General features: G+C 47.6%; 1 protein-coding gene across 1 annotated transcript; it reads left to right on the top strand.

Moving 5' to 3' along the window:
* Window positions 1-40,569: 40,569 nt before the first annotated feature.
* Window positions 40,570-46,581, top strand: LOC102563152 (oxidized low-density lipoprotein receptor 1). Its single transcript, XM_019496166.2, has 6 exons — window positions 40,570-40,663; window positions 41,126-41,224; window positions 43,996-44,163; window positions 44,407-44,558; window positions 45,218-45,321; window positions 46,228-46,581. The coding sequence occupies exons 1-6, from the start codon at window positions 40,621-40,623 to the stop codon at window positions 46,343-46,345; spliced, it is 684 nt and encodes a 227-aa protein (XP_019351711.2). The 5' UTR covers window positions 40,570-40,620; the 3' UTR covers window positions 46,346-46,581.
* The last annotated feature ends 25,508 nt before the right edge of the window (window positions 46,582-72,089 follow it).

Here is a 72,089-nt window from a genome sequence, read left to right as displayed (position 1 = left end):
ATCCTTTCTGGTGCTGCTTCAGCTGCTCTCTGCATTGCTTCTACTTCTGCTAGCATGGTAAGCTCTTCTTTAACCCCTTTTTGTCCTTGTTCTCTTCACATGTACACAAAAAGATTGGGGGGCAGTGGGCACCCCTGTCTTATCCCTGTTTGTGTAGGGAATGCTTTGGTCAAATAACAGTTCACCAGTACTCAACTTCCTGCTTTACTGTAATAACACTTTGACCCATCCGATCATCTTCACCAAAAACCCCAACTTCCACAATACTTCAAACATGAAATCATGTTTAACCCTATCATAAGCTTTTTCACAGTCTGAATTAATTATTACTGTGTTTCTTTTCCTCTCTTTAATATCTGATATCATATCTCTCATTAACCATAAGGTCTAGGATATCTTCCGCTCGGGAATGGCACACATTTGTTCTCCTTGTATCGCATTTACTAAACAGTCATGCATTCATTTGGCCAATACTTTTGCCATCAATTTGTATTCTATGTTTAAAAGGGTTATGGGCCTCCAGTTGTCTAACATGTCTTTTCTCTTCTTGAATATCAAAGTTTACACCAGCAAGCTCCTATGCTATCCATTATTTCCCAGTGTCACAACCAAATTAAGTAGTGCCCATGTCACAAACAAGTAAAACCATTTAAAACAGTTTTTTCCTGCACTAGGTTAACTAAGGGTTAACAATAATGATAGTAACCGCTTTTTTTTGTTGCGCATGTCAAAAATAGATTTATAACTGCGACACTAACATAAAATAGAACTTAGCCTTCTGTGCTGTACATAAATCATTATAACTGGTCAGAAAAAACAGGGAGTAACCCTATGATAACACCCTAGTGAAGCCCGCTAGATAATTGGCGATTCTAATTAAATTTATGACGTGGCGAAAAGGAATTGGCTATTACACAAATAAAACCCGTCTTCACTTCCGTGAAGAACGGGAGACCTCCGCGCACACACCTGAAAAAACCTCTGAATGTACGCGTGAGAATAACTGACAAATTGACCGCTTGTCAGTCTCCCCCGTCTCGACCTTATCAGACGTAAATCAACGACCTGCCGGCCCGATTTTTTCTCCGTTTATCTGCCCGACCAAAGAACTCTTATGCAGACTGACATATGACCTACAAACCTTAAGCTATAACTAACCAAGTATCTTTGACCTCCGCTATTCACCACCTTGACAGCGTGAGTAAATAATCGTGCTTTGCAACCGATAAGCGTCCGCATAATTAATTCCACTCCAAGCGTCACAAGTACCTGCCTGACGGCCTTCTAAGGCCCCGGACCCTTATCTGCCCGGGTGGGAGTCAGGGAGAGCTGCTGGCCGGCTGCCCTGGGTCCCGACACCCAGTATGTCTTTATTACACCTGTCCCCCATCATTGCCATTTTTTTCATAGAATTTCACCAGAAGTCTGTCTCTTCCCAGCACCCTCCCTTTCTTGTAAGCTTTTAAGCAGTCCTGTACCTCCCTCAGATTTAACTTCTCCAATTTTTGTGTCTTTCCATCTTCTATTCTTTCCTTTATCCCCTCAAGGAACACCTTCCTTTTTTTTCTCCATCCATTCCTCTTCTTTTGTACAGATTTTTATAAAACTTCACCACTGTGAGCAACACCTTTACATTCTCTTCTGTTCAGATTCCTTCTTCGGTTCTCACTGCTTTCAATTCCTTCATTCTTTTCTTCAGTTTCACTGAAAAATACTTACACCATCCTTCCCTCTTCTCCACTCAAGGTGCTTTCGTTAGAAAATTTCCTCATCCATTTTCCTTTTGAACCATTCTTCAGTCCATCACTTTGTCTTCCAGTTCTTTCACTTGTACTTCTCTCACCGCCTCCTTTAATAATTCCTGCTTCCTTGCCTGCAGTTCTTTTAAGTTTTTCACTGTCTTTCTCACTTCTCTTTGACCAATATTTATAAATAATTTTCTTGTTCTTCAGTTTGTTATAGTTCCCCACTCCCAGATGCTTTTGTAATATCATTTCAGAGTCAGTCATCCATACTTTATAACAGTTCCACATATTCTTGACATTGTCTTCCCATCTTGTAATAATTGAACATTTAACTTCCACATCCCTTTCCCCCTACCTTTGTTATTTTCTAAACTCACTTCTAGTCTTAGTATCTGGTGATTTGCTGAAGGTCACATCCAAGATCTCTTCTTTCCAATCCCTACCCCATTTGACATTAATACAAATTCAATCCCCAACACCTATCTCTCACTTGGCTCCATCTCGACCCATATGTTCTTTAAATCTTCTTCTTGTATTTATATTAATCAGTACTTTTGATGAGCTGTTTAGCTCTCTCTTCCCTTCATCCCCTCTCTTATCCCCTCCCCAATAATAGAATTGATATCCATTAGAATTTTCTGCTTACTTCCACCTATATACACCTCTAATTTCTTAAACCGGGCAATCCTTCCTTCTCTTTCAGCTGGCATGTATGTTTTAAAAATCTCTGTAACACTTTCTTTTCAAACTCCACCACCATTCAGTTCAGTCTCCCTTCCATAATCAGGTGTATTGCTATAAAAGGGCAGTGCCAGCCATGGGATGGAAAATTAGTTGTTCAAAACAATTCAGCTGAAACCACACAGGAAGCTTTCATGTTGCTAATGTTCAATGTGATGTGCCTTTGTCCACAACTGAACAAACCCCAACTATAACTGATATGTGAAAGGCAAAACCCAGCTGTTGTCAGTGCTAATTTGAAGCTGTTAAGCCCATGTCACAAAGAAAGAAAAACAAAATTCAACTGAAGTCCAAACACTTTTTGAAACATGGTCTTCCACAGATTCCTGGGTTCATATTTGTTGGGATATTTCCTGTTCACTCCATAAAGGCCACTGAAGTATGTGAAAAGGTTCACACTGACAAAAGGGGTCTTTGGGTGGGGCCCAAGGCTTGACTCACCACTAGCAGAAACACTGATAGAGCAAGCAATGCCATTAATCCTGCAGGCAGCACCAGAGTTCCTGGTTTCAGCTTCCTTCAACTACAGGCTCCTTTATTATTTAGTCCAGGCTGGAAGCTGGTAGGACAGAGACAGCCTCTGCCTTTGAAACCTGGATAGATTCTGTCAGGTACGGACCATGAATGACATTGTCAGTCTAGCCTTTTCCTTGTAGCCCCCTTAAAATGCAAGACCCATGGCAAGAACTTTGAAGGCTTCACTGATGGCAACTATGCTTTGCATACAGGGATGGGCCGTGTTGTCTGCTGCATGTCATAGTACTGGGAACCTTAAAAAATGTACACTCATTGTTCACTTTTGGAAAGGGGGTAACAGCTGCTTCTGGTTGTTATTCACTAATGGCTGGCAGTGTGCATAGCCCTGGGCAAGACAGACAACACAGATCAGCAGTGAGATACACCAGGATGCCAAGAGGGAGCTTTTACCTTGGAAATTTAGAAAAACAGAACAAATTCTGCCTTAATGTATAGCAGTGTAAATCAGGAGTATCTTCACTAATACTGGTGAGGTCATTCCCAAGATGCACTGGTGTAACCGTGAGCAGAATTTGCTTCAGCATTTATTCTGCCGCAGGGCTGAGTTCCAGGTCCATGTGCAAAGACCTGTTCAAGATCATAAACTTTTCCATAACAACTGTGCATGACCCAGGTCTTGATACCTTTGCACTTCCTGGTAGCAAAAATCCTATGAGGCTGGAAATGTCGAGCTGGCAGTTTGTGCAGCCTTGATGTGATCCTCATGGGATGCAAAGCCAGTCTCCTGCTCTCCCTTTCTGTTTTAGATTTTCATTCTGGGGCTGCCCTTCTCTCCCATTTCTGGGTCTCTCCTGTTCTGTTATCTCACACTTGCCTCCTCTGGCCTCTATAGACCACACTGTTTCATCCCCAGATGGCATTTCTCCCTGACAGGCCCCCACCAGCTCCTGCAAGCAATCTCTTCTGATCCTGCCTGCCACAGCTTTACCAGGATCTTAAGGATTTGGGGACTTTTTTGTAAGTGTCAGGTACAACAGTGGAGGGCCCTGTCCCATAGCCCCTAGAGCTCCCTAACTGTCTGTTGGCCAAGTGGCTTTCCTGTCTCCTTGTCCTAAAATGGCATTTGGTTCACGCCTTAGGTCCTTCTCAGTCCTGGGGGAAGGAGTCACTTGGTGCTGGCTTTGCTCATTACTGTCTACATAAATATGAGACGCTGACTATGCAGTCATTACTGCAAAGTCATTTTGTACTTGTAGTACTGCAAAGTAATGTTGTATTTTTGACAGTGCAGTCATGCCGACAGATGGCTTTTTCATGATGCTGACTGTGCAATAGCTGAGTAGTGCCAGCTATTGTGCAGTCAGCAGCTCGTGTAGACACGGCCACAGTCTATGTAACTGCTCATCTTAATCATAAGAGCAGCAACATGACGCCTGACTAAACCCTGGTAGTTGAGGCTCTTGCCACGTTTTCTTCTGCATTAAACAGAACCATTTGTTTGCAAAATTAAAAACAAACAAGCAAACAAAAAACCTGCAAAGCTGTAGCTGTTTTCATTGCAAACAGGTCTGAATGTGAAACAAAAGCTGCTAATCTGACATGGGCCTTGCAGAACACTACTGTAAAACCACAGTGTGTTTGACTACTTCAAGGTGTTAACTTCAGCCTTATGTGGACCATTTAGATGGTGAAGCTGTGAAGCAATGAAGCCTTGGGTCTAACACTCATGTCATCTCCAGGCATTTTAAAAGAACACTGAGCTAAACTCTGGCATCAAGGATACCCTGACGGGAGAATTTAAAAGAGAATTGGGCTTATACATGGGAAAAAGAGAATGTCTGGCTCTGAATTTTATGAAACCTAATAGGAGTTAGGAAGTAGCTTCCCCATGAGTCATGTTATGACACTGAGGGTTACCTTGTAACTGTCTCCGAAACATCTGGAACTGACTGCTGGACTTAATGAACTGTTGCTCTGATCCAGTCTGGCAGTGTAATTTTTCTGCCAGGCACTGAACAGTGGCCCACTTCCTAGAGCACAGTTAGTCATCTAGTATCATTTATAAAATCACAAACTATGAATTCCAAACTAAGAGACCTATAGAATTATGGGTAAGCAATATGATAATCCACAAAGCTGGCGAGAGATGGGTTGTGTCCAGAAAAATAGAATTATGAGTTCTATTTGCACCCTAGAGGCCCTCTGGTAATGTCATATTTATAACTATGTTTCTGAACAGGAGCTTCTGAAGCATAAGGGTACTTCTGATTGCCAGAGCTATGAGCCCCAGTCAGTGCCCAACTGGTTTGCCCCACATAGCAGGGCACAAAGTCCTATGAAAGAGGAATGTTTTACTTTTACAATTCCAAGTATGTGGTTTTAAGAGGAAAAGTTTTGAGTGGTCAGGAATACAGTAAATGTGTCTACACAGGATGCTTTACTGCACATTAGATTAATGTAATGTGCAGAAAAGCATCACTGTCTACACCTGTACTTGAATTGCTATGCATTAAATTCAGAGCTGACCCTAGGGATGTGCAGGAGCTACTAGAGTCTCTGTGCTTGTGCAGGACATATCAGCCTGTGTTGGGGGAAGGGATGGTGAGCATTTAGAGTGTGAACCTGGCGGCATGCAGCAGCCGCATGGAGTGGTGGTGCCCTCAGGGCCTGTGTGGCACTGTCTGTGGACCCCCCCAAAGTGTGGGGCCTGGGACAGTTGCCCCAATTCACCCTCCCCCTCCCCCTTGGGACAGCTCTGATTAAATTAGACTACTTCACAGCCCACTTCTAGCCCTGCTGCACTGAGTAACCCTGTTGGCTTCGTGATGTTTTTCACCCCTGCTCTAGTTGGTCTGTGAGCTGCTGTGTATGCATTACTTACCCAGTTACCTGGAGCTATTGATGTCTGACCATGTGCAGTTTCCTGCACAGTGAGAAAAATAGCTTACTAGCACTGGTTACAGAAACATACAGCGCTAATTCATAACATTTTTGAAGCCCCACAAGCTTGGAAGAAATTGGCATATTTATCAAAGTACTCGTTACATTGGAAAACTTCTATTTGAAGCAATCCCTTTTTATGGCTCCTGCAAACTGGTGTGAAGAAAGTAGATGGGTAAGGATAGTGTGCATATAAACAACTTCTAGTATGAAATTATATTAAATCTTTTTCTCAATAAAGTGATGAATTTGACCTTCTGAAAACAGTTGAATGGCAATATGTGTAGTTACATCTAGACCTCCTTCAAAACCAAAATATTTCTCCTAATCTCCAGCCTAAATTTACCCTGCTAAAGCTTGAGGACATTGGTCCTAGTTCTTTACCCTATGGTTGTGAATGAAAGTTCATGTTCATTCTCTCTATAATCACCCTTGTTGTTGCCCTGTGCTGGACATTTTCCAAATGGTTAACATTGTCCTTGAACTGTGGGGCCCTAAATTGGACACAGGATTCCAGGTGAGGCTTCACCAGTGCTTCATAGACTGGAAGAATCACTTCCCTTGATTTGTAAATAACACTCCTGTTAATACAACCCAGTATGTTGGCTTTTTTAAGAAACAAGAGTATACTCCTGGCTCCTATTCAGCTTATGGTCCACCATAAACTCGAGGTCCTTCTCTGCAGTACTGACACTTAGCCAGTCATTCCCCAGATTGTATTTATTCATACAGTTATTCTGTCCAAAGTGCAGGACTTTGGACTTGTCCTTGTTGAATCTGATTTGTCTGTGAACCATTTTTCCAGTCAATCGATGTCATTCTGGATCCTAGCCCTGCCCTTCAGAGAGTCTGCAATTATACCCAATTCAGTGTCATGTGGAAATATGCACTCAATCCCATCATTTACATCATGAATGAATGCTCCTTTTGGACAAATTCTGAGATGTTCAATTGCCTCTACTGCAGAAACAGGCAGAGACTAGATGTACTACTGAGTCCACAAGCAGATTCCCACAGCTTGGAACTTTATTTTATTTTTGTATAAGCAGAAGCAGTGCCACAAGACTTAGAAACATAGAGTTTAGGCCTGATTGGAGAGCTGACAGATTAACCAATCATGGGTACTGCAGAAGAGAAAACCAGGTACTTGATAGAAGAAAGAGGAGGAGGGGATTGAATATTCATTTCTTTTGATCTGGTTCCATGGATTTTTACCTTTCTAACTGCATCTGCTACTCTACACAGCACAGTCTCCATGTGGGGCACATGGAATGTGTTTGAATTTGCACTGCAGAGAAAGAGCAAAGAGTGACCAGATGATGCTCTTGCCAACTTCAGCAGCTTAAAAGTCATGGATCAGCATCCAAAACTCATGATATTGATCCAATTTTTTTAAAACTTCATATAGCCTTTTTGGTCTCTCTCGTGTGTATATGTGTGTCTGTGTGCATGCATGTGTATGTATGTGCTTGTGTGTGCATGTGTGTGTGCACGTGTGCGCACATACATGCATGTGTGTGAGAGAGAGAAAGTATGGCTGTTTCCATATTAGGTGTTCTCTTCACTTTACCACATCTTTTTCTCACACTGATGCAAAGCTGCTTGTGGACAAGCCCTAAGCCTTTCCTTTTTATCCTGCCACTCTTTCCTTCTCCCTCTCCATTCAGGTTTGTTATCTGTCATGAGTATGATTTTCCCTTGGCAGGGCTTTCTGAGCTTTGGATCCATCATCAAGAGAGCTCTGCTTCCAGGTCTTCAATATTCCACCAAGGCTTCTGTGTTCGCAAGTGCTGAGCCCAATGGAAGCAGTTTCCTGTAAAGGGAGCCAATTCCTAGAACAATTTAATTGATGAATATTAGGAATAGGACCTGAGCCAGAGCAGGAAGTGAACAGGACATGAGTACTGTGTGTAAATTGCTGAGGTGATGCCTTGCACTGCTGGGGAAATGCATTCTTCTATGTTACTTCACTCGAATTGTTACTGCTGTGACCATCTGCCCTTGCTAGAAAATTATGGGCACCTGCTTGGGAGGTGAGGAGCACGTGGGTTAGTATTACTGGCTCCCAACAGAAATGGGCTGATCACTTGGCTAGCAGGAAAATGAATGATTGTGCTTCTCATTATGTTTGGAAAAAGCTATCTAGATGCAGTGTCAAAAGTACCAGTGCCCCAAGCCTGGGCTGTCTTTCCAGTTGAATGAGGACTGCATTTTGTTGGGGCACATTCTTGGCCCTCAGGGCTCCCCAGAGGCCTGGAAATATAGTGGCAGAGAGGAGTGGCAGCATTAATTGCCATGGCTCCAGACTTGTGGAGGCCCCTGAAGGCCAGAAGACATGTCCCCACACACTGCACTGCTGTATAACCCAAAGTTAGTAATACACCTATTCACTGCTTTGTTTCTCCTTCCATCTAACAAAATATCAAAGTGTAGCTTTCCCCAGAAATTCAAGGCTGTTTTCACTGCATTTATTAAATCCAGCAATGGCTCTTGTAAATGTAGTTTTAACATTTTTATAAAGTCACCTGTGTTATTTATCTGCACAATAGTTGCCATACAAAATAGTCTTACTTTAAGCCTTGACACAGATCAAGGTGTCAGTGTGTGTGGATGGGGGGGGAGGGGCCTCAATAAGAGTGTGCCACTTGGCAATAGGATGTATGTGAGTCTAGGTCTTCTCCAGCCCAGAACCAGGCTCACACCAAGACCATCTCCCCTCTCTGGACCATGGGTTCGCAATCCAAGAACAAGGGTGAAGCCCTATCGGTGTTGCCTGACAAGGGACCTTTATCCCCTTGGGGCCTACATCCCAGAGTCCCCCCTTATGGGCAGGTGTCTGCAATTATTCTGTCACAGGAACAGATGGGGCTGGTGCCTTCCCAGAAAAAGGAGTGCTGCCCACCTTCTACATCATGGCCTGGCAGTTAGAGCACTCACCCAGGGAGTATGATGCTGGCACTTACATCCCTCAGGCTGAAGGGTTCAAATCCACCCCTTCCACTTCCCAGGAGAGTGCCCCAACCACCAGGCCATAAACAAGTCAGAGGAGAGATGGGCCTGCAAAAAATAAAAGATACATTGGGGGACAGAGAGAAGGAGAGTGAGCTGTGCCAAAGAAGACTTCAATTCCAACTGGTGGAGAGGACACTTAGCTGGGAAAGGGAGTCCTGGTTTCCAGTCGCTGTCCGGGGTTCTGTAGTCTACTGTACAAGACACAAACAATCCCTGGAGCTAACCTGCTGTGGCTGGAACATCCAACAGCAGAGTCCAAGCTCACAACTCTGCCAGTCTGTAATCCAGGGAGGATTGCTGTATGTACAGGTTTCTGTAGAAAGCCCTGATGCTTCTTTGTAGAGATGTCACACCGACCAGTAGAGTGTATCTCTCTGATACAGGATGGTGCCTAGGAGCCAGCAGTGTCTCACGGAGCCAGCAGGACTGCATTTTTCTTGCAGATCCATCTGTGTGAATTTTGACAGCTTTCAAATTCAATCCCTTGCTTCCTTTTGTAAAGAGCACAGTGCTTGCCAGCTTCATTTTCATGTATTGCCACCCTGAGGAGTAAATGGAAATATCTGACTGAGAGGGCTCCCATGGGCAGACCTCTCCCAAGGTCTGTACATACATGTGCATGAGAATTAGCAGCAGGAAGGAACCTTCTATTAGAGCAGAAATGCTGAGCTGTAGGTGGAGGGAGGGGGCTGTAAATCCCATGCAGGAGACAAAGGGTAAGTTCAGTGGGTGCCACTGTCTTGGAGTACTTGGCACACACCAGAGCAAATTTGCTGAGGGGCACCATCCATAATTAGGAGCATATGTGTTTGCTTCCCTTTGAAGCATGTGGCATCTTGGCCATGCTGGATTAATCTTAGCTGTAGTTCTGTGCCTTCTAACAGCTAAATGTGACATGCCTTCTAAATGTCACATATGAATACTCTCTCTCTCCTGAAGAAAAATGGTATCTGCGCAGCCATGCAACTGCAGTTTCTGGCACTTGTGCACAGTGTGCAAGTCAGATCTATGCACATAAACATGTAGGCACTCACTGAGCAGGCTCATTACAGGGTCCCCTCACCCAAGAAGGGAATTTGAATGTGCCTCTCCTGCTTCCCAGCACAGTGCTTTATCCACCAGGCCACAACCACAGGCTAGGCATTATCCAGGTGTCTTTTCAGCACTCCCTTTAAAGCTGGCCCCCTGAGCAGCTGTAGATGGAGAGATATGTGGAACCAGGAGACAGAGAAAGAGAGCAAATCTGAGAGCATGGAGTGAAGTAAAATGGCTTCCCCAGTGCATTTGTTCCATTTATCCAATGCTGACTGAATGCAAGGTTCAGTGATTCAGGTCCATGCAAGTGGTTGTAGAAAATGGTTCATGCCTAGCCTGTGGCCTGTTGGTCAGCACATTTTGCTAGGAAGCAGAAGCAGATTCACAACATTAGGAGCTCCAAAGTGAGAGTCTCTGGCTTCCAGGGTGGGTGTGCCAACCACCAAGAAATTGGGCTAAAACATGTGAAGACCCATCCCATCTCTTTTGCCCTAGGAACAATAGAATCCAAAACTTTGTTTATGCTTCAAAACTGGAATTCCATGGCTGTGTACATGCCATTTATTCATGTAAAGTGAAGTAGGAATTAGCCAGCTCTGATCTTTGTGCACTACACTGCACTGGAGCATATATATGTACCCTAACAGGGACTGGACTGAGAGGGATGGCACACCTTATACACAGTGATGGTCAGATATGGGCAGAGGAAAACCCCACAATCACAACCCAGTAGGTGGTCACTGTCATCAGATATAACTGGGTAACTTCACAAACTGCAGTCTTTATGATCCATTTTTAAACTAGTCAGAAATATTTTCCCACATCAGTCCCTACCACCAAGGAGCACATTTGTCACTGTAGCATATTCTCCCCAGCTGCACTCTCACAACTTTGCTCAAAGCACAGGGGGACAGAGAGGAGATCATCAGCATCACTGTAATGACAGGAAATCCCTGCCTACACCCAGTTGGTGAAAGTCAGGTTTTACACCAGTGCAGCACACCCCAATTCATGCCATTCTGTGCTGCACCTAAACTAGCTACAGAGACAGGAAAAGAGATCTAGGTGTGACTGGGACAACCCTGGAACAGATACCTGAGACCAATGATTAGGTCATACTGCAGAAGCATCTGTGCCAGGGGGCTTCCAAACACACTGACTCTGCACACTGAGAACCTGTCTGTGTGGACCTCACCCCATAGAGGATGTTGGACTATAAGGTGGATCTAGATCTGTGTCTCCAGCTGCAGAACTTGACATGAGCTTTGGGGACCAGCCTTTGAGGGTGAGGGTGTTTGAATACATGTCTACATCAGCATTAATACAACTTTGCTAGGGCACAAGGAAAAGCCCACTGAGACCCACAACCTGTATCCTTTGGTCTGAGGGTCACTGAGCCAAATCCATCGTCCCTCCTTCTCTCTGAAGGTTAGTCCGATCCAGAAAAATCTGTTTTGTTCCTTTTTCTGGTCTAAAAATTCCTGTGGAAGAAGTAGGGATTAATTTCTCAGACAGGGGCTTTTCTGCTCTGACTGTTCTGTCATACCTTCAGCTTTCACACAGGTGCATTAGAGACATGAACATGGCTCACCCACACCTGTGCTTGCTCTCATGGATTGGTATCCTGACACCTTTCAAAACATCTGGGGGTTACAGAGAAATGCCCAACCCACTTTGCTTCTCAGCATTCCCGGATGCAAAGCCCCAAGTCTTCAGAGTCTAGAAACCCCATGCCCAAGGAAGCATGGGGGCTCAAAACAGCCAGATTGCAAGGGAGATTCCAGTCCTTCAGCCCTGACAGTCAGCACCTTTGCCCCATGTAAAAGTAATCTCTGCCCTAAATTATCTAAGAATGGATAGGCAGAGGCTGGAGTGCAACACGTGTCCATCTATCAGCAGGGCCAAGCTCCTTCACTAAGGAGACTGAGGAAAGTGGGAGAAGGCTCTTAATTCCACACTCATCTCAGTCCCCTCTCATGATGGCCATTGAGGAGGGGGATCCCTGAGCTCTTCAAATCAGCCTCCCACTCACTGGGGAAAGAGCCCCTGCACCCTGCATGGGCAGAGTCATTCTGGGATCATTGAGCATGGATCAGCAGGAGGTCAGGTCAGGCCAAAGAAGGGCCTTCATGGCTTCTCTCCATGCAGGCTCTTGAAAGGGAGACAAAGAACCAAGTTCAGCCTTCATTTCAGATGAGCCTGCCTGCACAGAGCTCATTGTACAATCAGATGAATCAGTGTTGTCCACTGCAGCATCTGACTCTTGGGTACTAAGCGGGGGGCTCCAGGACTCACCATCTCGGCCTCATCTTACAGGATGAGGAGCTGGGACCAACTGGCTGAACAGTGTCTCTGACTGGCATCCCAGGCTGCTATGTCCTCTGAGAAGTGATAACATCTGCCCATGTGCAGTTGCCACCCAGGGGGACAGAGCTCACATCCTGAGTGAGTCCAAGGAAAGTAATTAAACATCATCATTACTAAAGTCCTCCCATTGCATAAATGTAGGTACCAAAATGTGACACATGAGCCCCTTTGGACATTGAGTCCAATAGAACTTGTATAGTCATTCTTGGTATTCCCTCTGGCACTGTATCACAAGTTTGTCACCAAGTACCACACAACATACTTATTGAAGTATCAGGTGGGATCTTTCTACAGGTGTCATCCCTTGAGCGGGAGGGGGAGCTTTTGTGGTACATAGTAGCAAAAGCAGGGATGGTAGAGAACCAAGAAGAACAGCTTCCTTGTCCCCTAGGCTTGTCTAGAAAAAGGGAGAACTTAACTTATGCAATTACTTGAACACACATTAAGGGCACTAGGCCTAGCCTAGACTAAGACTTTTCATGGGTTACTTAGTACGTGTTAGCTCATGTTCACTGCTATCACATCAAGCCTAATGTAGACAAAGCCATGGGGTGCAAGGAGCTTTATCAGACTCAGAAAGTCATAGTATCACAGGGACTACATGGTACAGCTTCTGCTCAGACACTTTCCCTGTATAGCCAACCAAACGTGGGGGATATTAATTATTTACAGCTGCCAAATGGGAACAAAGATGTGCTTTAAAAATAATCAAGGCCAGATTCTGAGAAACACTAGCTTACACAGAAAATAGCTCTATGGCTGCCTCCATAAAACTCATAATGTTATCAGAGTGAGAAGTAAAAAATCAGAGGCAGACAATGCATACTGCTCAGGTCACAAAAAGAGCTGAATCTTCTTACCCTGCTCCTTTACACAGAGATTCTCTATCAGCATTTTCAGTGTTGTGGAGCAACTCTCTCCATACCGGTACTTCCTGGAAGATGTGCAATTGCCAGTGCAATTTGTACCAATCTCAGAGCAACTCTCTGAACTGTCAGCCTTGCCCCTGGAGGCTCAAATACAAAAGAAAAGATTATATAGTTAACAAGGGCTGTATCTACATGAGACATTTACAGTGCAGTAGACTAATTAGCTCCACAGTAAATGTCTTGGCATCAACATATATGCCTCTATTAGGTTGGGTAAATTAGATTACTCTGCGGCAGGATAGTATTTGTAAATACAAGTAGTATCCCATTTCACAGTAAAAAATCCTGTAGATGTTGATAGGGCTGGCTGCAACATAAGTGTACTTGTTTGTGGGGTTGCCTGCCAGCTAACCCCATGCTGAAGTGTCTTCATGCCCCAGCCAACCCATCCACAGCAGGTTGAGCCAGGGGGAGTAGCCCCTGAGTTGGCAGACTGACCCCTGGGGCCACCTGCCAACCAAGGTCACTCTGACCAGCTCCATGTTTTGTGCATGAATAAACTGTGGAGTGTATTGCTCCAGAGTTAATTGGTCCTGGCCTCACATTCAAACAGTGTGCCCAGGAGCAAAAAACTCAGAATCAATAAACTCAGCAGTTTATTCATGCACATGTAGATGTGCCTAAGGGGATCAATGCAATGCACCTTCTTTACCGAAGAAGTAGAAATCCCAGCTGTACTATGGAGGGCCTGCTCATATAATAAGGCCGCTTGACAAATGAATAAGAACAGATTTGCACCATTTGGCACTGGTCTGAGATAAAAGAATGATTTTCTGTTTTGGTTTGTCTCTTGTTGATTGTCAAAATCAGGATCTGAGTAGCACTGGATCTGGACCCATCTAGGGGCTACCTTGGTTCTGATTCTGACAATCAGCTGATTGCCTACATCAGGATATGGGCTTGCCAGGACCTGACACATTAAAAAACCTTGCTTTGCAGCCCCCAAGATTTAAGGCTCTTTAAGGTGTCAGGCCCCAGCGAGCATCAGAGCATGGGGCAGCTCCGAGGTCTGACAAATAGCTCACTCATGCTGGATCCTGAGGATTGGACATGAGAAGAGCCTTTGGTCCCAATCTGGACGGGGCTGTCAGGTGCTGAAACCTGATGCTAACCTAAGGATTGGGGTCTGGCATAGGGAAGCCCTGGGACCTGGGACAAAGCCTCCCCCTGGCCAATTGGCTGGGGGATAGCTCCAGGTCCTAAACCTGGCTGCTCCCTGCTCTGTCACCAGAAGATGCCAGGCACACAGCTAGAGATGAGGGAACTTCTCCCATCCCCTGCAGTATACTCGGGTTTAAAGAGGCACCTGATACATGCAGCAGGGAATGAGGAAAGCTCACTCTTCCCCAGCCAAACTTTCCTGTTTAAAGAGCACCCTGCCACTAGCAGCTGGGGATGAGGGATTTTTCCTATCCCCTGCGGCTTGTATGGGTGCATCTTTAAACCAACCCTGTACAGTGCAGAGAGGGAGATGCCCTCCATCCCCAGGTGCATTGTGGGGACAACCATCAGCCTGAGATCAGGAAGCCTCTCCCCACTGTTGGTCTTATGGTGCGAAAGATTCGGGGCACTCTGCACCTGACATCAGGAAACGGCTCCCTGATGCTGGGCTTACTTCAGCCTGGACTTTTGAAAACTGGGCCTACAGTTGGGGGCCCCAGCTGAATGCTTGCACATGTGGCATGGCAGGTCACATGATTTGGAAAGTGGGGCAAAAAATTCCTCAGGCTTCAATCACATGACTGCCTTAACGTCTGCTAGTAGCCCAAGCAAGTGTCTCCAGCTGTGCATGTGCTTCAGCACATTGTTAAACTGGGACATTTTTCTTGGAGCTACACTAATTTGCATTGGCACATGATGTGAGCCCAGGTAATGAAATAGAGGGAACTCACTGGATGCAAAGTCAAGCTGGAAAATGTAAACATCTGAACCTGGAGAATCAAAAGTTGTTTCTCATAGCAGCATAAAATCCCCCCAGAGCACCTAACCGTACTTTTGATTGTTAACTGGGTGTTGAGTTCTCACTTCACTTGTCCCCAATAACATGGTGATCAATACCCCTGTCAAACATCAGCATTTGAATGTCTTCATTGGTGTTTAAGGGCCCTACCACACATTCAAATTAAATCTGGATAGAAACCAACTATAAAATTGTTACACATTTTCAAGCACTAACTTTGTAGCTGGTTGGCTCTTTTTATAGCTGGATGGACATTTCTATGGCGTGATAGTTACTTCACATGTGGGGTCGATCTAAATTTATTGTGCAATTAACCAGTTAATTGTGTAATATATGCAATGTATGGCAGGGGCCTAAGCTGCCAAATGCAATGTTTTATTACTGCCATTGTTTCTATTTCACAGCCTCGGTGGTAGATTTAATGAAGTATGGAACTGAAGGAGTGAAGCAGGTGTTGTCATGTGAAAAGTGGCACTCACCCTGGTGGGAAATAACAATAATAACAGCCAGCAAAATCAGAGTGACAATCCCCAGCACTACAGCAACATACATCCAGCCTGAATGCTGGGAACAGAAACCTGTAGAAAGAGAAGTGAAAGGATTGCATGGGTGTAACTTCAGTTGAAGCTCCCCCTATATACTATTACTATGTGTACAAGAACATGTCTGCAGGGGCAGATCCACAGGGGGTGTTGTGCCATGGCTGCACCACCATTTCGCTGTGCCACACATGAACTCTCGGTGCAAGGTCTAGCTAGATCTCTAAAGTGCAGGGGGTAAGTACACTGCTTTCACCACTTCTCCCATTCCTTTCCCCTGCTGCTGAATTCAGTGAGGAGCAGGAAGATTAGGAAGGGTGAACAGAAGCAGCCTTCACCTCCTGGGCTCCAGAGTCACATGAAAACAGGAGCTGTGGCCAGACCCCTCCCCAGTCATGTGGAGATACCAGAGTTCACTGTACATGCAAGGCACAGCCCAAGTGGCAGACTGCACCCTTCATGACCCATTCCTGGATCCACTATGGTGTTTCCTAGTCCACACTGGTTATTAGATATGCCTATTTCTAACCAGGACTCAGATTTAAACGGTCACTATTTGCTGAAACAGATTCTCCCCATCACTTCCATACATACAGAATTAATGTAAAACCTTAACACAAATAATTTTTAACTGTGTGAGGGCTAAGAACTCTGGACTGAGCACTTTGCAGGAGAGTTGGCAGCTTGTCCAAGTGAGCCACTTTTCATGGCAGGACTGCAGAACTGGTGGAAGAAGAAAATGCTACAGATGTGCTAAAACCCAAATCTATGGCATAAGATATTGCTTGAAAATTATGATCTGAGACTAAGGCACCTCCTGTGTTATATAGGCACCATGCTTGACAGGCACCTTTCACCACTGAGTTCAGCCAGGCAGAGGAACAGGGAAGGGATCAGTTTTCTCTGGGGCCCAGAGGCTCCATGGTGGCAGTTGGAAAATCATTGGTAGGTTGGAGATCTGGCTGTTCCCTCCTCAGTCCCATGGATAGGACCTGGAACAGTACTAACCCTCCTTATTGACATTGGTGTATTTTCTTCCCGTGATGTTGGAAAAGCCCTAGTAGTGCTGCTTTAGCTGCATGTACTTTTATGAAGTAAGGCAAAGGTGGAGGAGAGGGGTGAGTCCCCCAAAATGTGTATCAGAAAGGTATCCCAAGAGAAGTACAGGTTCTCTATACCCTGCATAGGTCTATAAAAATGAGTTCAGTAATTTTTTTCACTTGTCATCACCCTCCTCCTCCCCAGAACAGAAGAGTTCAGGGAAGTCCCCATTAAAAGTTCCTTGTGGAGTTCTTCTCCCCTTAGATCTTGCCTTTCTGGGCATTCCCACAGTATGATGCCGTGCAAGCCGCAGCTGCATGGCCTGCTAACTGATTTAAGCAAGTACACAGAAGCAGGGGTGGACTCAAGGGAGGTGCACTGATGCACTTGCACCCTGCTTTGATTCCTAGTCCATTTGAAGTTTAAAACCTACTGCCTGGATGCCAACATTTGACAGAGACCAAATATTTATAGCCCTGTGTGCACATATGCATGTTGTCTGTACAATCAGAGAAAAGAGTGAAATAATATCGACGGTGAGGAAAAAAACCCTGTTATAAATATATATACGTGTATACACACATACACACAGACATATACATATATATATGTGTGTGTGTATGTGTGTGCATGTGTGCATGTATATATATTTATAACAGCTTTTTCTCACCATTTATATTATATCACTTTTCTCTGATCATATATGCAACATGCATGTGTGCACACAGGGCTATAAATATTTGGTCTCTCCCACTGAGTATTATTTAAGAAGAACTCTGCAGTCAGGAATTAAGATTTGCTGTAATAGTATTAATGATGATAATACTAATATTCATAAAATTAGCTTGTTGGTTGTTTAGATATGTAATAATTATTCCATCCTAAAGAAACTGAAATAACCCAAAAATGATACATTTCAGATGTCCTCTTGGCTGCATTTCCAAATTTTGTCAAAATGCACTGAGTGAATGAAATCTTTTTGAGTGCTGGTGAAAGGATTCTGGAAAAAAAGATTTTTAGTACGAGCTCTTTTCTCACTTGGTGTTCTGTCTTTTATTAGAACAACATGAAATGGTCACCGATCTGCTAAAATACTGATGGCAAATAGTTATTTAAACCCTAAAAAGTAAAATGAGTAATTTTAAAGGAAAATCCATCTGGGAGTGCCTTGCAGTAAAAGCAGTCACAGAATCAACTGCTTTTGGTGGTATTTTAGATTAATTTACAACTCTTTTGCTAGAAGCAGCACTCTGAAGATACATAAGATGTAAGGAAGTGACTTTCAAGATGACTAACAGTTCACAAGATCTTAATTTATTGAAACCATAATAACCCTCAGACCAGGTTAAGTCATATTTAAAAATAAACAATTTACCTAATTTCAAAATCAGCTCAAATTATTCCTCATTTTGTTCCCAGAATCCTTGGAGCAGACCCTCAGCTGGAGTAATTCAGTGGAATAATATTGACTTACCTGGAGCTTGGCTGATTAACATCGGCTGAGGTTCTGTCCCACAGGGTGCAATTCTGTCCCCTACTACAGTTCTTCCACTTGTCAAAATTTCATCACAATTATATGAAGGAATTGGAAAATCTTAAATGAAAACAAGAAGATGAATCTGATAGCTATTAAAATATGTTACCTGGCCTTGAAGTCTGAGAAGGCATGAATGTTCTTTCCCTGGATAAAGCTGGCATATTTGTATAGATATTCTCACTAGCCATTGGTGATGAAGCTTTTTCAGCTTTGGACACAGCTGGTGCACCACAGTATTTTGTACCCTGCTCTCACCCCGCCCACTCCGCCTAGCGCACTTGCAGAAATAGATAAAAGAGGAGTTATCAAAGCCTCTTTAAGCCACTACTCTGTCTTCTACAGTGTGAGGTCCTGCCTGTCAGGAGAAAACATAAACTAACCATCTCAGAGAAAAGAAGAAGCTTTCTTTTCTGGCCTTGATGTTAGTGTGTTTTTGATTAAAAATAATAAAATGCCTAGGAGCTTGTCTACCCAGTGTCAGCAGCTCCAAAAAACTTCTTTTCCTCTTTGACCAGATCCATCAGTGCCAACAACAAGAGCAGAAACAGGCAAAGGAGAAAACTGAACTTTGATCTGGGCCAGCAGGAAAGCCTGAAAGAGAGATGCTGCTAGGATGCAGCATAGGCTGAAAAGAAGGGAACCAACCCTGCTTGGAAGATGGAGAAGGGGACAATATCCACACTTGGGTTGCTTACTCTAAGAGCTTAGGGCAGGGACAAAGTGTGAGCATAGATAATTAGGCTGAGAGAGAGCTCAAGGAAAAGTCTTGTCTAGTTCATCTGCTGCTTGGAGGCAGGACCCAGCTGAATGACTGACTAGATTTGGGGTAGGAAATTCCTCAATAAAATGAAATGCCACTGAAATTAGGGACAGGAGGAACTCTCTTTCACCAGCCTGATATGGCCTAATGCTCAAACTAAAATTCAACTCTTGTGTTACACCTCTCATGCAGAATCACTGAAATCATACTGTATCTACTCTGGTAGCATAACTACACTTTAGTTGTGTTTATAGCTAGTTTCTTAGTTATAGCACAGGTAGTTTATTCCACTCACTGAGTTAGCCGCTGCCTTTCTGGTTTTGGGCATAATGCACTGCTTTCTAGAATGCAGCTGACAGCAATGTATTCTCATAAGATTTGTACTTAGTCATATTGCCAGCTTTCTGATTGTATGAAGTAGTGATGGTTACAGGTAACATGAAACAATCAGTGTGTTTACAGCCACTATGTTATAGAATATTAGAAATGATTGCTATTTGATCAAATGACGTTTACTTCATTAGTCCTTTCACTCCATTTAGTTTGGCTATGTCTAAATGCCCACATTTTAGCTCAGACAGCAGGTGTCAGGGATCATTGCTATCTGAGCTGTTCTCAAATTGACAGGGTGCATCTTCATGTGCAATTAATGTGACAGAATAAACTGCAGAGCAATTTGTGCTGGAGTAAATTATTCCTGGGCGCAGCATCTACATGTGTGTTTAATTACTCAACCATAGGATAGTACTTGTGTTGGGCAGTAAAGTCTTATGGCAGAGTTAATTAGTTTACTGCAGCTTAATAGGGCCACACATGTAGAAACTGACATTTTACTGGGCGCATCTACATGTTGCCCTATGGTGATGTAGCAATCACGTAGGTCTACATGTGATTGCCAGCTACATTGCCATAGCAGCATGCTCCCCAGTTATAATGCACTGCTACAGCAATGTAGCAGCAAAACCTAACTGCTCTGCAGGCATGGTGCAGTACCGTACTGCACCATGCTTTAGTACTTCCAAAAGGAACTACTAAAGCACAGCGCCATAGCAACACCACCGTCTGGCAACATGTAGATATGCCATATGGTAATCTACTCCGCAGTAAACATCTTGTGTAGACATTCCCAGGTAGGAGGAACCACACAGAAAACCCTGTTCCTTGGAAGAATTCCAAGCCAAGGATGCCCAAGCAAAATAAAAACTTCTCATTTATCCAATATCTGTAGTTAATGGCTGCCTACCTCCTTGGCAAGCCCTGTTTCTTTCACTGACTCCCAGATAATTCTTAAAAAGTTGTCAGCTCCTTGTGATGTAGAAAAAAATCCTTCCCAAGAAGTAGAATGCATATCAATTGATAAATAGAATGCTGTTCAACACAAGGCCCAATACACTGATCAGGAGTCACCACCACCAGTGTTGGTAAGCAGGCAATACTTGTTGATTGGATGACTAGGACACATTTTTGGATGCGCCATATAAGCCATTTCTGACTGTCTTTGAACCTCATCCAAAGGCCAATGAAATCAACCAAGAAAATCACATTGGTGCCAGGGCTTGCAAAAATATCATCACACAAAAGATCATTAAAACAAAGGGGCAAGGGGTGTGGATAATAGAGTCCTTCTCCAAGTATTTCCTCCCCCTCTGCCATGGAAATAGAATGATGGCCCTAACAGCCAAAAGCAGGAAAAAAGGTTCAAGTGTGGGTTGAGCCAGCTCATTTGCCAAGGGGAGGTCTCTGATGGGCACTGGGGCCCAGTTTCCTCATCCCTGTCCCAGTCTGGGAGTAATGGCCAGGAAGTCCTTGAGGAGTAGGTGTTAAAACATCACTGTCTCCTTCTCCTCTCTGCCTTGTCACTACATCTCCCTCTCAGTCACCATCTCTGCCTTGAACCCTCATACCTGTCCCTGGCCTACCCTGAATTCTCACCCCTGCTCTCCTGTCTATGGCTCCTTTGCCTCCAGTGACAGGTGCCCACCACAGCCTCCTCTGCTGCCATGGTTTTGTTATCAGCCCATTCAGGATCCTGTGTCCTCTATGCAGAAAATATCAGCTCTGGGCAGGATACCGTCCTCTGCCAAGGGAGATATTCTACTCCATCTCCCCATCTGTGGCTGGGCTTGGAACAGTCCCTCTTTGGCATGGGGTCTGTTGATGTTTGGAGAAGGACATTCCTCTGTAACAGACCCAGGGAGCTCAGAACAATTGGAACCAACAGGAATGGTGGAATCACCCTGTGCTGTGATGGGAGGTATCTGCAGAGTGTCACCTACTCCCCTGGCTGGGAAGGACATGGGGCAAGGCAGGGTTGGGTGGGACTTGGGGCAAGGACTCTTTCCGCGCTTCCTGTGTCCACCTCTAGCTGGAATGACCCCTGAGGACACTCCAAAGTCTCCCTTCCCCAAGTGACTGCAGTGCCACCCCATTAGATGGCTAACAAGAGTTCTTGCCACAGTGGACAAACTAATCCTGCTTATCTTGAAAAATAATTGCATGGTTCTGGGACAATCCCACAACTTTTGGGAACTGACTTATGACTTAAACTTGTCAGATTGGCAACAATGGCATCATGTCACCCCCTTCCCTCTTTCTACAGTGAGTCATCAAACCACATTTCATGAGTCCACTATGGGAGCTGTGGTATGTGGAGAGTCTAGTGCAGTTATATTGTGGAGATGCAATGGACAAACCCTCTCCTCTCAACTGCTCAGGTTTGATTTCTGTAGCATTCATGATGTATCATTCTTCAGGTTCTCAAGTTCAAGTATGAGAGCCGGAGCCGCGCAAACAGGCTGTGCAAACAGGCGCGCTTGTCTGCTGGCGCGTGAGTTAGCGCAGAGTTCGCGCGGGAGGGTGCGCGGGAGGGCCCGAGGCCCTGCCTGTGCGCCCCTGCCCTAGGGAAGTCAGTCTCATCCGTAGCCAGCAACATGATACAGATAGGCATGCACTGCACCCTGAGGGTCCCCTCGGGATCTGTGGCCCCTCCCCTTCCCCCCCCCCGCTCTGGCACCTCAGAGACGGCCACCCAGAGGGAGCCCATTGTTCTGAGCTCCACGTAGATGGAGCCCTTGGCTCTCGACTGCAGGGGCTGCCTGTCCATTTTTCAGGCTCTGGGGCCTGGGAGCATGGCTACCTCCCCTTGTGGGGTCTGCTCCCTTTTGGGGTCTCTGGCACGCCAGCTGGAGGAGCTCCAGGCCACAGTCCAGAGACTGTGTGTCATCAGGGACTGTGAGCAGGAGGTCGACTCCTACTGCCAGGCCCTTCTCCCCCGGGAGGCGGAGGGTAGATCACGGTCTCCCTCCAGGACAAGGGAGGACTCAGGGACCTCCCCTTCTGTCCAGTCATGGGGATGGACCAAGGTGGTCAAGGGCCCTAAGGCCCGCTGCACCAAGACCCCTGCCCCGCCAGAGCTTAGCAACAGGTACGAACCTCTTGCAGCCCCAGCAGAGCCTGCTGAGTTGCCAGCTCTTGCAGGCAACACAGGCTCAACTGCAGCTACCGCCCCCACTCTCCCCAAGACAAAACGTAAAGTGTTTGTTGTGGGACACTCCATCCTGAGGGGGACTGAGGGGGTAATCTGCTGCCCCGACCCCTTAGCCCGGGAAGTCTGCTTCCCAGGGGCCCACATCTGAGACATTGCAGAGAAGATCCCTAAGCTCCTCCAGCCCACAGACCAATATCCCATGCTTCTTATTCATGTGAGCACCAATGACACAGCTCGGAGTGCTCCCAGCCGGGTCATGAGGCACTATAGGGATTTGGGAGCGGGGCTAAAGGGCCTGGGGGCACAGGTGGTGTTCTCTTCGATCCTCCCAGTCTCAGGGTATGGGCTGAGGAGGGAGAGGAGGATCCAGGTAGTGAACCAAAGACTGCGGTGCTGGTGTCATCAGGAAGGCTTTGGCTTCCACGACCACAGCCCGCTCTTTGGCGAGAGAGGCAGCAAGCTGCTGGGAAGAGATGGACTGCACCTCTCTCCACTGGGGAGGAGGCTCTTCTCAGCCAGACTGGCTGACCTGCTCTACCGGGCTTCAAACTAAGCCTGGTGGGGGGCAGGGGGACTACCGCCACTGCTGGCCCACTGAGCAACCCTTGCAAAGCCAGCAGGCCAAGGTACTTAAGGGAGTCCACCCCTGCTCTAGCCCTGGTACAATCTGTGGGCAAAGCAAGAGCCCCCAAGGGGACAGTTGCCTGCCTGTACACAAATGCCAGAGCTTGGGGAATAAGTGGGAGGAACTCATCCTCCTGCTTAACGCAAATAATTACCACGTCATAGGGATAACGGAGACCTGGTGGGACTCCATCCATGACTGAACCACAGGTATAGATCGCTATACCTTGTACAGGAGAGATCAAGTAGATAAAAGGGGTGAGGGTGTAGCTCTCTATGTTAAGGAAAGCTATGCGTCCCTACAAGCTGATGTTGGTGACCAGGGTGGATGACTGGAGACCCTCTGGGTTAAAATCCATGGGGAACACAGCACAGGGGACACAGCAGTGGGAGTCTACTATAGACCTCCCACCCAAAGTCAAGAGCTTGACCAGGAGTTCACCCAGGAAGCGGCTGAGGCTGCATGCTCCAGGACCATGGTTGTCATGGGTGACTTCAACTATCCAAACTTCTCGTGGGAGGATCGCTCAGCTAAATCCGAACGGTCGCAAAGCTTCCTATCGTGCGTGGATGACCTCTACCTGACTCAAGAAGTTTATGGGCCAACGAGAGGTAAAGCACTGCCTGACCTGGTACTGGCTACTGGGGATGACCTAATCAATGACCTAGTGATCGATGGGAAGCTGGGTGACAGCGACCATGAGCTGATCACCTTCACCATCCGCCGTAAAGCTGGCAAGTCAGTCAGCAACACAGAAGTCCTTGACTTCAGGAAAGCCGACTTTGACAAGCTCAGGAGGCTTGTCAGTGAGGCCCTAAAGGACCACAACCCCAGGGGGAGGGGAGTTCAGGAAGAGTGGTTGCTCTTCAAGGGAGCGATCCTCAATGCACAAGCTAATTCTATTCCATCTTGGAGAAAAGGCAACAAGAGGGCACAGCACCCCCCCCCCCCCAGGCTCTCCAGGGATATAGCAGACCTCTTGAAGCTAAAAAGAAAGGCCAACAAAGGATAGAGGATGGGATTCACCTCCAAGGAGGAATATTCTGCACTGGTCCGGTCCTGCAGGGAGCAAACCAGGGAAGCCAAGGCTGCAACTGAACTCCAACTAGCTTTGAGCATCAAGGACAATAAAAAGTCCTTTTTCAGATATGTGGGGAGCCGGAGGAAAAGCTAGGGCAAGACTGGACCCCTGCTGAACCAGATGGGACAACTGACAACTGATACCCAGGAAAAAGCCAACCTATTAAATGGGTACTGTGCATTGGTCTTTCATCAGTCCCATGGGACGCCCAGGCCCACTATGGGACAGGGAGGTCCAGGTGAAGGAGATCCCCTGCCCTCCATCAATGCTGACCTCATGAAGGAAGACCTTGAGAGGCTGGATACCTTCAAGTCAGCCAGCCCTGACAATCTACACCCCAGGGTACTCAAGGAGCTGGCAAACATCATAGCCCAGTCCCTGGCACGGATCTTTGAGAATTCCTGGCGCTCTGGTGAAGTGCCCGAAGACTGAAAGAAGGCCAATGTGGTGCCTATCTTCAAGAAAGGGAGGAAAGTGGATCCATCAAACTATAGGCTCATCAACCTTACTTCTATCCCAGGGAAGGTCTTAGGAAAGTTTATTAAAGAGGCCACCCTTAATGGACTGGCCAATGCCAACATCCTGAGGGATAGCCAGCACAGGTTTGTTAGCAGGTAGGTCTTACTTGACCAATCTCATTACCTTTTATGACCAGGTGACCTATCACCTGGACAAGGGAGAAGAGATTGATGTCATATATCTTAACTTCAAAAAAGCCTTCAATCTGGTATCCCATGATCACCTCTTGGCAAAACTTGCCAATTGTGGCCTTGGGTCCACCACAATCAGCTGGCTGGGGAATTGGCTCCATGGTTGGACCCAGGGGGTGGTAATTGATGGAAGTCAATCGTCATGGTGCCCTATGACCGGTGGGGTCCCCCAAGGCTCTGTCCTTGGACCCATATTGTTCAACATCTTCATTAATGATGTGGACATTGGAGTCAGAAGCGGATTGGCCAAGTTTGCTAATGACACCAAACTTTGGGGCAAAGCTTTCACACCAGAAGACAGGAGGGCATTCCAGGCTGACCTGGACAGGCTCAGCAAATGGGCGGACGAGAACCTGATGGTGTTTAACACTGAAAAATGCAAGGTTCTCCACCTTGGGAGGAAAAACCTGCAGCATCCTTATAGGCTCGGCAGTGCTATGCTGACTAGTACTATGGAAGAAAGAGACTTGGGGGTCATCATTGACCACAAGATGAACATGAGCCTGCAATGCGATGCTGCGGCTAGTAAAGTGACCAAAATGCTGGCTTGCATCCATAGATGCTTCTCAAGCAAATCCCAGGACGTCATTCTCCTGTTGTACTCGGCTTTAGTCAGGCTGCAGCTGGAGTACTGCGTCCAGTTTTGGGCTCCACAATTCAAAAAGGATGTGGAGAAGCTTGAGAGAGTCCAGAGAAGAGCCACGCACATGATCAGAGGTCAGAAAAACAGACCTTATGACAACAGGCTGAGAGCCATGGGGCTCTTTAGCCTGGAAAAGCGCAGGCTCAGGGGTGATCTGGTGGCCACCTATAAGTTTATCGGGGTGACCACCGGTATCTGGGGGAACGTTTGTTCACCAGAGCGCCCCAAAGGATGACAGGGTCGAACGGTTATAAACTACTGCAAGGCCATTTCAGGCTGGACATAAGGAAGAATTTCTTTACTGTCCAAGCCCCCAAGATCTGGAACAGCCTGCCATCGGAGGTGGTTCAAGCACCTACATGGAACACCTTCAAGAATAAATTGGATGCTTATCTTGCTGGGATCCTATGACCCCAGCTGACTTCCTGCCCTTCGGGCGGAGGGCTAGACTCAATGATCTTCTGAGGTCCCTTCCAGCCCTAATGTCTATGAAATCTATGAAATCTATGAAGTACTCAGGTCCATCCTAGATGATTTCTGTACTCTTCCTTCTCTTGACATGTGAACTGCTGTGTGTGTACTCACCTGATTACGCTGTGCTCTTGATATCTGACCACAGCCAGTTTCCTGCAAAGTGACAGAAATAGCTGAATAGCACAAGCTTGTGAGCATGCATGCATGCATTCACAGAGCGACACCACAAATTCCATAATGAAATTGACTTTGGAAAGAACCATAAGAATACTGCATTTTGCAGCTTATCCATTTTAAACCGAAAAAGCCCCTGCTCAGTGTTCTGGGGATGATGCAGGATTCTGTTTTGCACTATGAATCTCCACAAGCCTGTTGCTTCCTGTGTGGTACGAAACAACACCTTCAAAAAATATTTGTATGTCCTTTATAATTTGCTTCTGACCTTTTAAGAAGCGAACACTGACAAACTGATCAACTCCGTCATGCAGCAGAAAATGTATCAATATGCAACCTGAGCTGTTTGAGGCCTAAGAAAGATTTTGCTCTTGGTGACATTTTTCCTTCTCCAATTTTCTTCCCATGGATCAGTTTGGCAGGCCTGGGAGCCACTTTTATAGCAATGTTTCAGCACATTGGGGTCATACCTAACCCTTTTCAGCCAAGTGTACTGCTGTTTTCAAAATGGATCCAAGGGTTAAGTGCTGCCAGTGTTGGCCCTTTCCCCTCTCTTCAGCCTCCCAGAATTCAGCAGTAGGAGAAAAGAGATTAGGACTGGTGGTGGTGGTGCTCACTCCCGGCACTTTGGAACTGTGAAAGCAGGGGCTTTGGCCAGACCCCATGCTGTCCAGCTGGTGAGCTCATGGCACATATAGATATCCCTGCAGGAGCTGCACTGACATACCAGGGATCTCAGAGGGCTCATGGGCTTGTAGGATTGTGAAGGGCATGTGGCTGCACCCTTTTGGCTATGTGGCACATGCTTATTCAGCTCTCTTGACTTGACTGCATATGTGCCACACAGCTAAGATGGGTGTGGCTACACACCCTCAACTGCCCCATGCTCATCAATCTTCCCAAGGAAGGAAAGGAAGGGTTCAATTATTCCTATCTCAGGACCACATTGTAAGATGGACTTCTTCACTGCAACTTTCCCAAAGAAACAGTGTGTATGAAATCCCGGTAGAGAAATCAAAGACAGATGGAATATAGCTACCAAATCAGAAAGTGAGATGCAGAATTGCTTGTCTTCCTGGGCAGATCTCAACATGTTTCCATATTTCCCATACAGGTTCAATACTATGATAAGAGACACCTTGGGAATTTGACAAGATAGGAACAGTAGATGCACTGGTGGATGTAGGGTGGATTCAGAGGCAGTAACAGCCTCAAAAGGGGTTTCATGTCCAAGGCTAAGTACAAAGTGTCAAAAAGCCTGAGGCCAAATTGATTCAGTATTCTTATGTTAGTCTAAGCTGTGTAAGTTAAACCAATGAGCAAACGAACAGACATTCACTTTTGTTCCCAGAAATGCAGCCATGTGCCTGCAGTGGGCCAGGCCAGAAGCTGGGGGATGCTAGAGCATACCCCCCTGCTCAGCTGAAGCAGACAGCTTGGGGCAAGGCTAGCCCATCCACCCTGTGAGGGGGGATTTGTGGGGAAGGTGCAAAGCATCCTGGGATGCTGTGGAGCTGAGTTAACTTGGATCTGGAGGGGATCTGGAGCAGAAGTACAATAAACCGATTTAACCTAAATCAGTTAAATCTGATGCTGCTTCCCTCCAGGTTTATCTTAAATCAGTTTCAGCCATTAATGCACACTGAAGTTCTGTTGTGTTACAGATTTGAACCAGTTTTCAATCACTTATACCAGTCTATGTGTAACTTCTGTCTCTATCCCAAATGCTTATAGGACTCTTGGCTTGAAGCAGCAGTCACTGCAGTAGTACTGAATGAAGAGCAGTGTTTACAGTAAAAAAGGTTAGATGTCAATACTGCCAAGTTAGTTGTAATCCGTCTCACTCAGGAACTAGTAGCAACTATGAAAGTATGGTGTTCAGGCCCCTTTAACCTGAGGCAAGAATGAGCAAATTAGTCTATACTGAGTTCTGTGATGCTTTGGTTAGATTACTTCTAGGTCCCAGGAAAATTAATTTAAAGCTAGCTCTTTATATATACATAAACTTTACATTCTTCACTGGTAAAGTTTAGTCCAAGCAAAACAAAATGTATATTAAAGGACTTTATATTCCCGGCAGCTTATGTAGTACACAGTCCTACCCAGAAGCTTTGTGTGATATCTTCCTCTAGAAAGTTATGCTTTATCATTTTAAATTGGCCCAAATCAAATAACCTAGATACTAACTCCCTTGAACATCCATGAAGGTCAGATTCGTGTGCAGACTCTACACTCTAAGTCCATGATAGCAAGATCTTACCTTTGCAGCATTATAACCCACCAGGAATGAGCACCAAGGAACTGGTCTACAAAAATTTTAAATGTCTAAGTAGCAGGTGAAACAAAAACTTCAGAACAGAAGGAACAAAGGTACTATCTGAGACTAAATGGCTAACTTGCTTGTTACTGTATTACTAACCAATCCAACCTCATCCTCCTGAAACGGAATACTTGGAATTGTAAAATAAAAATGTGCCTCTCTGACTGTGCCATGTTGTGGGAGGGTGACAGCACTTTGGGCCAAACCAGTTGGGCACTCATGGGGGTTCACAGCTCTGGCAATCAGAACCAGTATACATTTGCTTCAGGAATACCCATTTGCACAGTGATAGATGTGTTGTTACTAGAGAGCCACCAGGCAGCAAATACTTCTCATAATTCAGCTTTGCTGGACAAAAGCCAGCTCTGTCAGCTTTGTGGAATATCACATTACTCACCCATAATTCTATAGGTCTCTTTGTTTGGAATTCATAGGTTGTGATTTTGCAATGGATAATTGATCAGTATAAGTGGACTCTAGGAAGTTGGTCATTGGCCAGTGCCTGGCAAAAGAATTACACTGCCAAACTGGTTCAGAGCAACAGTTCACCAAATCCAGCACTCAAGTACAGATGTTTTAGAGGCAATTTCCAGATAACTTTCACTTATGTAACATGCCTCCAAAGGAAACTATTTCCTAGTTACCTATTAGTTTGTGAACAGCTCTTAGTCAGAAGCATGAAGAGTGGTGTCATTTCCAAAATACACCCATTCAAGTTTATCCCCCAGTCAGGAACTTCCTGGACATTCTCTTTCCCCATGTACAGGCCCAATTCTCTTCTAACTTCTCTCTCCAGGATAGATTTCATTGTATGGGTGTCACTGAGACCAGAGTTTAGATGGGTGTTGTTTTCAAGTGCCTGGAGATGACGTGACTGTTCACCTCAAAGCTTCAATTCTTCCCAGCTCTGCTATATAAATGGTCCACATAAGGCTGAAGTTAACACCCTGAGGCAGGCAAATGCACTGTGGTTTAACAGCAGCATTCTGCAAGGCCCAGGTCAGATAACAGCTCGTGTTTCACTCAGACCTGTTTGCAAAGGGAACAACTACAGACTTGCGGGGGAGGAGCCGGGGGGGGGGGTTGTTTTTGGGGGGGTGAGGTTAGAAAACAAATGATTCTGAATAATGCAGTAGAAAACATGGGGTGGACCTCAATACTGGATTAGGTTTCATGTGCCTGTTCTTGTAGCCAAGATGAGGAAGTGTATAAATGGTAATGGATCCAACCAGTCCCAGATGACATCCTCTCCTAGAACTCAGAGAATGGTCCAGGCATGAACTAAATGCCATTTCAGGGCAAGGAGACAGGATAGCTGCTAGGTCAACAGGGAGTCAGGGTGCCCTAAGGGCTATAGGGCAGGGGCCTCCTCTGTTGTAGATGACAGCTATAAGAAAGCCCCTAAATCCCTAAAATCCTAGTAGATATGGAGCAGGCAAGATCAGGAGATGCTGCTTGTAGGAGCTGGCAGGCCCTGGCAGGGGGAAATGCCATCTGGGGATGAATGGTGTGGCCTCCAGGGGCCAGAGGAGATAAGTGTGAGAGAGCAAGACAGGAGAGTTCCAGAAATAGGAGAGAAGGACAAGTACAGAATGAAAGCTGGAGCAATAAGGGAGTCTAAGAGACTTGCCCTGCATCCCATGGGAATCAGCCCAAGCACTGCACGAACTGCCAGCTTTACATTTCCAGCTTCACAGGATTTCTGCTTCCAGAAAGAGCAGGGGCTGCAAGCCCTGGATCATGCACAGTTAAGCTCAGGTGAGTTTTATGATCTTAAATAGGTCTCTGCACGTGGATCTGGATCAGTCCTGTAGCAGCAGAAATGTCAGTGCATGTTGGCACTGACTTCACTGGGATTAGTGAAGATACGCCTGATTTACACTGCTGTACTTCAGGGCAGACTTTGGTGTTTTCTCGAAATCTCCAAGATAAAAGCTCCTTCTATGCTTCCTGGTGCATTTCACTGCTGATCTCTCTTGTTGGTCTTGGCCAGGGCTTTACACAGTGCCAGGCCTTATTGATTTACAATGGGGTACATAAAATACAGCTTGTGGGTCAGATCCAGCCTGCCTCCTGATTGGATCTGGCCTGCAGGCAGGCACCCACCAACTAATTGTATCTGGCCCCATCTGCAGCTGCCCGCTCTGCCTGGGGATGAGACCCATCCAAGGCAGAGTGTGCTGTGCTCCCAGCCTCTCTCACCAACAGCACAGCTTCTAAGCAGGGCTCCTGCTGCTGCCATTGCCCAAGGAACTGCTGGGCTCCCCCAGCCTCCAGCAACTCAGGAAAGGGCAGGAAAGCAGCTGCTGCCACTGGCAGCATCAGAAGCCCCTGTGAGAGGGGAAGGGGGACAGGGAGTTGAGCCTGGCATCACCAGCTCTCTTAGTTTCTGTCCCACTCCTTCCCACTGAGGCTACAAATGAGCCTGGGCTGGCTCCTGCTGCTGTTGCTTCTCTCCCACCTGCCTGGCCAGCAGGGCTACACCAAATGCACACTGCTCCTGCAGCTGCTCCCCACTCTTGTGTGTCCTTGCCTGCCTATCAGGGCTTTGTGAGCAGCTGAGCTCCTTCATGCCTCCTCTCCCACGTCCATCCACACACATTCCCCTGCCCTGCATGAGCAGAACCAGAGTGAGTTGCAGGCAGAGCCCATCATGCTCTCTTAATGCTGCAGCTTCCCTTCCCTACCTGCTGCTTGGCCTTGTCTGTGCACAGACCTACCTGCTGCTCAGCCCTGACAGGTGGGCAGGGACAGACAGGAGGGGGGAGCAGCAGCAACAGCCAGCATGCACTTGGTGTAGCCCCGCCAGGCAGGTCTGGGAAAGAGATTAACAGATCTGCTAATGCCAGGCTTCGCTCCCTGTCCCCCTGTCCCCTCTTGCAGGGGCTTTTGTTGCTGTTGGTGGCAGCAGCGGCTGTCCTGCCCTTTGCAGCATGCTACGAGCCAGACAAACAGCACTGATCCCCTTCCCCCCACCCCCATCCACAAAAGGGTTAGGCTCAGCCACATTGCAAAGAGCAGGCAGGGGAGAAGCCCCCACTTGTGCACACCCAACTCACCCACACCTCATACATGCACCAACACCCCCTCACATAACCCACCTCCCTCTATACCCACACCCCCCAATACTGTCCCACATACCCCAACCACACACCTCAATATACATATCCCACATATACATCCACACCCTGACCCCCACCATACCCACACACAACATACACAAACAGACACCCCACCAACACACCCCACACCTCAACCACACAGACCCCCCCACACACATATACCCACATCTTACACACACACACCCCTACACCTCCCCACACATGCCCTGTCACACACCCTACCCCCTCATTATGTCCACACACACATCCAACAGTCCCACACACATCCATGTGATACCCCAAACACACCCTACCTGCACCATAACCACAGACACACACCCAGAAGTCCCACACCTCAACCATACCCACACACCCCTCACACACATCCCACATCCACACATACACCCCCCGCCCACACACATCCCTCCTACGCCCCCACACACCTCACTTGAACCATACCCACACATCCCCTCAGCCACATACTTCACCAACCACACACGCAACCCTACCCCTCCACACACAATATACAAGCAAACAGCCCCCCAACCCAAAAGGAGTACTTCCTTGGCAAGCAGACAGACTCCCAGCAGCAATGGTCAGGGGTTAGGGGGCAGGACTTTCGGTCACAAGATGGCAACCAGGGGGTGGGGCACCTGCCAAGGGGCGGGCCTACCCTTGTGGCTCTCAACACCTCACCAAAACTCATTAAGTGGCCCTCCACCTGAAATAATTGTCTGCCCCTGATTTACAAGTATCAGCTGCAGCTGCTGTCCCCTTTCCACATGTGAGCAATGGCTGCCTATACACGTGCTTGTTCATGTTCTAATTAGAATGCTCCAGCGTCACCTCACCATCAAATGTATTAAGCCTCCACATGTTTTGAAATGGTCACAGGCGCACTATATCTAAACCTCATCAAAGGAGATTTAGATAAAATGTCCCATGACCATTTTTAAATGTGGGGCTGAGTACATGTGACGGTGAGCCATTTGCAGTAAGGCAGCTGTCTGGAAACCACTCAAATTAAGTGAACCCCTCCTCCCCCTCCCCTCCCCGAATGTGTATAGGCAGCCAATGACTATATTTTCTTTCAGGTTCACAGAACTAAGACATGCAGGAGATTAAATAGTCAATCCCTGTACACAAGCCAATGATACCATCTATAAAACCTTCACCCCAGTTTCTTACCATGGTTCTTGCATTGTAAGGGGGCTACAAGAAGAAGGCTGGATTCCCAATGTCACACATGGGCAGCACCTCCCAGAATCTAGGTGCATGTAGCTGCAGGAGGCTGACACTGGTGGAAGTTCTAATGCAGGTTGTGGGGTTGCAGGCAATGCTTGCTCTACCCATGATACTGCTGGAGGTGAGCCTAGGCCACATCTCCAAGACCCCTTGTGTCAATGTGAACCTTTCCTTGTACTTCAGTGGCCTTTGTAGAGCGACCATGTTTCAGAAACTGCTTGGCCTGTAGCTGAGTTTTGGATTTTGTTGTTTGTGACATAGGTTTAACAGCTTCCAAACAGTAACAACAATGGGTTCTGATGTTCATGTATCATATATAATTGGGGTTGTTCAGTTCTGGATGGAGACATCACATTTCAGATTAGCAACTTGAAAGCTTCCTGTGCGGTTTCAGACGGAAGATTTTACCCAACTAATTTTCCATTTCGTGGCTGGTGCTTCCCATTACATGGCAATATATTTGGGCGGTGACATGTCATCATCTACCTCTTTCTCTGTACACAGACAAGGCATGTACAACATTTCAAGTTTTCATCCAGGATCTGTTTCTGCCCTAGGACCTACAGATAGAAGCAAAGGTAACACCAGTGCCTCTCCAGAGGCTTTCCTTTTTACAAAAGACAATTGCTATAGACACTTTATCTGTTGTGCTTATTCCTTAGATAGAAGAATAAAAATTGGAACAAAAATGAAAGAATTATCTTTGTGTGTGTTTGCAGGTGTTTGTACATATATATGACATTATTCTTATCCTCTTTTATCCAAGAAACTTCCTTTAGCATGTGGGTTTTGCACTTGTCATTGTTCATTTGTTTCTGAGGACAAACCTTTTCAGAAGTGGCATATAATCTTAGTCACTTAAAGTTAACTGATTTCCAGAAATTCTCAGTTCTCATACCTTCTAAGACCTGAACTGTGAAAGTAGTAATTTGAAAGTTTGGAAGGAAATGCATTAGCAGAAAGACCATTAACAGTTGGGCTTCAGTTTCATTAAGTTATTGATCAGAGGAATGCTCTGATAACTTTGTGGTGATATTGAATGTATTGTAGAGTCTAATATTAAACATAAAGAGGTCATTTATTTTTTCCTTTTTCATTTGAACCACTTCAAAATCTGAAATTATTCAACTAATTGCAAGCTAAGATACATCCCCAATTCTCCTCCTGCACAGTGATTTTCAGATCACCCACTGCTTCCGCTGACTTTATGAAAATTAGGGCATTTCTGCACTTTTATCCAATCCTGATTATTCCCTGGCAATTAGTTTTTCCACCTTTCTGTATATCAGTACAAACTTCACTGTTGCAGACAGGATTTGGGATGGCAGGCATGCTTGTTACATGTTCTCTGAATTTCTTCTTCATATTGCACCTTGTAATAGTTCTCGGAGGACATAAACAACATGCTCCATATTTTTAAAGAGTATTCCTGGCACTTCTGGAGTACTACAAAGCTGTTCTTTGGTTCCAAGAGTCTTCACTATCATTGTTTATCCCCTGCAACTATCTGTACAACCTCTGCTTCAGATGAATCTTTCATCCCTTTTGTGACAGCATAAACATTTTTTGGCAGCACAAAGACCAAGCAAACACATGTCCATTCCCGTTAACTCACCATAGATTCCCCAAATGTCTGTCTGTGACAAAGGTGGTATTAATTTGTGCTGTTATTAAGCAACAGACAATTATTTGCTTTGTGTTGGGAAAGCCCAGGAAACCCAGAGCTACCCAAACTTCTCGATGCACTGAGGAAGTTGTCCCAGTTTGAGGGGGCCTGATCCTGGTCACCTCAGGAGTTCCCATGAAGGATTAGGGTTCCCAAGCCAGGAGAAAGCCAAGAGGAACACCCACAAATAATTAGTGCTGGCTGTTTTTTCAGGGATTGAGCCATGTGGAATAGGATATCACTTGGGCACCTAAGTCTTCTAAGCCATCAAATATGTGGAAAAGAATGATAGAATAAAAATATTTATCATACAATAAAAAATCAATCATAAAGCAATTATAAAAATAGAATAATATAATTATAGAAAATTAACGTAGGCCCTCAGGAGGTCATCTGGTTCAACACCTTGCTGAAAGTGGGACTGTCCGCAACTAGTTTGTTCCAGCAATACTCCAGATGTGGCCTCACTAGGGCAGAATAGCGGGAAATAATTACTTCCCTCGGTCTGCTGGCAACACTCTTACTAATGCAGCCCAGTATGCTGTTAGCCTTCTTGCCAACAAGGGCACACTGTTGACTCATATCCAGCCTATTGTCCACTGTAACCCCCAGGTTCTTTACTGCAGAGCTGATGCTTAGCCAGTTGGTCCCAAGCCTCTAACAATGTCTGGGATTCTTCTGTCCTAAATGCAAGATTTTGCACTTGTCCTTGTTGAATCTCATGAGTTTTCTTTTGGCCCAATTTTCCAATTTGTCTAAGTCACACTGAATCCTAGCACTACACTCCAGCATATCAAGTACTCCTCCCAGGTTGGTGTCATCCACGAACTTGCTGAGGGTGCAATCCATCCCATCTTCCAGGTCATTAATGAAGATATTGAACAAAACTGATCCCAGGACCAGCCCCTGGGAAACTCCACTTGATACTTATAGATTCATAGATTCATAGATGTTAGGGTCGGAAGGGACCTCAATAGATCATCAAGTCTGACCCCCTGCATAAGCAGGAAAGAGTGCTGGGTCTAAATGACCCCAGCTAGATACTCGTCTAACCTCCTCTTGAAGACCCCCAGGGTAGGGGAGAGCACCACCTCCCTTGGGAGCCCGTTCCATACCTTGGCCACTCGAACTGTGAAGAAGTTCTTCCTAATGTCCAGTCTAAATCTGCTCTCTGCTAGCTTGTGGCCATTGTTTCTTGTAACCCCCGGGGGCGCCTTGGTGAATAAATCCTCACCAATTCCCTTCTGTGCCCCCGTGATGAACTTATAGGCAGCCACAAGGTCGCCTCTCAACCTTCTCTTGCGGAGGCTGAAAAGGTCCAGTTTCTCTAGTCTCTCCTCGTAGGGCTTGGTCTGCAGGCCCTTGACCATACGAGTTGCCCTTCGCTGTACCCTCTCCAGGTTATCCGCATCCTTCTTGAAGTGTGGCGCCCAGAATTGCACGCAGTACTCCAACTGCGGTCTGACCAACGCCCTATAGAGGGGAAGTATCACCTCCCTGGACCTATTTGTCATGCATCTGCTGATGCACGATAAAGTGCCATTGGCTTTTCTGATGGCTTCGTCACACTGCCGGCTCATGTTCATCTTGGAGTCCACTAGGACTCCAAGATCCCTTTCCACCTCTGTGCCACCCAGCAGGTCATTCCCTAGGCTGTAGGTGTGCTGGACATTTTTCCTCCCTAGGTGCAGCACTTTGCATTTCTCCTTGTTGAACTGCATCCTGTTGTTTTCTGCCCACTTGTCCAGCCTATCCAGGTATGCCTGCAGCTGTTCCCTGCCCTCCGGCGTGTCCACTTCTCCCCATAGCTTTGTGTCATCTGCAAACTTGGACAGAGTACATTTCACTCCCACGTCCAAGTCGCTGATGAAGACATTAAAGAGTATCGGTCCAAGGACCGAACCCTGCGGGACCCCACTGCCCACACCCTTCCAGGTCGAGACCGACCCATCTACCACGACTCTTTGGGTGCGACCCTCTAGCCAATTCGCCACCCACCGGACCGTGCAGTCATCCACATCACAGCCTCTTAATTTGTTCACCAGTATGGGGTGGGATACCGTATCGAAGGCCTTCCTGAAGTCCAGGTATACGACATCCACCCCTCCTCCTGTGTCCAGGCGTTTCGTAACCCGGTCATAGAAAGAGACTAGGTTGGTCAGGCACGATCTGCCCGCCACAAACCCATGCTGGTTTCCCCTCAGCATAATTTGTCCTGCCGGGCTCTCACAAATGTGAGCCTTGATAATTTTTTCAAATACTTTACCAAGGATGGAGGTGAGACTGACTCTTGCTGCCAGCTAGACATCAAGCCATTGCTTATTACCCATTGAGCTCAACCATCTAGCCAGGATTCTATCCACCTTACAGTCCATTCATCCAACCCATAATTCCTTAGCTTTCTTGCAAGAATGCTGTGGGAGACCATATCAAAAGCTTTGCAAAAGTCAAGGTATATCATTTCCACTGCTTTTCCTGCATCCACAAAGCCAGTCATCTCATCATAGAAGGTACTCATATTGGTCATGCATGACTTGCCCTTGCTGAATCCATGCTGGCTGTTCCTAATCACCTTCTTTTCCTCCAAGTGCTAAGAAATGGATTCTGTGAACATCTGCTCCATGATTTTGCTGAGGACTGAGGTGAGGCTGACTGGACTGTAGTTTCCTGGATAATTCTTCTTCTGTTTCTTAAAGATGGGCACTATATTTGCCCTTTTCCAATCACCTGGGATCTCCCCTGATTGCCATGAGTTTTCAATATGGCCAGCGAAACTGCACTTACATCAACTAACTCCCACAGCACCCTCAGATGCATTGCATCCTGCCACATGGAGTTGTACACATCCAGATTTTCAACATAGCCCCTAACCTGTTCTTTCATCATTGAAGGCTGCACACCTTTTCCCCAAACTGTGCTGCCCGGTGCAGTAATCTGGGAGCTAACCTTGACTGTGAAAACCAAGGTAAAAGGCACTGAGTACTTCAGCCTTTTCCTTATCATTTGTCATTAGGGTGCCTCCCCCGTTCAGTAAGGGGCCCACACTTTCCCTGATCTTCCTTTTGTTGCTAACATACTTTCAACAGGCCTGTCTCCAGTTTCATACTGGAGCTCTCAGCAATCGTACAGTTCTTTTACATACAGCACAACTCCTCCTCCTCTTCTCCCCTGCCTGTCCTTCCTGAACAATTTGTACCCATCCATGACCATGCTCCAGACATGAGAGCTATCCCACCAAGTCTCTGTTATTCCAATCGCATCATAGTTTCATGATTGTGCAAGGACTTTCAATTATCCCTGCTTGTTTCCCAGGTTCTGTGCATTTGTGTACAGGCGCCTGAGGCAATTAGCCAGACAGTTACATTTATGTGGAACAATTTTGCTTTGAACCACAAGTTAATTTGCCAGTTAAGGTAAATTCTGTGTGTTTTAAAGAAGCTCCAGAGTTGAGGGTATCTTTATATGTGCCCCAGAGTGGTTGGCGGGGGGAAGTGGGGTGGGGGTGTGGAGAGGTGTTTTAATTAGAGCAGCTCTTGGGAGACACTCTAATTAAAATGCCCACAGCATTTCATGTATTCAGCATCCTACACTTTAAAATGGCAGCGGGGGCACTTTAACTAAAGCTCATTCAGCAAACTTTAATTAAAGTGCCCCTGCTGCCATTTTGAGATGCGTGGATGCTGAATACACGTGAGGCTGTGGCTGCCAAAGCGTTCTTATTAAAATGCTCCAACAGACTTGATTAATCGAGTCTACTATGATGCGTTCTAATTCAAATGTGTTGCAGCAGGCATCGGGCACATGTATAGGTGCCCTGAGTTTCAGTTGAAACGAAATTGCAGGCATAAGTCTAGCACACCAGCTGCACTCCCGTGATATTTATGCACACAAGGGGGCACCAATATTGTACAGAGAAGATCTGGGCAAGCTGTTCTGCTCTTTAAAAGCTCTTACACCAGCCTTTGTGCCAAGAAGCAAAGCTATTAGCCATATGGCCTCATTTCAGGAGATCCTTATCTTATTCAAGCCATTTTTCAAGCACACAGTCTTCAAACCCAAGACTATTCATTTGTACTGGTTTTCTATGGGAGCCCGTGGGCAGGGTGGGGGGTGGATGCAAATGCTTGCAGCAGTCCCTGCCTCTGAAATACTATGCCAGCTCCTGCTGTGGAAATTAGTGCTTCCTGAGGGCTGGTGGCTTCCTGCCATGCAGGCTGGCACTGCTACCATCCAGACATAGGATGAAGAAGGCATTGTAGGACTGAAGTTGAATCCTCATCTACCTGGACAGAAGAGTCCCTTGGTAACTGTAAATAACAGTGTTTAGCTTGTGGGCACTGCTATGTGAGAGCACATGCCAACGAGAAATAAATGAGAATTTCCACTAGACTGCTGGGCTGGCTATTCTGTCACATGGCTCCTGTTGATTGTGATGCTCTTATCAGCCCTAAGATGCTGTTTTTCTGAGGTACAGACCTTTCCAGAGCAGCTGCCTGACTTCTTGGGTGAGACGATCCTGTCAGTGTTGTCCCTGTGAAACACAGACACATACAGTATCCCAAGAAAGAGGTGCCATGATACCTCCAGAGCCCCAGTCTGTCATATTTTGGTTATGAGGTAATATATTCTTCTTTCTAAAAGTCTAGGAACCTCCTTTTGAAGGCTATATAGCCCCTTCAGTGCAGAGCAAGATTGGTGATGGCAGCTGAATGTACCCCACCATTCAACACACCAATCTAAGCTGGGGCTGACATGATTTCTAATTACATACAAGTTCATTAAAAGACATGTTTGTAATGGTTTGCATATAAACTGCTTGCAGATATCAGAAAGCAGGGATCACAAACACTGAAGTCACTACTCGGCTATGTCATTCCTGTTCATTCATTCCCCCACACTCCAGATGCATATTATGCTGATGTTCTGACATGCTTGGGCAGTTTCTGCACACTTCTCACTAAGCTGGATGTCTCCTGAGTCCTCCCCTGGTCAATCTGGTAGGGAAAAGCTTTATTGAAGGTCAGATTCTGATTCCTTTACTCACAGTAAGTGGTGCTTTATTCTACTAGTGGGCTGTTGTCATCAATGGGCCTTTTCACATCATAAGATACTACTCAATGACAAAGTTTCCTGTTCATGAGTTATCTGAAAGCAGGCTTCAGCTTTCAAGAATCTGTATTCTATTTGACATTATTCTGCCTGTGTCTGTCCCAGCTTTGAGCTAACTGCCCACTATTGGTGGGAACTATTGCCTCAAAAATTCAGAACCAGCCACCTAAAAGGTGCGGTACAGTAATTGCTTCCTAACTGGTTAACTGAAATACAATTTAAAAAGGGAGTAGAAAAAATTGGACGAGCAAATTTAATTTGGTATATTCTTTACCATTTTGAATCTTAAATCAGGATGAGATATCTTTCTAAAAGGAAGGCTCCAGGTCAACAGCAATTTGTGGGTCTTCACACAGGAATTATGCCAGGAGTTTCATGGTCTGTGTTCCTTTATACAGGAGGTCTGACTACCTGACCATAATGGGTATATTTACATATGCTCTGAGAGGGTGGGGGGAGCTTTAATGACAGTGGCTATGACAGCTGCTTTAACTCAAGTGCCCACAGTGTCCTGTGTATTCGATGTCCCATGCTTCAAAATGGCGGTGGGGGTACTTAACTAAAGCTCATTCAGTGAGTTTTAATTGAAGTGGCCCTCACACCCATTTTAAAGTGCAGGGGTGTTGAATACATGAGATGCAGAGGCTGCTGGAATGTACTAAATAGCACGCTGCACCAGACCAGATTAATCAAGTCTGCTCTGATGCACTGGAATTACAGAGCATCAGAATAGCATCCCCACACATCTACAGGCACCCAGTGGTTCTTCCCTGGTCTTACAACACATTTTCTCTTCCCCTGGTGATCACATCATAGACCAGTCTTTTTGTCCTTATAACCCTTCAGAAACCAGGAAACAAGAAGTGACATACTGCTGTCTGAAATTTCACACACTTCTTTCCATGCCAAAAAAGAAGCAAACACCTACAAGCAAAGACCGCAAAGGTATAGTGCTGTGTGAGACATGCTGGCTCCTCATTTCCTTTCAGCAAGGTTTTCAGGTCACAGCTCCTCCCTCAGGTTAAGCATCATAGTTCAGGATCCAGTATGATCTTTGATTTGGCATGAAATCAAATCAAATACCTAGTTCTGGGGACCTGTCTGGGGACCATACTGGGTGAAGTGAAAGGTAGAAAATAACATGTCAGGCCTGACTTGCAGCCATCAGGTTGAGTGTTTGACCCAGTGTCCTGAAAGACTCTCAGAATCATTGTGCCTTGTTGAGAACATTTAGTACTGTTGAGAAAAATAACCATAATTATTGGACAGGCCTCAGGTGCAGGTGGGTGAGCTAAGGGTTTGGCAGAAGGGCATAGCTGGGAACTCCATTCAGATCCAAGACTACCGAAGGGGCAGCATGTCCCAGCCATATCTGTGTTTGTTTTCTCTCTCTCTCATTTCTGATAGAACCTTCTCGTCCACCTTTGCCATGGAGGCTCATTGCAGTGGTTCTGGGAGTCCTCTGCCTCGGTTTGCTAGTAGCTCTGAGTGTCTTGATTAGCATATGTGAGTATTTGCCAGGAATGTGATGACACATGACCTGAACATGAACTGAAATACAGAAGGGACTATTCTAAAACTGTCTTTTGGATTAAGAGTGTCAATGTATCAGGGAAGACACTGTCATCTCCCTGGATACATTGCACTGTCATTCACCCCTTTGTGGAAAGTAACAGCTGTCATTTGCTGTTCATAACTTACTGTCTGCAGAACCGTGTGAACATTACCTTTACAACCTATGGCCACCTGAGATGCAGTCACTTGGGGCGTTTATACACGTGCTCCGGGAGGTGTGGGGGTGCTTTAATTAGTGCAGCTCCAAGAGCTATATCAGCATCCCCACACTGAAAAATGTACGATTGGCGCTTTGAACTAAAACTGGTCAAATGAGCTTTAGTTTGAAGCTCTCCACTGCCGTTTTTCAGCACAGGGACACTGATACACGTGACACTGGAGGCTGCTGGAGCACGGTAATTTTCACGCTCCAGCAGACTCAATTAACCAATTCTGCTCCAATGAGCTTGAATTACAGCACATCGAAGCAGGCTCCCTGCGTGGGTATAGCAACCCCTGGATTCCAGGTGTTGGTTCAGTGGCCGCTGATAAGAAGCAGAAGGCAAGATTGTGCACCTGACCTTGTCTTTCTTACTTCCAAAGCACTAGAAACACATGTCTACTGGTGTCTATCTGGTTGTCCATCACAGTGAGCATGCACCCCCATCTGTGCCCCGCTTGAAGAAGCATGGATGTGGGGAAGATTGCATCATAGAACAAGCAGGTCCTTTCTGCAGCTTCCTGCCTTCCCTTTCATTTTCCCTCTAATCAGTCAGACATAGTTAGGCTGTTAAGTCTAACTAAGATTTTCTGACTGGTCCATTCAACTGTATTTTCCTACTATGACCCTCAAGAACCAGGCTAAACCAGTTCTTCCACAGTCCTGGGAGGTGTTAGAAAAGGTTTTTGAAGGGATAATTTCATGTCCCTTTTTTTCACTGGCCTGGGATGTCTTCTTTTCACTTTCCTGCCTTTTTTCCTCATCATGGTCACACTGAGAAAGCTACATTTATCCTTCTGTCCTCCCTATCTTCTAGAAACTGAGGAACAAAGCAATACATAACACAGGCTGCCAATTACACTACAATCCCTCCAGAGGTACCCAACACACCACTTAATCTTTGAAGTATTACTTCTCAAAACATTGATCCAAAACTTTAGTTATTTACTTATAGGCTGCTTATAATTGCTTCTCGGGCTTAAGCCCATCTCTTGCTTAATTCAAATTGTGAAATTCACCACATGCAATGGATGTAGGCACAGTAGCCATATGGGGCAAGAGGCCCAGTAGGGAGAAAGCTAGACTAGTGTTAACCCAAGGAGGGCTGAAGCCTGTAAAGAAGCTGAAGCTTGGGACAAGCAGAAGCCAGACCAGGAAGAAAAGAGCCTTGCCAGGGCCAGGGGCTTTGAGTAATAGTAGGATTCGGTAGTTGACAGGTGAACCAGGAACATAGATGTAGGGATGGAAAGAAGCCATGAACAGCCCTTAAGGCAGCTGGTGCCAGGAGACACTGATAGGGCCAGGGGGCCCCCACATAGGGCTAGAAAAGCTGGACTGGGGTCAGCTTCATGCAAGAGGAACCTGCCGGCCAAAAATAGGCTACAGTCAACTCTGGGACTGTGGGGCAGCCTCCCTTTTTATAACAAAAATGGTTCCATCAAGGGGTGGCAGGAAAGAGGAAAGGGAGGGTACCCCGAGAGGCTGGACTAGGGTAGGAGTAGGCAGCCACGCAAGGGCATTATAGCCACCCCTGGGGCCTGGCCCTGTCAAAGAAACATTATAGATGATTGTACTAAGGAGGATTTGAAAAAAGAAAAATGACATGGCCTTATGGGTGTTTATGGGAAGTGCTTCCACAGAATTAGGGGCAGCATGGGGAAAGGCAGCAATGTGCACGTTTGACGCCATGGAGACTAGGGTCTGTGGACAGATGCCCAGACTACATCAGGGCTGCATGCACTGGCGATGTGTAGGGGGTGCACACAGGTGCATGTGCACCCCCTGAGATTGGCAGTGCATCCCCTGAGAGAAGTGCCACTGATGCTGCTGGCGGTGCCTGCAGGTGGTTGGAGCTCACCACCCACACCCCCTTCACCACCAACACTGCTGTGGCCACCTGTGGGAGCTCTCTACTTGCTGCCGATACGCCTCCACTGCCAACACTGCTACTTGCGAGCGTTCGCTGTGCACCCCCCCTCCCCCCAGCCTCTGCAGACACGTGTCATTCATGGCAGAGAAAAATACAAGAGTGTTTTCCGTGCATGTGGAAGGGAAAGAGAAAACTTACCTAGAAACTGTCTGCATTGGTTAGGCATGATGGAGATGGGAGAACCCAGATAGCAAAGGCAAAGTGACTCCCAAGTTTTAAAGGGATATATGCTTGGTGTAGCTGTGATGGCCCAGAATGATGTGAGAAGCAATTGTTATTTTTTTAATATGCTTTCCTAGACCAATCCCATTGTGGGGGAGACAGTTGGTCCAATAGAAAATATTGCTATCAAATCCTGCTTCTCCCAAGATATGCATCTGAAGCAAAGGCAGGATGGGGGACTTCTGAAATGAGACATACAGGGAGTTCAGTGACATAGCCTTCAGGAAAATAGCAGGGCCATACTAATTTTTAGCTCCTCAGCTATCAAAATGAAATTTAAAAAATACACATAACTAAAGGAAAAGACAACATTTCTGTATGTCTTTGTGTTATTCTCATTGTGGATTTAAGTTCTTCAGGCTTCCAATGAAGTGGCAGAACAAAAGAAAACACTTCTCAAGCAACAAGAAATAAGAAACAACCACACCCAATTGCAAGAATCTATGAAAAACTGCATGCAGCAAAAAAAGGATCTTCAAGACCAGTACAGCATACTCGCTGATGCTTTGAAAAAGAAAGGTATTGATGGGTGCTCAATATCCTACCACTTTTGTATTTGGAGTTGTGGTGGGTAAGATTCCTGTTTTTCTTGATGAAACAAGTGTTGGCTACTCTTATTCCCACACCTGATCTGGAGCCTCAGCTCAGAAAGTTCTATATGAATCTCTGAAAAACATGTTTTCATTGTGACTTCCAGTATCTGCCAGGGACTCACCCATCAGCCCAGACTCAGCATATCTCCCTTGTGCTTTTTATTTTCAGAGGAAACCTGTGGCCATTGTGCAAAGAGCTGGATTCAGCATGGAGAGAGTTGTTACCATTTTAGTAAAAAGATGAAGACATGGCCTGACAGTAAAAAGTACTGCTCCTCTCAGGGCTCCAGACTGCTGAAGATTGGAGACAAGGAGGAGTTGGTAGGTGACTCTTTCCCACTCTTTTACCTTTCATTACTGGGTGTTATGGGAAATACAATGTTGTATTGACTCACTCAGCTGCCCTGACCTGAATTCTTTGCTAAGGCCCCACAGGCAAAGAGCCAGGTTCAGGGCACAAGAGAAGGGGTAAATAGAAACCCAAAAACCTCCTGTTAGACTTCTGAAAGAGTGTGCAACATGTCTGGGCCTGGAGGGTTAGGGATAGAGTGCCCTGCCTATGCCATGTGTCCCCATTTGCTTCATGGTAAATCAGGGTAACTCCACCTACATCCCTTAGGTTTTCCTCTAGTTTTCGGCCTGCAGGGAATGATGTTGAGCCCACGCCACTGGTTCTATAGAAGGGCCCTTTTCATGTCTTTTGATGGCATCCTTCTGGCTGTCTTTGGGATTTAATTGTCCTGATGCCAATAATTTGGTGTCACCCTTTACCTGGAGGAGTCCAGCAATTGAGATGATGCTGCTCTTAAGGCAGAGGATGCCCATGGATTTGGACAGCATCTCCATGACCTCAGGGGACATTATTTTGGACATTACTCCTTGTCCAACAGCTCCTGGATCAGATGCACCACCCATCTGCTATAGTCTGGCCTGGACATACCCTCTCCATGCAGCTGAAGAGCTGGATCTTTTTTCCACAGGGTTTCATAACAGGCCTGGCGTGCATGCACTGGATTGGGCTATCCCACAAGAATATTTCTTACAGCTGTAAATGGGAAGATGGTGCAGTTCACTCCACTCACCTGTAAGTCACTGGCACAGTAGAAACTGGTTGCTGATGCTCTACACTTTCATGTAGCTCTTACACAGTATGGGCTATGGCAGTGAATAGGCATAAAGATCACTGATTGCTCCCATAATGAGACCCAATTCAGTCTTGTGTAACAGAGAATCCTGCAAGAAGGAAAGGTAATATTCTGCAAGAAGGAAAGGTGAGATGCTTTGGAGACTGTATAATGTCAAAAATTATAGTATGAGATAATTACATAAATGGACACGGCTCTTTTTGCCAAGCCTGCATATTTTTTTCACAATATCACAGGCAGCTGCAGAGCTCTGTCAGAACAATTCCTGGGTATAATAGAGGCTGTGTGAAACCTTGGTGAAGGCAGTATGTCCCACAGCTGCCCTTCCTCCGAGGAAATGTAAAAAGCAAGCGAGCTCCTTGATGGAATGAGTGGATGGAACAACAGATGGCATTCAAGGAAAACCTCATCACCACCTCTTGAACTCATGCTCGAGACTGGGACAACTCAAAAGCCCCTGTGTTTGGATATCTGCTCTGGTCTAAGGGGTGACAAACTGAGTAGACACACTCAGAGACTTTTACAATGAAATATTGTACAGTAGTGATATCGACTAAGGATAGCACTAAGTTTACATTGGATAAGGAGACACAAAGAGCCCTTCCAATGATTATCCTGAACATTGAGAGGGGCCATCTCACATGAACTTGCTATGGGAGAGAGAGAGAGAATTTCCACATGACAAAGGGCTATTACTCATAGATCAGTTCTCTTGATATTCATTTCTGTGAAGGAAAATTCATGGGCAATGAGTCCCAAGGTTTAGCACTTAAATGTACTGCCATGGTTGAATAAATTGTTCAGTCTGACAGAGCTGCTTCTAAGAGTGATTCTTTCCTTCTCAGGTTTCCATTAAGGCCTGTGCAGGATGGAGGGACCTGTGCTCTTTTCCATACTGGAAATGCCTTGGCCTATAACTGTGCTGAAGATTTCCGCTGCATTTGTGAGAAACCAGCCGCTTAACGGAGGAGGAAATGAGCCTTCAAGAGAGACATTTACTGGGGTGCTCCAAGGATGAGGAGAAATCATCTTCTCAGAATGTGTCACACTAGCTTGGAGAGGGAGAAGTTGTAACTCCAGATGCTAGAACCAGTTCTTTCCTGTGTCCCAAGCTGGTCAGAGCCCACCTGATGTGGGACTGCCAATCTCCTTTTCATGTGTTCAGGATTCTGCTTACAGTAGCAACTGCTTCATAAACACTTCGCTCTTGACACAAATTCTGGTTTACTGGTTTCTTTGAGAACACTGGGCATGTCTACACATTCATTTGATCTGGGATCAGTTTACTTGTGAATAAACTACTAATGAGTAGATGGTCCTGGGCAGCCATCTACACATGCAGGGTCATGGGAGCAGATTTTCTTATACTGGCAGTAAACTGCCTCCACTTCCTGGGGCCCTGCAATGGGCTCCTGCTGCCACCTGGGGGAGCTCCAGGCTCCCCCTGGGAGCTAGCCCAGGGGCTGGCAGGGAGCACAGGGCCAGGAGACTGCTGTTTCCTGGCCAGGGCTGGGACATTGAACCCTGCCCCCAGGGAGCTGCCTGCTGCCAGGGTGGGACAATGTCCCCCTGCCCCAGCAGCATGAAGCTCCTGGTCTTGGAGATAAGAATATCCCAGCACCAACTCTCTGATCATGATCTCGGAGTGGAGGGCTTAGAGGTCTCTGCTGCCAAGGCAGGGGGATATAGTGCCCACCCAGGCTGTGGTGCAGAGCCCACCCCAGCAGCAAGTAGATCCTTGGGACAGGGAGGAATCTACTGCTCCCTGGTGGCTGCTCTGGTGACTGGGAACAGATTTGCGCCTGGTCAGGGATCTACACGAATGCTAAATGTACACACAATTAGCAAGGTTTACGGCACAATAGGCATGTGCATGTGTAGATGCACATGCTTACTGCACAGTAAACTACACTACTGCGCAGTCAAGTGACTTGTGTAGACACACCCACTGTTTCCTGAAGGATACTGTCATTCATATTCAAACACTGCACATGAGTTGAGGGTCTTGAACAGAGGCAGGCAATTATTTCAGGCAGAGGGCCACTTACTGAATTTTGGCCAGCTATCAAGGACCGCATGGGTTGCCCTGCCCCTTGACAGATGCCATGCCCCCTGGTCATTATCTTGTGACCAGAACTCCCACCTTCTAACCCCCAACATTTGCCACCAGAAGTCCCTCCCCTTTCCCCCAGAAGTAGTCCTTTCAGCAAGGTGTTTTGCCATCTCGGAACCAGAAAAATACCAAATCATATACTAAAAATTGAACCTATACAACATTCATTAATTTGATTTAAAAAAAAAAAAGTTTTTTTTTCCTGATTTAGATGTGTTTGGGTAGTGTACATAGAGGTGATTGCACCATAGCTTAAAAAGAAGACTTACTCTTGTATATTGTGCGGGGGTGAGGACATGGTGGGGTGGGTATAGGTTTGTGGGGGGCTGTTGGTGTGTGGGTATATGGGGTGTGGGGGAGAGTATGGATGTGAGGTGGGTGTTTGTGGGGGTTTTGTGCGGGGGTTGATAGGTGTGGGGGTGGGTGTAGGGTGAGGAAGCATGTGGGGGTGTGTGTGGATATGTGGGGTGTGGGTGGGTATGGGTTTTGTGGGGGAATGTGTGTGAGGGAGGGTGGCTGAGGTGTGTGAGGAGGTGTGGGTGTGGGGTCTGCATGTACGGCAGTGTGAGGCAGGGTGTGGGTGCATGTGTATGGTGGGGTGTGCGTGTGGGACTCACCCTACGAACACACATACTCACACAAACGCGCCCACACAAACTCTGTCCCTCTCTCATTTCTCTCTCTCTCTCTCTCTCCCCGTCCCTCCCTTTCTCATTGCAGGGATGCATGCACCCCCCCCACCCCGCCCCACTTCTGGCCCTGTGCTCCCATGGTCCAGCCATGCAGCCAGGAGCCACATGATGCAGGAGAGGCTGGTGGGTGGGCATGGAAGCGCTGAAAGCAGCAGACAGGAGCAAACAGGCACATGGGAATGCAGTGACAGCTGGGTGGGAGTGCAGGGTGGGGCCTGTGCCGGTGTCCTGGGGCCTGTACCAGCGGGGCCCAGAGTGGGGCTAGCAGAGGCTCTATGTAGCTGGGCTGGCTCCCCTCTCTCCCTGCTGGCATAGCCCAGCCCAGCTCCATAGACCCCTGTCAGCCCATGCCCTGTGCTTCTGTCACCCTGCTCTGGGCCCTACTGCTGGCACTGGCCCTGGGACACTGGTGTGGCCCCATGCTCCCACCCAACTTTCACTGAGCTCCTGTGTCCCTGCTCACTCCCACTCCCCCCTGCCCGCCCTACTGCCACTTTCCTCGCTTTCCTGCTTGCTGCTGCAGCGCTCCAGCACCACATGGTTCCCAGCTGCATGGCCACAACCACAGGTCTCAGCAGGAGCCAGACAGCCCCAGGGACTGGAGAAATCACCTGCAGTCCTCCCCCGCTCCACATTCTTATCTGAATTTCTCTCTCTGGTGTAGGGAGGCAGAAACAGCTCCACAGTTCCAGGCCAGAAGCCTCTGCTAGGCAGGGGCTTCTGGTTGAGAGGCAGAGTGGGGCTGGGTGGGCTTTGCTGCTGGGTCCTATCACCAGTTTCCTCTGGGTCCTGCTGCCCCATGCCCCTGTCACAAGCAGTCAGGAGCAGATAAATATTACTTTTCTAATTTTTTTAGGGCCCTTCAGGCCAGAAAGAGGCCTGCAGGCTGTATTTTGCCCACCCAGGTCTTGAACACATGACATGCATGAGTGGGAGAAACACAAGGAGCATTGCTGTGGGGGAGATCTAACAGCTGGAACTAGCATACAACTGACTTTATCTGTTTCATGGGCACATAGGGTAAGTGTCATACACATGCAGGGTGACATGTTTTCCTTCGTAGGCTTTGTTTGCCCCATGTTTCTCGAGTTTTCAGGAATCTGAACAATAGACAAGCCCCCATCTTTGTGACAATACTATGAGTAGAGACAAGCTATTTGACTAGGCATGTCCAGAACCAGCGAGATCATACAGCTTGAAATAAATGGACTCTGTGTACAATGTTTGTACACATAAAATAAAAAATTCCCATGTTTTGTCTGCCAGATAACAGTTCCAGGAGGTGATGTGGGTTTACTGAGATACACAGCTTCTTCCAGATCCATATTTAGCTGGCAGCTTTGTCCAGGAGGTGAAATAACATCACAGGCCATTCTCTTGGCATGCATGAACTGTAACAGTGCAAGTAACATTGGAATGGCTCCAATGATTCAACCCAGCTGAGGATGATGTCTCATCCAATCTGACTTGAACTGCAGTCTCTTAGCCGGCTGCCAGCCTCAGTGCCTGTCTTCTCTCCTAAAGGCTTGGGAAACAGATTGCACTCCTTGGTGTCTAATATACTGCAAACTAGATGCACCATCCCTGACAACTTCTCATATTGTGAGTCCATAAAAGGGAAACAGAATAAAAAGAACAAAAAAAGAACAAAGAGAAACCTCTGGTTCTCCATTCTGCTTCCAGTCTTAATACTCAGTCCCTGATATGCACACCTGAAACTCCAGCTGGCACAGGATCCACTGCCCTCTTAGGCCACCCAAGCCCCTGAGATCTGCTATTGTTTAGCACTGATTGAATCCTCCCCATGGTGCCTGTAGATGGATCAAAAGTGCTTGTGTTATATTTCTTTTTTCCCAACAGGCACTAAGAGTGGTATGCATGCTTCTCTGGTTGAGAAAAAAAATATTAAATTTCCCCTTGTCCTGTATCAGTTCATGGAATACCAGACAGATTTTTTACCCTTCTGTCAGCAGGAGCCAGGGCTTACCCTTCCCTGTTCAGGAATGGGTGGCCTGATGGGGCTGTCAGTGGTGTGGGAGCCCCAAGGAAATGTCAAGCCAGTTATCACCCCAGTGAAAGGTGGATTGGGGCATCTTAATAACCCCAGCTCCCATAATTGGGTGGGTTACCCCCTTGTAGGGTCCAGAAAGTGGGCTCTGGAGAGAGAGAGTGGGGCTCTAGACTTGAAACCTGTCTTGAAATCCCTTGACTAGTCAATGCTGGGGCCAGGTCCAGAAGGGTTGAAGGGCCAGGGGCCTACCACGAGGGATGCCCAGAGCTGAGGGTCTGGGGTTCTGACTGGCCTGGAGGTGAGGCCAGGGCTAGTAGCCAAAGGTCCTGGGGGGGACCACACCCATAAGGGGGAACAGCTCAGGGAGCTAGGTAGCCTAGAATGAAGGCAGAGTAGGCCGCCTGAGTGGAGGGATCCAGGTGGGGCTCATACTGGAGGATTTTGGGGCCCAGAGTGGGGCCAGTGATGTTGACAACAGTGGATGCCATCTACAAGGCTTGGGCTGCAGTGCAGGGAGGAACAGAGCCGCAGCTAGTGTCCCCTGGCAACAGGCAAGAAATGGGCAGCCTCCCGCCTAATTAAGATTATTAATTATATAACAATGTGTGGCAGATGACAAGGTGGGCAGTTGACCCAGAAACAGGTGGGTGGGGCCATTGATAGATGGGCCCAAGAAGGCCTCCTGTTATACCTTGCCACTGCCCTGGACCATTGCTCTAATACTTTACCAAATAAGCCAAAAGCAAACCTTTAAATGCTGTTTTCTCACCACGAAAAAGGGTGACCTGCTTCAAGTCAACCAGGCCCTGTTGCTACCAGAGAAACTTCTCCTAGAACTCCCCTCCTGAGCCCCAGCTGCTATACAATTCTTTAACCTGATTGCTAGGATTATTTTTGCCCCCCGCAACCTCAGTGATACACCCAACATGGCCACCAGCCACCACCATTTCCTGACCAAACATGCTGGAAAGGGCCTTGCTTATCTTCATAAGATGGATGTAGTAACTGTCCATCACTCCACCTGGCATGCTCTAGTCACATTTTTTTTTAAATAGTTTTTCTACAGTATAAACTCTAAGAGACTGATATTCACCATTACGTTTTCTATCATGTTCTAAAAGGTATCTAGAACATTCATTAGTCTTTGGGGAATCATTCTAAATTGCAAATTCCACAAGTGTGTAGGAAAGGTAGTGTTTGGACAAACACTTGCATTTTACCCAATGTAATACCACTTAATTTGCAATTACCTCTTGGGGGTACATTGGAGCACGCTCTTTACAGGTAGGGAGGGAGGTGGGGCAGTGCTTTGGTTGGCCAGAGAGCTCTCAGTTGCCCTGGGCTCCAGAGCACAGTTGGGGTGGGCAGGGCTGGGTAAAGGGGAAGGCAGGGAAGAGCTGCAAGCAGACCTGGACAGGTTAGACAAGTGGGCAGAAAACAACAGAATGCAGTTCAACAAGGAGAAATGCAAAGTGCTGCACCTAGGGAGGAAAAATGTCCAGCACACCCACAGCCTAGGGAATGACCTGCTGGGTGGCACGGAAGTGGAAAGGGATCTTGGAGTCCTAGTGGACTCTAAGATGAACATGAGTCGGCAGTGTGACAAAGCCATCAGAAAAGCCAATGGCACTTTATCGTGCATCAGCAGATGCATGACGAATAGGTCCAAGGAGGTGATACTTCCCCTCTATCGGGTGCTGGTCAGACCGCAGTTGGAGTACTGCGTGCAATTCTGGGCGCCACAATTCAAGAGGGATGCGGATAACCTGGAGAGGGTCCAGAGAAGGGCCACTCGTATGGTTAAGGGCTTGCAGACCAAGCCCTACGAGGAGAGCCTAGAGAACCTGGACCTTTTCAGCCTCCGCAAGAGAAGGTTGAGAGGCGACCTTGTGGCTGCCTATAAGTTCATCACGGGGGCACAGAAGGGAATTGGTGAGTATTTATTCACCACAGTTCATAGATTCATAGATGTTAGGGTCGGAAGGGACCTCAATAGATCATCGAGTCCGACCCCCTGCATAAGCAGGAAAGAGTGCTGGGTCTAGATGACCCCAGCTAGATACTCATCTAACCTCCTCTTGAAGACCCCCAGGGTAGGGGAGAGCACCACCTCCCTTGGGAGCCCGTTCCAGATCTTGGCCACTCGAACTGTGAAGAAGTTCTTCCTAATGTCCAATCTAAATCTGCTCTCTGCTAGCTTGTGCCAATAGTTTCTTGTAACCCCCGGGGGCGCCTTGGTGAATAAATCCTCACCAATTCCCTTCTGTGCCTCCGTGATGAACTTATAGGCAGCCACAAGGTCGCCTCTCAACCTTCTCTTGCGGAGGCTGAAAAGGTCCAGTTTCTCTAGTCTCTCCTCGTAGGGCTTGGTCTGCAGGCCCTTGACCATACGAGTTGCCCTTCTCTGGACCCTCTCCAGGTTATCCGCATCCTTTTTGAAGTGTGGTGCCCAGAATTGCACGCAGTACTCCAACTGCGGTCTGACCAGCGCCCTATAGAGGGGAAGTATCACCTCCTTGGACCTATTCGTCATGCATCTGCTGATGCACGATAAAGTGCCATTGGCTTTTTTGATGGCTTCATCACACTGCCAACTCATGTTCATCTTGGAGTCCACTAGGACTCCAAGATCCCTTTCTACTTCCGTGCCACCCAGCAGGTCATTTCCTAGGCTGTAGGTGTGCTGGACATTTTTCCTCCCTAGGTGCAGCACTTTGCATTTCTCCTTGTTGAACTGCATCCTGTTGTTTTCTGCCCACTTGTCCAACCTATCCAGGTCTGCCTGCAGCTGTTCCCTGCCCTCCAGCGTGTCCACTTCTCCCCATAGCTTTGTGTCACCTGCAAACTTGGACAGAGTACATTTGACTCCCTCATCCAAGTCGCTGATGAAGACATTAAAGAGTATCGGTCCAAGGACCGAGCCCTGCGGGACCCCACTGCCCACACCCTTCCAGGTCGAGACCGACCCATCCACCACGACTCTTTGGGTGCGACCCTCTAGCCAATTCGCCACCCACCGGACTGTGCAGTCATCCAAGTCACAGCCTCTTAACTTGTTCACCAGTATGGGGTGGGATACCGTATCGAAGGCCTTCCTGAAGTCTAAGTATACGACATCCACCCCTCCTCCTGTGTCCAGGCGTTTCGTAGCCTGGTCATAGAAAGAGACTAGGTTGGTCAGGCACGATCTGCCTGCCACAAACCCATGCTGGTTTCCCCTCAGCATAATCTGCCCTGCCGGGCTCTCACAAATGTGAGCCTTGATAATTTTTTCAAAGACTTTACCAAGGATGGAGGTGAGACTGACTGGCCTATAGTTGCCTGGGTCCTCCTTCCTCCCCTTTTTGAAAATGGGGACCACATTAGCCCTTTTCCAGTCCTCCGGGACTTGGCCCGTGCGCCACGAGCGTTCGAATATTCCCGCCAGTGGCTCTGCAATGATGTCGGCCAGTGCCTTCAGCACCCTCGGATGGAGCCCATCCGGGCCTGCCGATTTAAAGGCATCCAGTTCTTCCAAATGACTCTGCACCACCTCAGGATCTAAGTATGGAAGTCTGGCGCCTTGCTGCTGCCTCTCTACAACCCCAGTGAGAGACTTGTCGTGCCCCTCACTTAGGAACACTGAGGCAAAGAACTCGTTGAGGAGTTCAGCCTTGTTCCCCCTGTCTGTCACCAATTGTTTCTGCCCATTTAGCAGTGGTCCTATTCCTCCCTGGGCCTTCCTTTTACTCCCAATATATCTAAAAAACAATTTCTTGTTGTCTTTTACTTGGGTTGCCATCCTCAGCTCCATGGTAGCTTTGGCCCGCCTAACTGCCTCCCTACAAGCACGAGCAGAGGAGGTATATTCATCTTTAGCGATCTCACCCTGTTTCCACTTTTTATGTGCTCCCCTTTTGGCCCTTAGGCTGCCCTGGATTTCTCTGGTTAGCCATGGAAGCCTTCTGGCCCCTTTCCCTTTTTTGCCTCGCTCGGGGATCGTCTTGCTTTGTGCCCGAAGGATCGTTTCCTTTAGGCACAGCCACCCTTCTTGGGCTCCCATCCCTTCAAAACTCCTACTCTGCAGTGCGTCCTTGACTAATCGCCTGAGTGCATTGAGATCAGCTTTCCTAAAGTCTAGCACTTTCACCCTACTAGTTACCTTACCCACTCAACGTCTTATGTTGAATTCTATTATAAGGTGATCACTGTCTCCCAAATGGCTACCGATCTGGAGGTCCCCTATCATGTCATCTCCTGTTGCCAATACCAGATCCAGTATGGCATTCCCCCTAGTGGGACCATGTACCTCCTGTGTCAGGTGGAGGTCCTGTATACAGGTTAGAAACCTGCGTGAGCGATGGGACCTTGCTGTCTGCGTCTCCCAGCAGATGTCTGGGTAGTTTAGGTCCCCCATGACTACCGCCTCTTTAGCTTTTATGGTCTCCGAGAGTTGCCTCAGGAGCCCCGCATCTATTTCTTCCCCTTGGTGTGGGGGTCTGTAGCAGACCCCTACCACCAAATCCCTTTCTCCTTGCCCCCCATGTAGCCTAACCCACAATCCTTCTACTTCCTCAACCTCGGATTCTGTCTTGATGAGGGTTGATGTATATTGCTCACTGACATAAAGTGCAACCCCCCCCCCCCTTTCTTTCCCGACCTGTCCTTTCTATACAATCTATAGCCCTCAATATGTACCGCCCAGTCATGGGATGAATCCCACCAGGTCTCTGTTAGCCCCACTAAGTCATAGGTGTTTAGTGCAAGCAGGAGTGCTAATTCATCCTGCTTGTTCCCCATGCTCCTAGCATTAGTATATAGGCACTTGAGCCCTGCGAATGGTGCCTTTGCTGCCCCCCCGCTCCGAGTCCCAAGGGGCCCATTGTTTCTTACCTCCTTGTTTCTTACCTGTGCTGTAGTGCTGGTCTCCCCATGGCTTTCAGGTTCCCAATGCTCTCTTTCTTCAGGCTGGGCTGTCCTTGTGGGTGCCACATGGTTTGGTGGTCCACAACTTCCCCTGCCCTCGTACTCCCCTCCCCACGACGAGCCTAGTTTAAAGCCCGCCGGAGGAGATCCGCCAACCTAGTAGAAAGCACACGCTTACCTTTGGGGGACAGGTGAAGCCCATCCCAGCTGAGCATGTCCCTCGTCGTGATGTGCGGGTCATTGTCCAGGAAGCCGAAGCCTGCCTCGAGACACCACTGCCGAAGCCGCCAGTTGGTCTCTCTGATGCAGTTCTCCTGCCGTCTTCCTCGTCCGGTCACTGGTAGGATGGAAGAGAATACCACCTGTGCACCGAACTCCTTCAGCACGCCACCCAGAGCACTGTAGTCCGCCATCAGGTGATCGGGGGTTCTCCTGGCCGCATCATTAGTACCCACATGGACTAGGAACATGGGGTAATAATCGGTGGGCTTGATCCTGGCCTGGATTACCTCCGTCACATCCCGAATCTTTGCTCCAGGGAGAAAGCATACCTCTCGTGCCGAGGGGTCCTGGCGACAGATGGGTCCTTCCGTATCTCTCAGGATGGAGTCACCTATGACGAGCACTCGTCGCCTCCTCCTCTGGGTCCTCGTGGAACTCTTGTTCTGTTTGGAGTGTGAAGAACGTGGTGTTTCTTCTTGCCCAAGGGTTTCCTCCTCCCCTTCCATCTCCTGCAGGGTCGCCAGGGCCTCGTACCTGTTCACCAGTCGGACTGGAGAAGCTGGTACCGGTTCGCTGCGAGCTGCTCCGGTCCTTGCTGTGACTGTCTGCCACTCTGCTGTGGAGGGCATTCCCCGGGCTGCTTCTTCCTTGGGTGCCTGGGCCTGCAGGGAAAGGAAATATCTGTCAATTTCATCCTCCGCCTCCCTGATCCCCCTCAGCCTGCTAACCTCCTCCTGGAGCTCCCTCACCTGTGCCTCCAGAGCCCTAAGATGGGCACCTGCCGGACAGGTGTGGGGGCCCCCAATCTCTGCCCCCCCTGGCCCTGCTGGGGATCCCCCAGAGGCCAGGAGGTAGGGGGACATCAGCTCCCGCATGGGCTCAGTCTGGGTGGAGGCCTCAGACCTGCCTCAGGTAGCCTTGCCCCCCTGGGCAGAGGCCCTAGCAGCACTCCTCGTAGACACCATTCTATAAGCTGCTGTTTGTAGACCTGCGCGGTGTCTATGCCCTACCCCTACAGGAGTCCCACTCCTGGCCCTCCTGGCCCGCCCTCTGGTGTGAACGCCTGCGCAAACGCCGGCGTGCTCTTACAGAGCGCGCCTGTTTGCGCGCTCTGTTCGCGCCACGCGGCTTGGGAGCGCGGCTCCCTACTGGCTCAGCTATATGGGACCCGGGGGGCTTCCCCTCCGGATCCGGCTCAGCTGCGCCGGGTCCCTCCGCCCCACTTACCTTCGGGGGATCAGCTGCTGCTGCCCCCGCTGCCGATTCCTCTGTTGTTGCTGCTGCCACTGCCGCCTCCGGTCGGTCAGTTGGTAAAAGGGCACACGTGCGTGTGGGACACACGTGTGCTGCCTCCTCTCCTTCCCGCTGCTGGTTCCCGAATGCTGGGAACTACATCACCCCGTGGCTTTAAAGCCCGCGGTTTGAATTACCCGCCCCGCTCCAACGGCCAATCAGGCACCCCGGTCTACCTGGAAGTGCCTGCCGGCAGCTCCGCCCCTACGCTCCCCCGCTGGGGGGATCCACTGCCACAGGAGCCTGCTCCCCCAAGGGTTAGCCCCGGGGGTGCCCCCTGGCCTGGGGGGACAGTCCCCTTCCTAGCCCTCCCTGTTTGCGCGCTCTGTTCGCGCCGCGCGGCTCGGGAGCGTGGCTCCCTACCGGCTCAGCTATATGGGACCTGGGGGGCTTCCCCTCCGGATCCGGCTCAGCTGCGCCGGGTCCCTCCGCCCCACTTACCTTCGGGGGATCAGCTGCTGCTGCCCCAGCTGCCGATTCCTCTGTTGTTGATGCTGCTGCCACCGCCTCCGGTCAGTCGGTTGGTAAAAGGGCACACGTGCATGCGGGACACACGTGTGCTGCCTCCTCTCCTTCCCGCTGCTGGTTCCTGAGTGCCCGAGTTCGAGTGGCCAAGGTCTGGAACGGGCTCCCAAGGGAGGTGGTGCTCTCCCCTACCCTGGGGGTCTTCAAGAGGAGGTTAGATAATCATCTAGTTGGGGTCATCTAGACCCAGCACTCTTTCCTGCCTTTGCAGGGGGTCGGACTCGATGATCTATTGAGGTCCCTTCCAACCCTAACATCTATGAATCTATGAATCTATGAAAGAAGCAGAGCTTGGTCCCCAGCCATACAGTTGCTCCAGGCATGGAGCAGATTCCCATCAGCCCTGTCTTGAGTGGTGCTGAGTTGGGATGCATCAATGGCCCCAGCACTCTCAGGGGCCAATCTTGGGTGGGGGGGGGCACATGCCCCCGTCCCCCTCTACCAGTCACCTGTGGGATTACCTCTGATCTATTTTATACTACAGTGTAGCCAAACTAGGCTACACCTTAGTGCAAACACCCCATGTGTCCCCACTTCCTCGGATCATTCCTATTGCCTACCCTCACCCCACAGCCCACCCAACACCCCAAATCATTCACTGCCCCCCCCCCATCCCTTATGTGTGGCTACCCATGCTGTCTGTCCCAGGAAAGCAGGCAGGGAAGGGTTCACCTACATATCAGAGACTGCTGTTCCTGTGCTTTTTCTCTCTGGGCCTGAAGAGAAACAGCTGGGAAAAGGCAAGGGATTAACCCACTCCTGCCTTTCCCCTGGGACAGGCAGCCACAAACAAATAATGCCCTAGGGTAGGCAGGGAGAGGCAGGAGGGAGGGAGAAACCCTGAGGGACAAGGGGGAACTGGGAGAGCCCCAGAGAGCAGGGTGGGAAGCCCACAATGGTGGGGCGGGGAAGGAATTCACTGAGTCTGTGATCTACCAAGACACCCAAGTCCTTTTTCATAGAGCTGCCATTCATTCTGGTGTCCCCCATTTGTATCTTTGTTTTGAATTCAAGAGAATTATTTACTCCCCTCTATTCAGCACTGGTGAGGCCACATCCGGAGTACTGTGTTCAGTTTTGGGCTCCCCACTACAAAAAGGATGTGGACAAATTGGAGAGAGTCTAGCGGAGAGTGACAAAAATGGTGAGTTGGGTGGGGGACATGACTTATGAGGAAAGACTGGGGGAATTGGGTTCATTTAGTTTAGAGAAGAGGAGACTGGGAGGAGACTTAATAGCAACCTTCAACAGCCTGAATGGGGGTTCAAAAGAGGATGGAGTTAGGCTATTCTCAATTATAGCAGATGACAGAACAAGGAGTAACAGTCTCAAGTTACAGCAAGGGAAGTTTAGGTTAGATATTAGGAAGAATTTTCTCATTAGGAGGGTAGTAAAGCACTGGAACAGGTTACCCAGACAGGTGGTGGAAGCTTCATCCTTGGGGCATTTTCAAAGCCTGTAGATGTGGACAAATTGGAGAGAGTCCAATGGAGCACAATGAAAATGGTGAGGGGAGTGGTGCACATGATTTCTGAGGAGAGGCTGAGGGAACTGGGATTATTTAGTCTAGAGAAGAGAAGACAGAGAGAGGATTTAATAGAAGCCTTCCAAGAGGATGGAGCTAGATTGTTCTCAATGGTGGCAGATGACAGGGCAAGGAGCAATGGTCTCAAGTTGCAACAAGGGAAGTTTAAGTTAGATATCTTTCTCACAAGAAGGGTAGTAAAGCACTAAAATAGATTACCTAGAGAGTCTGTGGACTTTCCATCTTTAGAGGTTTTTAAGATCTGGCTAAGCAAAACTTTAACTGGAATGATCTAGTTGGGGATAGTCCAGCTTTGAGCAGGGGGTTGGATCAGATGACCTCCTGAGGTCCCTTTCAACCCTAATCTTCTAAGATTCTCCGATTCTATTAGTGAATTGCCCATCAACAATGACAGATGAATTTTGAATAATGAAAACAAAAAAAGGCTGCTAGCCTCGCCCTTGCCCCCTTGCTCCATCCATGTTCTACCACCTCTGAGAATCAGGGCAGGGGATGAGGGGGGCAAGGCCTAATCCACCTGCTCCGTCCCCTCCATCCCTGCCGTCATGACAGCATTCTGCCATACTGCCACCACCTCCCGCCTGTAATGCTCTTGGAGCACTCTGATTGGTTGTTTCAATAGCCAATCAGAATAATCCAACAGTGTTACAGACAGACAGACAGACAGACTAAGCCCTTTATTATATTAGTATAATCTCACATTTCTGGCATCATAACTCACCAGTAATGAGCAGCCAAGAGCTGGTCTACAGAAATCTGAAATGCCACACTACCTCTGAATAGCAAGAGAAACAAAGATCTAGGAACAACAATACTGTCTGTTACTAAATGGGTGACTTTGTACTTTTTGTTTTACTGATCAGACTAACCTCATTTTCTGGAAACTGGATACTTGGAATTGTCAAGTGAAATCATTCCTCTCTCCTTTGTGCCATGCTGTGTGGGGCTGACAGTACTTTGGACCAAAGCAGCTGGGCATTGAGGAGGGCTCACAGCTCTGGCAGTCAGGACAAGTACCCATTTGCTTCAGGAACATCGCTGTGCACAGTGATAAATGTGACAGTACTGGAGAGCCACCAGGCTGCAAGTAATTCTTACATCTCTGCTTCTGCTGGACAAAAGCCATCTCCATCCAGCTTTGTGGATTATAACATTGCTCACCCAGAATTCCATGGGTCTCTTTGTTTGGTATTCATAGGTTGTGATTTTATATAGGATAATAAATACTCTATCTGTGCTCTAGGAAGTGGGTCACAGTTCAGTGCTTGGCAAAAGAATTCCACTGCCAGACTGGCTCAAAGCAAGGGTTCACCAATTAGCAGTCAGGTCCAGCTGTATCAGAGGCAGGGGGGACACGTGCATCCCTGTGTACCCCCTACCAGTTTGCAAGCTGTGGGATCTCTCTTCCTCTCCATTTCCACTCCCCATCCATCTCCAGATCTTAAATTTGTACTCTTCAACTCATTTTCCCACCTCATGCTTACTTGACACCACTGCCATTGTTTTGAGCTTCAGGTCTCCCTCCTCCACTACTTACAACCCCAATACTTTGTCAATCCCTTTCTCTGTCTTTTAGGCACTGAACAGGCTTTCAATGCTGATGGGAACCTACCACAGGGATTTTTCTTTTTAAATAAAAATATATTTTGTGTTCAAATATCAAATTCACCAAATCAGTTCCAAATCATACTGATCAAGCAGAACTCGATCGTTCCAAATTGAGCAGGCAGAACTCAATCATTCTCAAACCATGTATGGTGCTACAACTGGTGAGCGTCATCCACCCCAGACCCTGGGACTTCAGATACTCCCAAATCCATTGGCAGGCATCCTATATGCAGGCCCGAGCTCAGAGGCCTTGGGATTTGGATGCCCCCTGCACTTGATCTGCGCCAAAACTGTAGTGAAGTCCATTTGAATAAGATACATGGTAGTGCTCATTGAGCACAGTCCCCCTCAGCACCAATTCTTTTTCCAAGTCATGGCCAGCTACAGCACTGTATACATTTTGATTTCCTTTTGCTCCTACAGCTGAGCTGCACTTTTCTTTACCATTTCTAATGCTTCCTGTTTCTTCATCAGCTTTAAATGTCTGGCAAACATCATCAAATTAAGCCGCGAACAATTTACCCAGAATCTCTCTGTCACCCCTTCTCTCTGCCTGTCACATATGATTAGTGTGGCCCTTCCCTCCAATTTGTTTCTCTTGGGATTTGGGTACCTGTGGTGCAACATTAAGACATTAAAGATTGAAACAAGTATGCGTGGCCATTTCAAGAAAAGAGCAACAGCTTACTCCTGTGTAGTGTCATGGGGCATGTTCCAATAAATAAGTTGTTTAATTTGGGTTGGAGGTTTGTGATAGACTGACTGGGTCATAAAGCATGCTTGAGGGTTTGTGCAAAGTGTTCTGCTAGGTACATTTGTGGCAGGATGATAAGGAACAGAATTCCATTGGAAACTAGGAACTTCTGAGACTCCTCCAAATGGAGTTGAGGTCCATTAATATTTACCAACTGCATTGGAAGTCTAAAGTGACTCAATAAGGTAGAAAGATGCTCAGTAATCTGGGTAACTGTAGAAAAGGATATTTTGAAAATCTCTGCCCACTTAAGAGTATGCATTGGCTACTACTAAAAACATGTGGGCTTTCAGTGAACCTATGTAACACAAATGAATACATGGTATGGAATCTGAGGCCATGACCAAATGATGCATAGAAGCAGGGCCAGGACCTTGCTGAATTTCCTGACCTGAAATATAGCACTTTGTTGTCCTCTCAATGCCCTGGTCAATGCTTGGCCACCAAACATAACTCCAGGCTAAGGCTTTCATCCTCACAATCAGTGGCGACACATAGGGGGTGCACAGGGATTCACGTGCACCCCCTGAGAGCACCGGTGCACCCCCTGTCAGGCCCTGCTCCCTGTTTAGCCAGTGGGCAGAGCGGCAGGTGGGAGCACCAGTGTCCCCCCTGTGAGTGCTGGCTGGGGAGTGGGGCCACCAACAAAAGTGGTCAAATGCCCTTCGCCCCGCCCCCCGATCAGTGGGATCGGCCACTGGGGAACCCACCCCCCAGTCGCTGACTGGTGTCAGGGCAGGTTACATGCCCCCTATGACTCAAGAGGCACCAGACACCCATGCTCACAATACCAAAATATCCTTCATGAAGAGCTGACAAAACAAATGTTTGGAGTGATTTTGGTTTGATCACTCACATCTTCCACAAGAAGCATTGTGATCAATAATAGGGACCATAAAAGGTGTCAGCTGGAGAGTTTTGTAGTTCAATATCGCACCTCACAGTACTATGCCTTTCACAAGAGATTGCTGTCTTTAGTTTCCTTCCACCCCCAGCAACAGATGTATGTGACCAAAGGTACTGTAGCCAAATGCACTCGTAGAGCAGAATAATGCTGTTATGTACCTGTCCTCTCTAATTCAATAGATGAAGGACTTGCACTGAGAGAGCAAATATTTACTATCAGAGTAGGAGGTGAAAGGTTTAAACAATGCTACCTTGCTGCTCTATTAGATAGAGGTAAAGAAACCTTGGGTCTTCACGTAGACCACTAACTTGCCTTCCTTAGATTACATGAAGGACTCAGCAGAGTGACTAGTGATAGATCAACTGTTGAGCTGTGAGTCCATGCTCACTTATGACAAATTAATACTTTTGCAACATCTGTGACTTCTACTGCCTTGGTTTTGATGCACTGTGGGATGAGAGCTAATCAAATCCATGGTATGGACTATATAAAAGTATTTAGAACCAGATTCAATTCCACCTATTAGGTATCTAAGTGGGTTTGTGCAGCTGTGTAATAAGTGATGGGTAGGGGTGTGCGAAGCGGGCCCTATTCAGTTTGGATTTGGATTCAGCCTGAATCAGGGACAGTGATTTGATTAATTGAGTTGGATCACTGTCCCTAATTCAATTCAGCCAAATCCGAATCTGAAGATTCAATGCTGATTCGGACATAGAGACAGCTTTAAAAGTTTTTGCTACATACCTTGAGGTAGCAGGTGCGGCTTGTGATCGCTGCGATGTTGGGGTGCATGGAGCATCCCATAGGAGTGCAGGGGGCCTTTCCACATGCTCAGTGGCCAACTTCCGGTCCACTTTCGCGTCTGCCGGGGAGCATGTTGGGTCCCCCCCCCATGCCACCCTAGCTCAGCAATTGGCCACAGAGGGACCCCAGGTGCCCCCGTCCAGATCCAGGAGGCACCAGTCACCGAGCCAGTGGGGCACAGGGGGGCACCCCCAGCACGCTCCTCGGTGGTCCCTGAAGTGGAACAGAAGCATTTCTGGTCCACTTCTGGGTCTGCTGCCGAGCACGCTAGGGAGCCCCTGTGCCTGACCATCACAGCATTCATGAACTGCCTGCTACCTAGAGGTATGTAGAAAAAATGTTTAAAGCTGTGTCTACGTCTGAATCTCCGAATCTTTCCAAATCTCTCCGAATCGATTCGGAGGGTTCTGATTTGATTCAGAGAAATTAAAGGGACCTCTGATTTGATTCAGATTTGGAGATTTGGCCACCAAATCAGGCTGAATCTCCGCCAAATCGAATCAAGGGCTGAAGCTTCACACAGCCCTGGAGATGGATGACTGGGGCACTAGAATAGTTTTCCAAATCTTTGCAATGTAAGGCATGGAACTGCATACCAAAGCTGAGATGTACAGACTGAAATGTTTGGGGAATGATGCACCTGAGATGAAAGACCAGGTAGAGGTATCAGCTAGGAATGAGGGGCTCTGGCACAGCTGAGGAAAGGGAGACTCAGGAATGCAAGGACACAGGAAGGATATTGTGTGTCATTGCTGAGTCGCACTGACAGGTTCATGCAAAGAGTTTACCCAGCACCATGTTTCATGCCCAGAGCTCTGTGCAATAAAGGGATTCCATTTGGATTGCAAGAATTTGGATGTTTCTTAGAAGACCATGTGCTTAGAGCTGCTGCTTGTAGTTATATGTGTGGTGTGCCCATCAGACTCTCTCTGGAATACTTCAACACCAACATTTCCTTTTCAACATGATGGTCACTATCCAGAATGGTAAAATATAGGCCACCATATACAAGAAACCCACAGACCAAAAGACATATCTGCACAGAACCAGCAGTCACCCTAAAAATACCAAGAAAGCTGTAATATACAGCCAAACCCTCCAATACCACCAAATTTTCACTGAGAACACTCACGATTGTCACCTGAAATCTCAAAAGGGCCTTCACTCAACAAGGACACTCCTCCAGAGAGATTGATCACGCTTTTGAAAGAGTCACCCAGACACCACATGAAAAGTTGCTGCAGGATGAAGACCCCCCACCCAATGAATCACACACCACTGCTTATGACATATCACCCCTTCCTGGAACCTATATGGAAAAATCCTCAAACAATTGCAGCTCAAACTAGAAGGAGACCCAATTCTTAAAGGGATCTTCCCAGAACCACCCATCCTAGCCTTTAAACAAGCACCAAACATCACCAACTTCATCACCGGAAGCAAACTTCCTATGGCCCAAAACGCACCAAATGGATCCAGATCATGCCATGACAAGAAGTGTAAAGCCTGCCAACATATCTCCATCGCCCCCAAACAGCACCATCAACATTCCTGGATCTTACACCTGCACCTCCAGGAATGCAATAAATTCTATCCAGTGCACCAAATGCCCTGATGGAAAATATGTAGGAGAAACTAAACATCAACTATGTACCAGAATGAACACACACCCCAAATCCAAAGACAAGAATACCCAATTACCTGTGGAGGCACATTTCTCACAAGAAAATCACTCTCTCAGTTCTAATCCTCAAAAGGAATTTACAAAAGACCTTTCACAGACAAGCCTATGAACTTCACTTCACCCATCTACTGGATAGAAAAAATCATGGACTAAACACACATGTTGGATTTGTGACACATTATAATCTGCCTGACATATGACTCCCCTCCTAAACTCTCCGCTTTTTACCAGTTATATTAATTCCCCTTCCCTGCCTGCACCTCACCCATCCATTGACTATAAATACATTCATTCCCCTTCCCACCACCCCCACCTGCCTCTCACCTATTGACTACCTTAATTTACAACTTTAACTGACTGACTTTCTTGCATACATAATGACCCCTGGCTGTTTTACTATTCCATCCAGGAAGAGCACAGACCAATTGCAGATGATTCCCCTGCCTGACAAAGTGTATCTCTACCCAGAAGTGCACAAAAAATAATTTTTCCTACTATTTGAGTTGATCTAATAAAAGATATTGGATTCACCCAAAGAACCTTGGCAGAGGTATTGCAGAATTCTCTAAGCACTTGGAGTTTCCTGTTGTCACTCTACAAATCATCTCCTCTATAATCTGTGTTTAACCTGAAGATTACTACACCTTTTCAATATCACCGACTCTGGAAAAGCAGTTATTGTTACTGCCTCATCTTTGTTACTAAAGAATTCATGAGTTAATTTGTAGGGCTGTGCAAAGCTTCAGGTGGTGATTCAATTTGGAGGAGATTCGGCCCAATTCGGTGGCTGAATCTCCGAATCTGAAACGAATCAGGGGACCAATTAAAAGATTCTAATTGATTTGAAGCTGCCTGATTCGGACCTTTTAATTCATCCCAAATTAAAAGGTGTTTCCAAATCAGGGGCAGGGGAGAGGGGGCTGGAGGTGGGGAGGGGACCATGGGGGGGACCCCTGCCAGGCCCCATCCCCTGCCTGCTCTCCCAGCCCCCCCAACCCCCACCCGCTCCCCCAGCCCCCACCATGGCTGGCCCACATGGCCTAGCTCCAGCCCTTTTAGAACTCCCCCCCGCAAAAAAACCCTGGGACTCACCACTCCTGCAGTGGCCTCAAGGCTTCGGGAGGCTCGTGGAAGAGCCCCCCCATGCAGCACGGGGCAGTGGGGGGCAGCAGGTATCACCCCCCACCTAGCAGGAATGGTGAGTTTGGGGTTTATCCTGTTTGTTTTTTTTCTTAAAGGGCTAGAGCTGGGGTGGGCAGGACAACCATGGGGGGCTGGGGCAGCAGGGGAGGGGGGCTGGGGGGGCTCAGCGTGGGGCAGTGGGGATCACCGCCCTGCCTGGCAGCACCTGGTGAACTGGGGCTTTTTTTTTGCTGAGCTGGGAGAGCGGATGGGGGATGGACCTGGCTGATTCAGCAGCAGCTGAATCTCCAAATCAGATTTGGCCAAATCGATTCGGGACAGTGATTGAAATCACCAAATCAAATCACTGTCCCCTGGATTGGCTGAATCCAAATCCAAAACAAATATTAGCTGCTTCACACAGGCCTATTAATTTGGTAGTAATATCCCTGTGGCATCTTCACACTTGTTTCATCACTACTAACACTTCATGGCTTTGCCTTCCCTTGATTTACAGAGAAGTAGACAGTTGAACAAAAACTGAAGCAGAGACATAGATGTGATCAGAATAGGAGGAAGTAAGACTCAGGACCTTTTCTGTCATAGGATTCCATTAAAAATAGGTCCCTCTGGTGGGGACTATGAAGCTGTACACCAGGGGTAGGCAAAATTTTTTGGCCCGAGTGCCCAAAAAAACCACAATGTCTACCTTGTAAGGTGCTAGAGTGTTGGAACACCACAAAAACAAAACGGGGGCAGAGGGGGTACTTGGCAGGATGCACTGCATATTTAATACTATTAATAATCATTAATGTTGCTTTTTTATTTATTTACTTATTTATTTACGGTATATAGGGAGCTGGTGTCAGGCAGGGAGCAGGGGCTGCCCCAGGGCTCTGCTACTTGGGTCGCAGTGGGGGGGCCCAGCTGCATCGGAGGTGGGGCTCAGCTGGCCTGCGCAGCTCCACAGGGATGGGGCGCAGCTACCCTGACCACAAAGGGACACTGCCTGGCTAGGGCAGGACGTTGGGCTCAGGGGGCTCCTCCTTGGTCTCTGTGTGTGCCGGGTACATTGTGAGTGGGAACTGCAGCCACACGCTGTTCCCTGGGCTCTGGGAACAGCCGCTGCAGCCAGTGCTCAGGGCTGAGCCAGTTGGGAGCCTGCAGTGCAGCGGCTCTGTGCAGTGCCTGCCCCAGCCCTGGCCCCTTGAGGGGAGCTGTGGGTGGGCAAGGCCGGGACCCGGGCAGGCTGAGGCAGCCGTGGTGGCTGTTCCCAGGCTCCAGGGGGCTCCTGTGGCCAGGCCCCTGCGACAGGGATGGCTCTGCCCTGCCTGCACTGTGCCCAGCGCCAGAGGAGGCCCCCAGCTACTGGGGCTATGGGATCAGGGACCCGGGTCCACAGCCCCTCCGCCCCCCCCCAGCAGTGCCCAAGTCCTGGCTGTCACCCAGAGGAGGTGGCAGCTGCTGCAGCTGGAGTGGAGTGCGAAGCCCAGCTACCACTCTCCCATGGGCGACATGGCTGCAGTGAAGCCTGTGAGAATGGGGACAGATGTAGGATGCCCACTGCAGACTCGGAGCTCCCTACCTTCTGCCCTACCCCCCAAGGGCCCCCACCACCCAGTGGCCGAGATCTGGTGTGCGAGGGTAGAGAAGGGTGAGAAGGCTCAATACCACCACCAGGAGCCCCATGCCATCATGGTAAGGTACCCTCTGCCCACCCAGCAGCAGCAGGGGGTACAACTCTACGCCACCACACCTACTGATGCTGGGGGGGGGAGGGGGAGGGCAAGGGGCACTCACCATGGTAGCATTGGGCTCCTGGAAGTGGCATTGAGCCACCCCACCTTACACCAGGCTTCCTCACCCTGATCTGCCCTACCAGGCCCGGTTCTGCTCACTGGGACACGGAGGACCTAGGGGGAGGGCAGCAGGATGGGGAACCCACAGTGGACAGCCCACATCTGCCACTGCCCCATGCACAGAACTGGGAGGCATGCATTCTCCATGCACCCTGAAAGTGCACTCAGTGGCAAGGAGCCAGCCTCCCGCCCCCATCACCCCCAGAAGAGATGCCTGTAGCTCTGTCCAACTTCCTGCCTGCATCCTGTGGCCAGACATTCCGACATCAGATCTCACACCCCAGGCCTCATGCATCACCCCAGCTAGGCAGAACCCCCAGCCCAGCCCAACTCCCTCCCTCCCTCTCTCCCTCACTATGGGGGCAATTCCCCCCCGCCCCCTGAGACTTACCTGTGGGGAGTTGTGGGAGCTGCTCTCATGCTGCCTGTCTGCCATGTGCATGTGTATGCATGCACATGCACGTGGAACCCCCTGCCTGATCGCCCTTCTCCTGCTTCCCCCAGTCCCCAGCCTGCAAAGGGAAACCATGTGGGGCTCAGAGGAAATACTTCAAGGACATCCTCAAGGTGAACATTAAGAAGTGTTGCATTGACACCACAAATTGGGAAAAACTAGCCCAGGACAGGGCTACATGGTGACACCTTATGAGAAAAGGTACATCTTACTTTGAGGGAAACCATCTCTCTCTGTAGGCAGAAAAATGATGGAAACAGAAGGAAAGGAAACAAGATTGAGAAATTCATGGTCTGACCCTCCCTTTAATCACCACATGTGGCATCTGCCAGAGAGTCACCTTCTCTAGGATTGGCTTTTTCCATCAACAGACCCATCTACAACCCATTACTTGACCCACGGGAGTGATCATCCTTGACTGTGAGTGATCACCAACAGTGATAAAGAAAATAGGATTGAGCCCTATGCTATTACAACAAGATGTGCTAAATTGCTACAGTATAAATCCAACCCCTGAAGAGGAAAAAATGAGAGCAGCAGTCTGTATTAAAGGATGTTTTTCACTGCTTTGTGGTTTGCTGGGACACAATTCTCATGGTATCCATGTTCCATCCCATGCTGACATGTCAGGCTTTACTGAAGGAACTGACTTCTCACAGATGTAGCATCTTGTAAAAGAACAGTCATCTGAGGAAAATCCTCCATGTATCACAACTGCACAGTCCCCACCATAGCTTCCATGTTTAAATGGGATCCTATAATAGAAATAATCATAATGTTACTTCCAGCCATTCTGGCCATATCTCCATCACTGCCTTTTTGCTACTCTCTCTCTTTCTCTGCAAACCAAACACTGTAGGGGAAGGCAATGCCAAATACTGTTAGAGCTAATGGAACAACTGTCAATAACTTGAGTGGATATAACTAAAAAATCCTTGAGTATATTTGCCATAAGTGCTCATGAGGGAGTAAAAGCAGAAATAAATAATCAATGCAGGAAAGATTACACCCCTCACCATGATAGTAGTGCGCTTTTTCCTCTATACAATTCAGTGCCATCACTTTGATCATTTGGTTCATACTGGATCTCTGACTTCCATTATTGCAAATGTTTCTGAGCTAAGGACCTTGGGAGCCTGACTGTCTTTCAGGTTCATGTTTACTCACCCCAGGAAAGCCTTACAATAATTCTTATAGGAACAAGTGCTTTCCAGATATTTCAGGAACTTACTGGTCATTGGTGAAAGTTGAGCCATTCTCCCAAACCCAGGTTCCATTGGCCTTGTCACGTAGCAATCCTATCCAGTGAGAACTTGCCAATGGATCTATCAAATCCTAAATAAGAACAAAATCAGTTCATATTGTTACCTGCCTCCTGTCCCAGCCCACTTCCATGGTATTTAGATATCGGGTGTGGTGATTAGGTGAACAAGTCCTGTGAGGCTGAGGAACCCTCACACTTGAGCCATTCTATTCTCCAGACTAAGCATAATTTTCATCTTCTCCAAACACATTAGATTCTCTAGAAAATGTGAAACTAAACTCTGCTAACTGGGCTCTATTCACTCTCACTGGTTGCACAACACCTGCCCAGACACATTTCTGAGGTACAGGAACTACACAGTACAATGTTGAGGTTCAGTGTGCACATGCTGTGCCCTAGTTATGGAAAGAATGGGTGACATGGAGTGGTGCCCTAAGAGATGTGTATGGTTTTAGTTTATAGGTCAGTAATAGTTCTAACAGGGATGATGGCCAAGGGGCTGCAGGATATCCCTGCAGCTCTGAGGCAAGAGTTATAGCCTGGGTCTGAACTCAGTCTGAAGGCCACATCTAGTTAACTCATCTGTAAAAATCACTTGGGCTGGGGAGTCAAAGATCTATGTATGTGATACCAGCTACAACCTTTTCATGGGTGCTGTTGGACAAAGAAATAGTTGTACCTTGAACATACTAATCTAGTGCATTCAGTTATAGCTTGGACCTTGAATGCTGTTTCTAATGATAGGAAGAGAACACAAGGGGCAAAGGAATAGACCTCAAAGAAATGAACAAAACAAAAGGTGCCCAAGGAAACCATGTTCTATTCATCCCCACTCCTTTCTGATTTCCTTGCAACTCCCCCCACTCCTCACCCCAAAAAACCAAAAACATGCACTGCATGTTCAAAAAGAAGACACTCTACCAGCTCATCTTTGCTCTCTGTCTGAAGGAGTCTGGAGCCATTAGCAGAACAGGCAGCTTGACTCTTCAACCAAGACTGGGTTTTCTTAGAAAAGCGGTAGCATTTCTGTCCATGGAAAAACCATTTTTGTGGGCAGGGGAAAGCTGTCAAACCTTAAAATGAAAGCACAGTTTATGGTTCCAATCAGTGATACCATTTTCAATCCTTCCAACTTGTTCCAATCTCACAACACCTAATTTTAAAGCACGTGTGACAAAACTATTGAGACACGTAGACCTAGCCCCAGTTGATGGCAATTTGATCCTGGTAGAAGGAATCTTGTTCATTAAAGAGACTAGTGGTTGGTTTGCTTGGCCTATTGTCATTGCATTTGCTAGTCACATTTGCGGGGCCGGGGTTCCCTCTTGGGAAACTTAGAGTGTTTTTAGGATTGCGTAATGTCAGTGTCAGAGCTGGGGAAATCTCCCTGCAGTCCTTTCAGTTTACAGCCCATTAACCCACTCCACCCCTACCCTGCTAACATAACTACCCCAGTCCTTAACCAATGCTCTCTCTGGGACTCCCAGGGGCTTGTCTCATATTGTCTGTCTCACAGTCGCTCACTAGTGCTCTCCATATACCCAGCTGGTGACCCCAGATGCCCTCAAACAGGACTGACACAAATAAGGCTGTTCACTACAAAGCAGAAGCACCCCCAGAGAGCAGAAGTGTACCTTCAGCCTGGTCTGAGCTTGACTACTGGACTGTGCTGATCCACAGGACTGAACAAGGCTTAGGCACAGATATGTGTGGCATTGAGGCCTGGGAAAGAGCTGTGTGTTCATGAGTACACATTGGTCACAGCCCTACATGTTCTATCCCCATGTGTAGAATGCACTGAAATTTGTTCAGGCTAAGACATTGGCATATAACGACATTGGCATATAACACCTCTATATGATTTCCAGGGGCTCAGGTAAGGTGGAACAGTCACATTTAGTGACACAGATACCTGAGAATTGAGTAAGAGTCACTTCAATGCCTCAGACTATGCCAGGTGAACTCACATGAGACTCTCTGAGCACCTAGAGAGTGAGTGAACAGGGACAGCAAACAGGGCAGTTTGCAAGCAGTTCACAAGTCAGTGTGCAGGTCAATATGCTGCCCCCTTCTTTGAATGGGAGCCTTTAAGTAAACTCTTTCTTTTAATTAAGAGTAGTCAACCTACAAATATTCAGCATAAGTAGCTAAAACTCAGGAATTAGACCAATACTTAAGCACTTTGCTTAACTAGAGTCCAAAGTGAGGGAGAGTTCACTAGGGCAGCATTTCTCAACCTTTGGGTTGCGGACCAAAAGTGGGTCGCAAGAATAGAAGAAAGGGTCATGGAGAAACTTTAAACATAGATCAATGGACTGTAAAAATGGATTCTCCTTGAAAGGAGAAAAGCATGGGAAACCATGGCCTTTCCCTTGCAGGCTGTGAGGGACTGCTTGGGTCTGCCTGGGGCCGCCCCATTCCCCACCTTGCCCCACACACTGGGGCCTGGGGGTAGGGACTAGTCATTGATGTTTACAAATGGGTCCTGGTACAAAAAGGTTGAGAACCACTGCACTAGGGAGCTGGCCTGGAAACTCTCTCTCACTTCCCTTCACTTGGTGAGAGAAAGCAGGACAAAAGGTACCTTTCAGGACCAAGAAGCAGTGAACAGGCCAGCTTACAGGGGAGTTTATTAGGGGGAAGGTCTGCTTGGAAGGCAGGCAGGAAGAGAGAGGCAGAAGATTAAGAGACTCAGAGAAATGGCTGGAAGATATTGCAATGCCAGAGCCACTGCCAGTGCCAACACTTCCTCTGCTTGCACCTATGAGATGTCTGTCCAGGCAGGACTGCTCACTATCGAAGTTTCCTCCCAGGTCCTGGTTTGACGCTGTGGAGATTGCAGCTTGCAGGTTCCTTTTAGTGACAGACAGGTCCAAGAGTGAATGCAATGTGAGCTGTGCCTCCTTGTGGTGTCCTTCAAGGAGCAAGCACAAGAACTACAGAA

This window comes from Alligator mississippiensis, chromosome 4 (assembly GCF_030867095.1).
Source record: "Alligator mississippiensis isolate rAllMis1 chromosome 4, rAllMis1, whole genome shotgun sequence".
In the NCBI taxonomy this organism is placed as follows: Eukaryota; Metazoa; Chordata; order Crocodylia; family Alligatoridae; genus Alligator; species Alligator mississippiensis.
This window is presented reverse-complemented; position numbering and strand designations above follow the sequence as displayed.

Coding starts and splice junctions, on each gene's coding strand:
- LOC102563152 (XM_019496166.2), top strand. CDS start 40,621: ATGCCAAAAAAGAAGCAAACACCTACAAGCAAAGACCGCAAAG. Junction 40,664..41,125: donor TACAAGCAAAGACCGCAAAG/GTATAGTGCTGT, acceptor CATTTCTGATAG/AACCTTCTCGTCCACCTTTG. Junction 44,164..44,406: donor TGATGCTTTGAAAAAGAAAG/GTATTGATGGGT, acceptor TTTTATTTTCAG/AGGAAACCTGTGGCCATTGT.